We start from the raw sequence: 72,089 nt of genomic DNA, 5'->3' as shown, positions 1-72,089 counted from the left end.
CAGAAGAGGGGCCTGAAAACTGAAGGCTCTGCCTCCCATTCTACTTTTAAATACTCTAGGAACAACAAGTAAGCCTGCAGTGCGAGAGTGAAGTGCTCTTATGGGGTGATATGGTACTACAAGGTCATTAAGATAAGATGGGGCCTGATTATTTAAGACCTTGTATGTGAGGAGCGGGATTTTAAATTCGATTCTGGATTTAATAGGGAGCCAATATAGGAGAAATATGCTCTCTCTTTCTTGTCCCTGTCAGTAGACTTGCTGCAGCATTTTGAATTAACTGAAGGCTTTTCAGGAAGGTTTTAGGACATCCTGATAATAATGAATTACAGTAGTCCAGCCTGGAAGTAATAAATGCATGAACTAGTTTTTCTGCGTCACCTTGGGACAGGATATTTCTAATTTTAGAGATGTTGCACAAATGGAAGAAAGCAGTCCTACATATTTTTTTAATATGTGCTGGTCAAAAATGACTCCAAGGTTCCTCACGGTTTTTGATACGGGCGACACGGGCAGTTGCCCGGGGCGGCATCACGGGCATCGGCAAAAAAAAAAAAAAAATTGCTCGTACTCATGCTGCCCCGACGTCAGCCAGTGCATATTGGGAATGGCATAGGCACCGATCGGTTTTCTACCGCCCATTTGCTGGGAGTAAGGGCGCCCTCAGTTTGCGAGGTGCGCCTGCTGCTTGCGGCACAGAGAGGAGAGGGTGGGGCGGCGGGGGATTCACTGGCTGGCTGGAGCAGCATCTAATAACCAACTCGCAAAATAAAACAAAATAAAAACAAAACAACAAACACGAAAACTCCAGACATTATGATACAGACTTATAATTTGCACCGAGGTTTTTTCGAAATTCTATACGCGAAAAATGAGCGCGAGAGCCGTCGGTGCGCCTGCTTGCTGCTGAAGTCAAAGTAAACTTTATTGTCACCTCCGCTACATACAGTCCAGTATATAGAGGAAGATGGACAAGAAAAGTTCAAAGCCATCAGGTGCTTAGTTTAGAAAAAATAGAAAAGAAGAGGAGGAGAAATGGGCAAAAGATACAGGTAAGCAGATGTGTCATTGGATAATGACAGGTCATGTGTCCTGAAACGATCAGAATCAGAATCAGAATACTTTATTAATCCCTAAGGAAATAATGTGGATTGCAGTTGCTCCAAAAACAAATGGTAAAAATAGTAACAGTAACCGACTAAACTCCAAACAATACATTATGTTACAGATTTTAATATTAATTAGTCGTTGTCAATTGTTGATTTGTCCTGTTCTCATTGTATGACGAATTATGATGGCTGTTTGGTAGCTGTTTGCATACACTGCAAACTCTCTCTCTCTTCATATGTGTGTGTGTGTGTGTGTGTGTGTGTTTCTCTGGTGAAATTCAGTAAGGTTCCGCCAACAGTTTTGTGTTAATGTACAATCCCCAATATGTTTTATGTGTGTGTGTGTGTGTGTGGGGGGGGGGGGGGGGGGGGGGGGGGGGGCAGAGGGAGTGTTCGTCCAGGGCGCCAAACAGGCTAGGACCGCCACTGACCATATTTCTAAGATTAAGAAGCAGAAAATTAGAGGCCATCCCGGTTTCTATGTCTTTAAGACATTCCTGCAGTTTAACCAATTGTTGTGTGTTATCTGGCCTCATCGATAGATAGAGTTGGGTGTCATTTGCATAGCAGTGAAAATGTATACTATGTCTTCTAATGATACTGCCTAAGGGAAGCATGTATAATATAAACAGAGTTGGTCTAATTTTGTTTTTTTTTTAATTGCAGGATTCTTTATTTCAAAAACAGCTGTTCAAGCAGAGCAGACAGAGACAATAACTAGAGACCAAAAAAGTTTTGAATACCTACTAAAAACAAGGCAAAAGGTTTCTGCTGACTTTTCTACCTGTGGAGAGCAACAGAATTACACATAAACGGCAGATTGTTATGTGATTACTCACTAATAGTGAGAGGAGATTGACATTAAAGGAAGATGCAATGCTATCCAAAGCCAAATGCCTGGAAATAATCAGTTATCCGCATCTCTTAACAACTGGCTGAAAGCTGAAATGCAATGAATGCACAGTGGAGATGGCATAAAGTTTTGGGTGGAAGAGTTCATGATGCACTGAGTGTGTAAAGCATGAAGGCACTCCCTTACATTATAAGAAATTTACTAAACAAGAAGAGGCAAGAACAGGTGTTATAGTAGATCTAAAGTCCTTGATAAGAGGAGAAAAGTATCATTACATTATTCTTGTAAAAAAAAGGAAAAGAAAAAGAAAAAAGTCAGTGGACTCCCAGAAAAAAGAAAAAACTAATTTCAAATACACTTTGGTCCACAGTGTCTAACAATTCCAGACAATTATTATTCCTACATCTGTAACCAGCTTGTGAGCCTCCCATACTTCTCTATGAGCCATAACAAATGTAACCTTGCATTAAAAAATGAAAAAAAGAACAAAAATCACACATTTCCAAATTATCAAAAGGAATACAAAACGGAAAAAAAGATAATAAGTAAACAAGCAATTTATATTTACATTACATACATGTTACATACATGTTACAGAATTCGTGTCGTTCATCCATGACAGTCACTTCTAATTCTGATAGTCACTTTGCTCTGTTTACACCCCTCTGTCCTCTTTGTATGACGTGTGAAGGCTGGAAAGTGAGTCTGCGAGCCTTTAAAACCATTCTAGCCACAGAATGAGAAAGAAAATGTGGTGTCTGGCTCCCTCTGGTGGAATTTTGGTAAAACAACATGAGACGAGGGCCGTGGAGCTCAGAGATTATCCTCTGGCTGATACTGAGGCTCAGTGGCAGTGAAGTAGTCCTCCAAAAAGGCTTGCAAGTACTCAAAGGTGGGCCTCTCCTCTAAGTAGACATAGGTAGACAATACATCATTGCACTGTCTGGGATTATATACCCAGATATAGTCTATAAAGAATTTAAGAACAAATAAGGAGGATTATGTCTTGATGCATGCTCAATCATCCAGGTAAGTAAATCTCCAAAAGTTGATTCTGTTCATCTGGACATAGCGTTTTCAGTGGGAGAAACGTTTTGTCACTCATCCAAGTGACTTCTTCAGTCTCAGCTGACTGCAGGTTTCCCCAATCTTAAAAACAGTACATTTGCATAATGACTAAAAATCATTATGGGCTTTGATCAGTGGGCCTTGATCAGTGGTTGTTGATCAATGGTCATGAGAACTTGCATAATTATGATTAAGGAACTGACCTCCCAGCCCATTGTTCCTTCAGTGGGCTGGTTTCAGTTATTATGCAAATGTACTGTTTATAAGATTTGGGGAAACCTGCAGTCAGCTGAGACTGAAGAAGCCACTTGGATGACTGACGAAATGTTTCTCCCACTGAAAACGCTATGTCCAGATGAACAGAATCAACTTTTGGAGAAGGAGGATTATGCATCTACATCAATGACGGCTGGTGTAAAAACACAAAGACTGTAGACAGCCACTGTTCCCTGATTTTGGAATATTTGACTGTGAAATGTAGACCCATCTACATACCTCATGAGTTTAATGTATCATGGTAATCGCCGTGTATGTATCACCTGATGCTAATGCTAACTCAGCCATGGATGAGCTGCACACAGCAATAAGCAGTCAGCAGAACTCATAGTGCACATCATAGCTGGGGACTTGCTGACTTTGGTATTGCCCAGATTTGAACAGCATATTAAATGCGCAACAAAGGGGAAAAACACACTGGATAAAGCCTATAGCAACATTCAAAAAGGCTAAAGAGCAACCCCTCTACCACACCTAGGTTTGTCAGAACACATGTCCATGCTGCTGATCCCTGCATACATTCCCATCAGGAGGAGAGCCCCTGCGGCCACAAAGAATGTGAAAACCTGTCCAGAAGGTGTATCCCATCAGCTGCAGGACTGTTTTGAAAACACAGACTGGAGTGTGTTTTAACACCAGGACCTGTAGGAGCACAGAACATCAGTGCTCTCATACATGAACTTCTGTGTCGACAGTGTCACTGTGGACAAACGTCTCCGGGTGTATTCCAACCAGAAATTTGGATCACTAAAGCAATCCAGGTCCTGCTGAGGCAAGGTGAGACTGCTTTCAGATCCGGTATGGTATGCAGTACAGTGCAGCCAAATCTGATCTGAAAAGAGGTATCAGAGGGGCCAAGACAGCACACAAGAAAAAGCAACAATAATTCACGACAGGTATGGCAGGGAGTGCAGCACCAAACCACCTACAAACCTGGCAATACCACGTTCACTGAGGGCAAAAACAGTTCTTGTGGAGGAGCTGAACTACTTCTTTGCACACTTTGAGGTGAAGGGATCAGAGGCAGCTGCACCTCAAACACCAATCAGCAGCAGCAGCTCAAGCCTCATGGTGCAGGAATATGAGGTGAGGTGTGAACCCCAGGAAGGCCGCCAGTCCAGACGGAGTGACCGGGAGGGTCCTAAAAGGATGTGCAGACCAGCTGGCTGGGGTCTTCACCAATGCTTCACTGTCCCAGTCCTGCATCCTGCCATGCCTAAAATCAGCCAAAATTGTCCCACTGCCATTACTCCATTGAAAGTGTGCTGACATACTGCTGCTGTGTATGGTTCTCCAGCTGCACCATGGCACAAAAAAAGGCACTTCAGAGGGTCATTAATATGGCCAAAAAAATCGTTGGACATCCTCTTTCCTCCCTGAAGGACCTATTGTACACACCCAGGACAACGGGTGTTTAAGCTGCTGCCATCTGGCAGGAGATTCAGGCAAAACAGTGTTCACATCCAATATTTTCCACGTGCTAGAATTACGTTAAAATGTTAGAAGAAGGGCTAGATAAACATATTAAAGGCTTGGGTTTACTTCTTTAATCTCACAAAATCCAAAAAAGTAACAGAAAAAGAAGTTTTCTCATGGCTTCTTCAGTTCACTATACCCTTGAACATAGAAATTTGTGGAAGACATCCTGCTCTTAGTGACAATAAGTTAGCATCATTTTCTGTGTTTATTCGGGTAGATGAAGGCATAAACTGATTTAGCCCACTATGCCTTGCAGTTTTTTAATGCTACATTCCTTGCTCCTTCTCTTTTGTACTTTCACTTGTGGAAGACAGAAAGTGAGAGATATAGTTGGCTATAATGAGGAAAAAGACTTATGCTTGAACACTGAAAAAAATATGCTAGCAGCATTTCCACCCACTGAGTGAATGATTATTAAGGAACCTACAGATGGAAGTCAGGATGTCCATTTTATGTTTGAAACTATTTAAAAGCATACTCTTTATGATACTATTGAACTGAGTTTTAACACTGTTATTTAACCAATTCATACTGGACTGGTCAGAACAGTAGAAAGAACTGTCATATAGTTATAATTTGATGGACAAAGTTTTCTCTCTGTAAACCACCACATTGAATTTTAAATCAGACAATATGTGATTAAAATGCATACCTTTAGTTTTAATTCTAGAGTTTTTACAAAGTCTCTTGGATTTAATTGTTTAGACAGATTAAATGGGGCCTGTTGTATTGTTATTACATGACAATTGAAGCAGACATAATATCTGAAGTTAATTCAAGTCAATTCAATTTTATTTATATAGCGCCAAATCACAACAACAGTCGCTTTATATTGTACAGTAGATCGTACAATAATAGATACAGAGTGTTACAGGCATGGCCCTTTAAGGGTGAAGCCTGATGGAAAATGTATTCGGGATGTGTGTAGCGGGACTGCCCTGTGTGTGTGTGAGTGAAGAGAGAGAGGAGAAGGGAAAAGTAACGGTTAGCAGCAGAAGAGACGGAAAGAAAATTAGTAAAAGGAATATAATAACTCCCTCGGCAGCCAGAGTTGTGTCGGCGATGCTCACTGTGAGTAAATTGTTTCAGCTCACTGTACACAGTGTTCGTGCCTTGGAGAAGAAATAAAGTTCGGTGAACCGGTTTTCCTATGCCTCCTTCGATCTTTTTACTAGCGGAGTGACCTGTACAGTAAGCTAGGTGCCGGCTACAAGCCAGTCACGAAACCTTCAAGTAACTGCCAGAGGTTTCCTTACTACGGTTCGGGGCCGCGGATCTGGTGCGGTAACAAGAGAAAAACCCAACAATCATATGACCCCCTATGAGCAAGCACTTTGGCGACAGTGGGAAGGAAAAACTCTCTTTTAACAGGAAGAAACCTCCGGCAGAACCAGGCTCAGGGAGGGGCGGCCATCTGCCACGGCCGGTTGGGGTGAGAGAAGGAAAACAGGATAAAGACATGCTGTGGAACAGAGACAGAGATTAATAACAGGTATGATTCAATGCAGAGAGGTCTATTAACACATAGTGAGTGAGAAAGGTGACTGGAAAGGAAAAACTCAATGCATCATGGGAATCCCCCGGCAGCCTACGTCTATTGCAGCATAACTAAGGGAGGATTCAGGGTCACCTGGTCCAACCCTAACTATATGCTTTAGCAAAACAGAAAGTTTTAAGCTTAAGCTTCAAAGTAGAGAGATAGTGTCTGTCTCCCGAATCCAAACTGGAAGCTGGTTCCACAGAAGAGGGGCCTGAAAACTGAAGGCTCCCCCTCCCAATCTGCTTTTAAATACTCTAGGAACAACAAGTAAGCCTGAATGAAGAATGAAGAGTGAAGAATTTTGTATTCTGTAACTTTTCACTGTAATTTTGAATATGAAACCCAAGAGATGTCAGTGTACGTAAGGAAGGCTATTATGATGCAGAAAAACCAAACTAAAGCATATGGTGATGTTTGTGACATCACCACCAAAAATAAATCACTAAGTGGCAGTGTTTCTGGATAAAACTTAGATTAAATACAGGAGCACATGTACTATCTATACTGTAATACATGCATCTTAAATTTATGAGTTAATTGAAGCCACCTGTCTTGTTTTATTGTGTAGGCCAAACTGGCTAAAAACTATGGTATGACCCGAATGGATCCATACTGTAGGATCCACTATAGGAGTAGCTCTATAGGGTCCTCTTATTTGTGTTTTCTTCTGTTTTTTTCATTTTATCTATTTGTCGATTTCTTTTTATCATTATCATATTGTTCATGTAAGTGGACTGGTTCTTATATAGCACTTTTCTATTCTACCTGAGTACTCAAAGTGATTTAAAACATGTTGCATTCACCCATTCATACAAGCACTTTTCTATGCTTAAGTGCTTTAAAACAGTCACCTTGATGGATGCATTGGAGGGCAACTTGCGGTTAGTATCTTGCCAACGGATATTTAGCATGCAGACTGGAGCAGTTAGGGATTAAACCACCAACATTTAAGTTTAGTAGATGAGCCAAGATCAGCCAAGCCAAGCCTACAGTACCTGGTATGAACCGGCTGTTTTACATCCAAGTATTAGCCTGGCCTGACCCTGCTTAGCTTCCAAGATCAGATGAGTTTGGGGATGCTCAAGGTGGTATGGCCATAAGCTGTGAAATATGGCAATAACAGAGTTGACATTCAGAGAAAAAAACAAAAGGACAGAAAGATAAAAGAAGCGGGGAGAAAACAGGAGAAATATAATAAGAGGATAGAGCACAATAGACTACTTGCACAATCACTTCCGCGTTCTATGTAGTCCTGCACCAGTGCTTCCGGTGTGGTTAAACCATGGCGACGTTCTACACTCGCTGCCTACAAGAGCTCCCAAAATTGAACATCACTGATGTTCATCGGATTTGCAGAGTGACGACTACCCCTGCCAGCAAATTAGATAAAGGATTTAAGTTATATGCTGCATCACATATACACAACTACGAAGGTAAGAAAACGTAAATTAACCGACAAAGAAACGTTCGCTAACATCAAATGCAAACACTACGTTACTCTGCTGTGTCCTTCATTTGATGTCAATTCTCTACATTACATGTTTTCTTAAACGGTGTTTTATGTTGTCCTAAACTATAGTTGAGGTTTTCTTAACTAATGTCACTTTTGTTGTTAGACACTGTTATAATAGCGTTAGGTAGTTGGCTAACTAATCAGGTCGTTAACTACCTAATGCTACTCTTGCTACGTGTAAAGTATATATGTTTAAGACGTGCTGACATGAGTAATACAAAAATAATGCTAATGGTACTTGTATCTTTATTCAGTGTCCAATAAAGACAGGTTGTCAGGGGAGGTCGGTGTGAGAGCCCTGTGCTACAGGTCAATGAGGAAGAGTGAGGCACCACACAGACTAAGTGTAGGCAGGAAGCTGTGTAAAGTTGTTAATCCCTGTTCAGTGGGGTTCAGTTCATTTAAGCATTAGTTAAGTTCATTCCTAAAGGCCCATCAACTTGAATGGTTTCCTTGTCTCCCTGCTTTATCACACCTAATTTGACTAGTCAGATAGTTTAATCAACGTGTGTTTGGGTGATCAGAAACAAATTGACACCAAGTTAATACTGCAAATATACACCATCTAAGTTTTTACAGTTATCAAGGAGGGTTAAGTTGTTTTAATAGGGAGAGAAGGAAACACTAAGCATTCAGGAGGGTAAGCCTGTAGGGGTCAGTAACCATAACACTGAACTATGTTCCTGTTCGGCTCTTCCATGAAGATGATGTTACATTTTTAATTTTCGTTCTTTCTTCTTAGATTAAGCTTCTGGATTCATCGCCGGTGGTACTGACACATAGCCAGTGCTCCTGTGTGGCAGGCGCTGTTATGTGCAATCACACAGTGGCACTGCTCTTCCAAACAGCACATTACTCACAACTCAGAGTGCCGGTTGTCCCCCCTGTGCATAGCTGCACCGAATCTGAACAGCAATGGCACAAGCCACGGACAGTGGTAATTTAAATGAGGTTAAAGTTTTTGAATTAGTCCATGTTTACATATGAACAGCAACACCATCCATAGTAAATGTGTCTTCTGTTAGGGTGTGAAGCCAGGACCCATCAACTCCATGATCTTCACTAAGCCGGTACCAAATTAGATGGCCCAGACTGGAGTACGGTAATTAGATTTGTAAAATTTGGCTTCCTGTGTTACAAATGCATGTTGCTATTTGTTCATATATACATGTGTCAGAGCAGGTATTAATTTAAATAAAACATTACACTTTCTGAAGACGGCTAACTCAGTCATGTACATATACATCCCAGTCTCTAACTTATGCACCACTGTTTCAAACCTTTTAGTTTTTAGTTTAGTTGTTGTTCAGTATAATAACCTTCTTCCTTACATTATTGTCATTGATGTTTTCTTTAGGAGTGGATTCTACAGAGGCATGCTGGGTCCGTTACCAGATCCCTGCTTGTTCAGAATAACGGAGGCATATACAAAATTTAATATTGAGGACAGGCCACTTGTGACCACAATGAACATGAGACCTGACAAGCCCCTTGTGGAAAGTGCCTTTGGGCTGGGGCAGGAGGGCAGTATTCTGTCATATCAGCAGCCGGTTTTGACAACCTGGTACATCACACTACACCGTGATGCACCACCAATACCGCAGATCCCCATTTACTAAATAGGAGTGAAGAGTGGGTGTCTGAGAAATCTTTGAATTCCTCAGGGAGGTAAGCTTGCACTTCTGCACGTGTAAGCCAGATGCTTTGAGACCCCAGTGCAGTGGCAAGAAAATGTTTCCATGTTGCAATAATGCGGCTCACTGTGGACTGGTGTATGTTAAATCGATGTGCCAGGTCCCTCTCCTTCAAACCAACTGACAGGAAAACCAGGAAAAGAAAGAACTCGTCAATTGGCTGTAGCAGCTGCCTCTGGAAGGTGAAAACAAAAGGGAAAATGTTACTCCTTAAGCTATGAACTAGTAAAATTGTACTTTTCTTGGCTAAATGTTTTGTAATGGTTACGCATACAATACTGTACCATGGGGTAAACAATGAGGTGCTGTAGTACACAGGTGTATGTATGTAAAGGATGCTGAGTCCTTTAGCATGTACACCTACATAAATACAATAACATTGCACCTCTACTTCTAACTACCAACAAACCCATAACCTACCATTGATGTGCATGCAGGTGTCAACACTTCTTCGTTCCTATTGGCAGCTGACTTGGCTCTTGAAACCCGGATCATTTTATAGATGCAAGGCTCGATCAAAAACCAAAATGCTATCAAATGATCATAGCTTAGAAATCTATTCATGAGAGAGATATACATCATGTCAATTATTAATTAACATTACACACTGACATAAAAATATTGGAGATTATGTATCGGAATTTCAGGAGAAGGACCACGCCTCCAAACACGCTCCTTCCGGCTGTCATCTATATAGGTTCCCCCAGTTCTGCAAGCCCATTCTCGTTTACGTGCCCCACCCTCCCTCCCTCCTTGTTCTCTATTCTTTAACTTATTCACTTCTATTTAGTACATGGGGATCTGCCAGTCCCGGGAGTCATCGCCAGTGTCCTTCGAGGCCTTCCCCAAACTGCAGCTCAATTCATGTCAAAGCATTCACCCTTACCTACTAAAATGCTGTCAAACCTAAAATGAGGACGTGGGCCCAGCTAGTGAAATGTAAACAGTGACAAATATGCTAATGGTATGCTACTTAACATAGTCTGATTAAGAGACTATTTGGTGTTGTATTTTACTTGTAGCATTAGGATATCATTTAAATACTAAAGCATCTACATGAATGCTGAATACAATCAGCAGAAAAAAAGTAAATATCTATTTTGTTTTCATTAAAACTGGAAATACTTTCGAAATTTAACTGATGGTGACCTCGGTATATTTTACACAGTTAGCTTGAATAGAACTTAGGTGTACCTGGTATAGAATCAGATATCAGTGTCGGAGCCAGCAAAATGCTGTAACCCAAATTCTCACTGGACATGTAACTCCTGTATTTCCTTCCTCAGAGTTTCCACTTCTTTGGACAGGTCTTCTGCAGCTGATGCAGACATGTCCAATGCAGATGGCTCAGGGACTGAGCAGTAGTCATGATCTCTTGTAAGACTGTGCTCTTCTTGATCATCAGGAGGAACTAGTTCAGGGCATCGCTCCGTTCTCTCCCAAACACTACGCCGTGGTGGTTCAACTTTATAGCCGTTCCACTCAAAAAGTGTTGGTGCAGCACCCTTTAATAAGCCGCCTTCGACCATCAAGGGTTGTCGGCTCTATGAGTAGGTAATCGTGAAATGATCCCGGCATATGTTTACCAGCCATTGTGTTCTCAAGTCGGAATGGGTCGGAAAGCCATGAAAACTTAGTATGCCGTTAAATTTGGCTGAAGCCGAACAAAGTGGGACACAGCAATGCTCAGAATATTTTTTCTCCTGTTTTTGAAAATGTTCTGTTTTAAATACTTTCCTTTTTATACTCATTCTGAAGTTACATTAGCATAGCTACCGAGAGATAAACAAACATACAGGAAACGCCCAAGCAGCAGTATTTGGAAACAGAACTACGTCACAAGCCCTAGTGCAAGTAATACATTAGAAAAACATAATGGGTCATCCACTGGTGCACCTGTAAGGTGTCATACAAAAAAACCCAAACAGCATCTGTAAGAGAGAATCCAATGCAATGCAATTAAAAAAGAGAATGCAACAAGAGCACCCAAAGAGCAAAACTCCCCCGACAACTCCCCCGATGGACAAGGGCTATACTAAAAACTTTTAAAGCGACTATTGTTGTGATTTGGTGCCAAACAAGCTTAAAGGAGAGACAGCTAAATTTGAATCCAGTCAGGTGTTTATTATGGGCCTCTTCCCAGAACTTTTTGGTCACATCTTATATTCTGGGCTGAATTGAACTGTTGTGTGAATTGTTTTAATACTCAGGTAATTCCCTTGTCTTAAATCTAACAAATGAAGAGAGAGAATTTTAACTCTCATATGCTGTTAATGATCAAGCAGTATACATTTGCATGTATTTACTGGATGAGTGGTTCAGCCTGAGTGGCCGGCAGGGCGACTAGGAGGGCATGATTGATTGATTGATTGATTGATTGATCATACTTTATTCATCCCGAGGGAAATTGGGTTAAGGCTGCCAGCCGTGCCAGCGCCGTCTTACCCTTCCGACCATACATACATTACACAAACATCACATGGGGAAGACAGATCAGAGGGGTATAACATGGAAAAGCACAACATGAGGAAAGATAAGGAGAAAAAAATAACTCCCCCCAGACTGAGCTTCAACAGGGAGATCAGTTTGAGAACAGAAAAAAAACACCTCTGCACATAGCACATGAAAAAAACTCTAATACACCAAAGAAACACATGACAAGCAACAGGGATGGGTAAAGGGTGAGAGACAGCCAATGTAGACAGTACATCCGGGCCTGCAGCCTATGCGCTGGTCTCCATGATCCACCGTCAGCATCGGAAGGGAATAAGCATCGAAGGCGTTTGGAGGGGGGAGGGGGGATGAGTGTACATCTGCATGTGTATATATGTCTGTGTGCGTGTGTGTGTGTATGTCCAGAGTTCAGCTGAGACAGTGTCCTTCACCCTGCCAGGCTAAGTAAACAGTCTTCCAGCCAACCCAGGTGGCCTTGCATAGAAAGGGAAGAACAGTCTAAACACAGTCGTTATCAGGGTGTTTTGTTCAGCTCCAGCCTTGAGACCGCAGCTGGCACCGAAGGGGTATCCACATGAAGTGATGGTGGTTTTAACTTTACTGCAAACAACTCATATGAATTTCAAAGCTTTTCTAACAGTCCAACACTGGTCACTCAATCTCCCGTTGGAGAGCCGCGAGCTTCTCCATGATGTTATCAAACTTACGCTCTGTGATGTTGTCATTCTTGTGCTCAAAGAGCCGATTCTGAGAACTCACGACCGCAGTGAGCTTCTCCGAGATGTGATCCAATTTGCGCTCAGAGGTGTTATTCCGAGCGAGCCCCTCCAGATGTAATCCAGTTTGCACTCAGAGGTCTTGTTCTGAGTATTCACGGCAGCCGTGCGGTTCTCCAAGATCTTATCCGTGCTGCACTCAATGAGCCCATTTTGAGAAACTCACGCCTCGTCCCATCGATTCAATCCCAGCGGGCAGCCTTGTGGGGGTTTGAACAGCCAGTTCCGCTTTCTTAATTCTTCGATAAGCCAGGGCCAAGCCAGCTCCGATCAGCAAGAACCCTGTTACCATGGTTCCGAATAGGTAGATATCTTCAGCAGTCAGGCTCACCCGAGCCCAGACTTCTCGTTGAGAAAGGGGTGTCAATTGCATTCAGGGACCAGTTGATCAAATCCATAATTCCTCTTTTAGGTTTTAGAGAACAGACTGTGAGAGAGTGTTCCAGGGAAAAGTAATACAAAAAACACGAGACTAGACAAGGACACAAGAAGCTAAGCAGGGAAGCTAAGGGAGAGGAGAGGAGGAGGAAAAAAAGTGCGACCGCCTTCGCCGAGAGCAAGAGACAACAACCTTGTTATGTCTTTTACTGTGAGGACATGTACTCACACCCTTCATCAGATAAGATGGAAAGTGCATCACACCTCTGTGTATGAAATCACAGATTTACGAGTTTTGGTTGTGCTGTTACTATGGATCCATAGTCAGGTTATTATTCCTAGAAGTAGCATAGGAATTGGGACAAAGACACAATTTCCATACATTGTTTTGTATAGTGTAACAAAAATAATCTTGAAAGCTTGCAAATTGATGGACTCTAATATAGATTATTAATTTTTATTTAGGTTCAAGTAAAAGGCTTTAAAAATGATCAAGTCTTGCTTGACTGTCAGGAAAAATCTTGAAAAACATCTTTCATTTCTGTTTCATTTATTTCCACGAAGTGAAACTTTTAACCCTATCTTTGTGCCAGTGTAACACAGTATACTTTACCACTACAGAATGGAGAGAAAGTTAGGACTTTGGGCTTATGTTCTCTAGGCATTGACACACAGCTGAAAGAACAGTTAAACATCTATTTTAAACAACCCATAAACATTCATTCAACAATTCACAATAAGGAATTCCAATAGTTCATATTTGTCAGTCCGTGTACTCAGTTCAGAGTTCTTTTCAGTTCAGGTGGGTGAAGTGTGTGTGTGTGTATAGTGTTAATGTTAGTAGTACTACTAGGGTTGTGTATTGTTTCGAGATCTCATGAGCATATCTGTCAAGAAGTAAGGCAGCTGTCACTTCTAATCTAAGCAGGCTGAAAACCTTCCTGCATCACAGCTGGGGATCCTGAATCCTGGCTTGCCGCAGGTGAATTTACTGGTCTCACTCGAACAATTTCAGTCTCCAACAAAAAAAACAAACCTGCACAGGGCAGTGAACACATTTTTCATAAATATTATTAACAAAAAAAACTTAATCATCACTAGTGATGATTAAGATCATCACTACCATATACCTCTCACTACCATATACCTCTCACTCTTCATATATGACGACTTAATGCAATTGAGAATAAAATGAATTAAAGAACCTTAAAACAGTTCCCATAGACACAATTAACTCAGATTTTCTTTTTTGTGAACAGCAGTCACATTAATCTAGCCAGTGATGGGAATAACAGCGTTATAAATAACTGCGTTACTTTTTACAGTAACAAGTAATCTAACTAATTACTATTTCTATCGTTACAACGCCGTTACCGTTACTAACAAGAAAATGCAGTGCGGTCAACTGAAACATTCTCAACTTACATGTGAAGAAAAGAACCCAGTAATCCTACCCAAGGACAGCCACGTTTCCTTACTGCTCATACGACATCACCATGAGCAGGTGAAACATCAGGGTCGACATCTCACAGAAGGTGCAGTAAGGGCAGCGAGACTGTGGATTTTGGGTGGTAAGCGACTAATCAATTCAGTCCTACACAAATGTGTAATCTGCCGGAAGCTGCGTGGGCGACCGGAAGAACAACGTATGGCTGACTTGCCGCCGGAACGTCTCAAGGTTTGCCCTCCCTTCACATACCTTGGGCTTGACGTCTTTGGGCCTTGGTCTGTTGTAACCAGACGCACCAAAGGAGGACAGGCAGAGAGCAAACGGTGGGCCATGATGTTTAGTTGTTTGAGTTCAAGGGCCATCCACATTGAGCTGATTGAGTCTATGGGCACATCTAGCTGTATAAACGCTCTTAGGCGTTTCTTCGCACTCAGAGGCCCTGCAAAGGAACTCCAGTCTGATTGTGGGACCAACTTCACTGGAGCTAGCAAGGAGTTGGACATGGACAATACAGGGGTACCTCAGCAAGCAAGGATGTAGCTGGAACTTCAGACCTCCACATGCTTCCCACATGGGGGGCTCATGGGAACGGATGATCGGTGTTGCCAGGAGAATCCTTGATTTATATTACATTTAGCTAATGGGTAGCTTGCTATGCTAACGCAGTTAGTCAACTCACTGGAAATGCACAGAAATCATAAGAACAGAGGTACAATGGCATCAAAAGAAAGTGTCCACATTTCCCAACAAGCGGAAGAGTAAAATCCAGCTTTGTGTCTTCACCCATAACTTTTTAACATGGACTAAGGAAAACCTCCTGGTGAGTTGCTCCAGCCAGCATATGTAGCCTTAACATTGTTCTCCTTCGCTATACCGACTCAAAGTTCACAAGCACTACACAATCTCATAGTGCCACCTCTTTAGTCTTTACCAGCAAGAATGATGACTCAGCCTGTTGTCTTTATGCCATCTGCATATCAACAAGAAGTAGGATACGTAACCATCACAGGTCAATCAGTTACACACACAGAGACACACACAAAACAATGATAGTGATTTTTAATGACTTTTTTTCTTGAAAAACTTGTATCTAACAAGTTAAAAGCTGGTTCTTGTATTAGCGGTGTCAATTGTGGTCCTGCAGTCTACAACCAGGGCATGATGCCTAAGCAAGTGCCAACTACCATGCCAGCAATTGGGAACCAGGGCCTACTGTGCACTGAGCAGGACCTATACAAGACAGTTTGAAACCAGACATGCCAACAGATGCATGCATTCACAGTGAAAGTAGTCTATACACAGAGCTCCACCCCTTCTGTTATAGACATGTTTGTAGTCCTCCCTCAGTAATATCAGCCGGTTCTCACTCCCGACGATTTGTCACATCCCGCGGCATTCCAGAGGACCTTCCGCGTTCTTATGGTACGTGCCGGGTTATGGGTGAAATCCAGTAGAATGACGGTCCCGCGTCACACAGCGTCCAGAGGACGTTCTGTATATTCAACCTAACCTCTCGCGCCAGTGCCCACCTCTCAATTTTAAATGCATTTAGACATTGAGGGTTCTCGGGAGGGGCCGTGCTACCACCCGCTGCTCTCTGGCAGGAAGCACCATGCCCTCCCATGGTTTTAAATGCACTTTAGAATAACATGCAGCAACACTTCACATGAGGGGGAGGAGGGAGGTATTGGGTCTTCACGCACCTCCGTTCTCTGTTAGCCACCAGGGCGGAGGGGCTGGGAGGAGGTGTTGGCCGTCCAATTGGGGTCTGGGATGTGGGACCTCCCTGCTGCTGCGGAGTTGGGGGGTGGTCTGCGTGCCTCCGCCCCGGACGAAACGGTAACATCTCCTGGGTCTAGGTGCAGTTTCCCCCTCTGGGGGTAAGGGTACCTGGACCTAGGGTTTAGAGTATGTTTGGGGAATGTGATTGTGTATACAGTGTCCTTTTGTGTCTGTCTTTACGTTGGGTAAGTGCTGAGTATTTGTATATGTGTGCATGAGGGGGGGAACGCACGTTTGTGTCTGTGTGTGCCTATTTGTCTGTGTCTATATGTCAGGTCGGATTTTAGACTCCACCTCTCTGGGAACATCTCAGGCCCTCCAAAGTATAGAGGCCTATCTCCCCCCACCACACTCCCTGTCGGTCGCTGATGCCTTCAGACGTCGGTGCATTGGTGGTTCTTGGTGTCCGGGCCTGCGGCTCTGGGCCTGCGGCTCGGTTCACTCAGGCACAGCTGGCTGCTGGCAGAGCCCACGGGCACGCCACTGCAGCCTCCTCTGGCTTCTGCTCTGTGGCTGCCGGGCAGTGTTGGGTAAGTTACTTTAAATTAGTAACTTAGTTACATTACTAGTTACTTCTCTAAAAAAGTAACTCAGTTACTTCAAGTTACTCGTTACTTTCAGAGTAACTAGTTACTAGGGAAAGTAACTTTGGTTTTACTCAGAATTCTCTTGTTAATGTGTTGCTTCCGTAACTGGATACCCAGCAAGATTGCCAGTCTTCTAGCTTGCTTACTTGCCACAAGTGCACTGTGCCACCTACCAACAGAAAGGAAAAAATAATGTGCACATTTCCACGAGAGAAATCCCACGCCTGGACCGTCGTTGACCGCCGCCATGATTCTAGCCTGCTTTTTACATCCAACACAAAAACTGCAGTCGTGGTGCTTTTGATTGTACTCAGAACTTGGAAATTCTGCCTTCTGAATAGGAAGATGTAGGTAACACCAGACTGCAGATGAGCTGCATACAGGGCTGGACTGGGACAAAACAATCGTCCCGGGCATTTTGACTAGAGACCGGCCCACCATTATAGGAAAAATCATAAAGCCTTTGAATGAAAATAAACACTGTTGTGACAGTGATGTACACTGTTCTGATGGTATATATGTATCAATCTATCAATCGTTTGTTGTAAGACTCAGATAATTATTTTTTTAAAAGCGAGACATTTTAAATGAGAATAATAAAGAAAAGTATTTCCTTGTGCCCCCCTTTCCCTGTTAATGCCCTACCTGGCCCCCTGGCAACACTTTGCTAGACCCGCCCCTGCACAGTTACCAGCTGTCAGCTACATAGAAAAGCATCCTGGTGTTATTTGTCTCTCAGAAACAGTTCATAACTTCCCTTCAACTCATCCATGTCACCTAAAAGGTAAACCTGTTTCTCCATCACTTGTTCAGCTCTGATGATTCAGTAAGGACATCTCCTGGTTTCATCTTCATGTTTCCCTCTCACCACATATCCAAACCGATATCATGACCAGCGGCTTTACAGCTGTGGCTCCAGCAAACATCAGCTGATACTAGAAATTAATATTAAATAAATTCTAACAACAGCTGATCAAGCTTAAACGTGCTGCTGTTGTTTAACGCAACATCCGCTGGTTTCCTCTTTCTGGCGCAAAGTGAGCGATAAATAAACAAGAGAGAAAAGCCGATCAGCTGATCATTGATCAGTTTCGTGATTGAAGTAGAAACAGGAGAGGAGAGAATGAGAGAAGAAGAGGCAGCTGTGCAGCTTCAGCTTTGTGTCTTTTTCATTGTAGCTGAAGTCCGGGACAAACTGTGTTCCTTTTCACCTCAATACGAAACGCGTAATATTTTCTCTGAATACCAGACGATTCTGTTTTTTAGGGGACAGTTGGCAACTCTAATAATTAACGTATGAACAAAATAAAGTTCAACATCAGTAACATAGCACCCACACAGCTGTATAGAAACTCCGTCATGCTAGCTAGCACGCAGTACGAAAATGTCAGCATACCGAAAATAAACTCCACCTAAACTTGGTTTATATCTGACCCAGATAGACTGCAGGTCATAACTTCTTACCTGAAGTTCAGTTCACCTGACACGCGGACCGGCGGCCGCTTCGGGTCTCTCCTCTTGCCTCCCTTTTCCTTCATCCACCTGCTGGCTTCCACCACTTGCTAATGTTATTGAATCTGTGGAAGCTCCGCGATATCCACCACACGAAGTAACGAGTAACGAGCCTATCTAAATCCCAGTAACGAGTAACGCGTTCCTGGTTTTGGCATAATAACTAGTTACCGTGCTCGTTACCACAATAATAACGTAGTTACTGTAACGCGTTACTTAATAACGCGTTAGTCCCAACACTGCTGCTGGGTGACCCCTCGTCTGGGGCTCCCCTCAGCTCTTCAGAGGAGGGTGGCATGGATGCCCCTTTGGTGGTCCTCCTTGGGCTCTCATACTCTGGGGACCCCTGGATGTCTGGGGCCTGGATCTCCTTCATGCCTGCTTCATGCCTTGGGGGATGGGGCTGTGGCTCCCTACACCCTCTAGGAGATCGTTACATGGAGAAACCTTTTGAACACAAGCGTGCTCATCCACAAAGGTGTTCACAGACATGAACCAGACCTTTCTTGGCTGCTACCTCAAAGCACTTGTGCGCTGTCGGTCCTCCGTGCCACACAACAACATTCATTATTTAGTATTTACTGTTATTTACACTTAGCTGGATTAATGCAGTGGTGTTGTGTTTATTATACTGCTCTCTTTTTTTGCTTGTTTTCTCTTATTTTTCTCTCAACAGGTGATCTGGGAGATTTTTTTTCTTTTTTTTTTCTTTTTAAGTGTCCTTTCTCACTGTCCCTCTTCCCCTCTGTTCCTTTTCCTTCATCTTTCTTTCTCCCTTTCCTATTCCCCAGCCATGTCTGTCCCATCTGTAACAGCTGAAAATAAAAATAAAATTAAATAAATAGTAATAACAACAAAAGTCGATCAAATGGACCAATACGGCAAAGCCGGGTATCTTTGTTGGGCTTCAGACAACAGTTCTGACGGCTAAAGAACCAAACGGGATAGGCCAAAAAAAAAAGAAAAAAAGAATGACGATCCCGCAGTTATACACATTCCAGCCATGTATTCCAGCCCTAACCCTAACCTTAACCAGCACTTTAATGACGTTAAATAGTGTTTTCCAAAGTGATTTAAGTAAAATGAGCGAACATGTGTAGATTGATTCCAAACGGTTCTCATGTTTCCTCGTCTTTCCGATCTCATCATTTAGGGACGTGTTGGGTGCCCAGAAGCGTAATAAGTTGACGGTTTGTCACTGAGTGTAAAATATTACGCTTTGGAAGTGAGAACATGTTAGTAATATACTCTCACATATTGCAGTAGCAGCTGAGTTCCCAAAAGAGTTTTGTTTCCTCTCTTACTATTGCAGTTGAAATAAGGTCCAAGAGTGCATAAACACAACTCTGCTCCCAAGTTCTGACAGAGTCATTTTGGTATAGCCATTATAACTTAGTTGATGTTCTACCCTCTAACCACAGGATTGGACTTTCACAGTGTGGGCTTTAGGAAGTCCATCATCTATTTATGTTGACGCCTTTTTAAAACGGTATGTTTTACATCTGCTATAACTGCAGTAAACTGCAACCTACTTACAAAATGAAGAGGTCAGTTTGCTATTGATATCTGAATGGAAGTCAACAGTATGACATCTGTAGAGGTTTTAAGACCAACAATGCTCCTTGGTGACTGTGTATTCTACACAGTGGTGACTAAGTCTTCTATTCACACTTGTAACCTGCCAACATTTTGTCTGCCAAAGTTCTTGTCTATGAGAGTGTCTGCAAAACTATTAATGTTTAAAGTGCAGTCGTGTCATGTGATTCTGTTATTTCTGTGTAATACACATGTTTAAGTCCAGAAAGTTTGGTATTCAATTGGTGTTCGCTGATTTCAGAATATTCATTTATTGACAATCTAGCATGAATTGCAGTCATATATCACAAGACAAGAACAAGTAGTGCACATTTTTTTAAGTGAAAAGCTGATTTAGAAGCCAGCCACAGGAGATGCAGTGGAAATGGAATATAACCTTTCTGTAAGACTGTTCCCTTCACAATGTCAAATTTGTCATCAAAAAGTGTTAAACCTCCATATGTATTTTTTTTTTTTTTTTTTGAAAAGCAAGTGTTTTTCAAAGTTTTTGTGTTCTTTGATGTTCAATCCCCACAAAGACTTGGTGAAAATGTTGATGTTGCAGAAAGACTTTAATGTTTATCACCAAGAAAAGACAGTTTACATCACAGTGGTAGGTTGTGATACAGAAAAGGAGTATTTGTTTAACCAGAGATAAGAAAACGTGGTGCAAGGAGTGTCAAAGGTGGTCTTAGCCATTGTAAAGCATTCAAGTTACTGATGATCAGCGTCTCCTGCGGTGCTGTGGGTTGGACGTTGTCCCTGCCACGCATTCTGTTTTGATGCAGTGGCATGACTGTACCATGGTGTAGCTGTGCTGCAGCTTAGACTCATCATCACAGGTAAGCTCCACCTGCTCCAAACTGGTGGTGGCTTCTTGGCAGCACCCGCATTCATGTACCATTTTGTTGGCTGCCATAGAATACCTGAACACACACACACACACACACACACACACACACAGAAAGAGAAGTTAATGAAGCCTCCAGTGGTTACAGTAACTCATCAACATAAAAATATAAATGTTCTGTATCATGTCTAATCCTTAATGGGTGAGGTTTAAAGATAATCATTACTTTAATGTTGCAGTCATATATACTAGTAGGTAAAGTTCACCTACAGCAGATAAATAATAGTGGATTCTTACTAATTTTTGGTATGCAGTAAAAAAAATTAACAGATGAAATACTCTCAGAATGCAGTGAACATGTAGCAGGCAGTTAAGGGAAATGAAGGCAATCTCAGGTTAAATTTCAAATAATAGACTCACATGGACAAACTTTCACAGTGTCCAGCGCAATATGTGATATTAACTGGCTGTGCACTCTTGCAGTTGTTCACTTCAATGATTCTCTGCTCCTTCTGGGTCTTACACAGACTTATCTTGCCTGGAACACATGACAGCAGTTGCACACTCACGTGATGCACAGTTTTAAAGTTTATGTTCTTAACATGTATTTAATTATTTAGTTTGATAACTTACAGGTTTTGCAGCACCCATTGGCGTCTGTTGTTTCAGTGCCCTAGAGGAAGAGGACGTTTCATGTTGTGTGAAATATTCAGCAGTAAAAAGCAAAATCCACTAGCGTAAAAGTCTAATAAACTCACAGGTTCACAGTCCAAAGGGTTAAAGGGAGGACAAGTAGTCTTGGTTTCCTTGGTAACAGGCAGTCCATTGAGCTTCTCACAGGTATATTGCACACATTTGTTATTACGGGGTATGTAAGAGCTGTTGACCTGTAAAACATGAAAGCCATAACCAAGTCAGTTGTCACAAAGAGACTATCTATCACTTCTGGCTCAAAACAGAGGGTACCTGCATGTCATCTCATTTCAAAAATAGAGAAGGCCTGATAACTCAGTTTGACTTAGTTGTAATTAACAGGTTCTTGCTTGTCTGATTGTTGTTCTTTTTTTCTTTTTTTTTTTTTACACTTTTTTGGCTTTGAATTTATAAGCTTTTGTTTTTTAGGTCCTAAATTGCTGATTAGTTTTTAAAAAAGAGAAAGAAAGGAGTGCTGCTATGGTGCTAATAATGCTAGTATTTATTCACTGTTGGTTGCAGTACTGACCTGAATAACATGCACTGTCACATCATCAGTTGTGGTGAAAATACAGGCCGTCTGAACACATTTACCACAGCACTTGCCTGACTCAGTCTGATATTCATAACCCTGTGAAAGAGAGGGATAAGGAGAGTAAGAGAGCTTTGTAAGAAAATATAACAGTATGTCTGTGTTTGTCTAGACCTGAGTATGCTGGAATATGCTCCACTGTGGCTGAATTAAAACAAATCTGCATGTGAAGGACTCTACCACTTATCACAAATGCTTGAATACAGTTCTTGCGAAGGGGGCACAGCCAGTTAGTAGGTTTAAGGGCCAATTACTTTTTAGCATAGGGTCAGGTAGGTTTGGATTGCTTTTTGCTTTTCTTTCATTATTTGAAATCTGCATTTAATATTTACTTGAGTTATCTTTATCTAATGTTAAAATTTATTTGATGACCTTAAACATCTCTATTTGCGCAACAAAATTAAAAAAGAAAGCTATTTTATAAAGGATAAGGTAAACACATATATACTTTGAGGGTAACTTATTTGTTAATGATGCCTTCACAAAGTTCTTAAAGAGAAGAACTGTGCTCTTTTTCGGATCTAAAGTCATGTTGTTGGACTCTACTAGAGTAGTGTTTCAATATTCACAGTGCTTAATAATGTTTATCCTTAGTTCATTATCTGAAACATGTACTTTTAATTCTTCTCTCACCTTTAAGGTACATAAGCCAACTTTCTATTGAATGGCTCCACCTCACTAAGAGAATGTTTGAACAACAGGTGGTGGTGTTTCTATGTTCCCAGTAAAAGCTGTGCACCTGAGATGTCCATGTTAGCGAGATCCAGTCTCAGTGACATCATAGTGGGTTAAGCTATGGTTGTGTATAATGTAATATATACCATTTCAACAATGCACATTATTTTCTATTGCGGAAAATAAGAATAGCTCTGCTTCAGTGGTTTGTTTTGGGGTTTTTTAGCCAAGTTTCACAAAGCTGTTCATTTCAATTCAGATCTATGGTCCTAGTATTTTGGTGCTATCGTACTGGACCTTATAGTGCGATTTGCTCAGGCTTGCTTGCTGGTGTGAGGTGTTGTGTTATGATTCCTCTTTATGATAGTAATAAATGTGTCGTGTGAGTTGGCATGTGAATGAGCTTACAGCAGAACAGTTTTTGTTGCAGACGACAGGTTTGCAGGTAATGATGTTCAGCTTGGTGACAGGATCCACTTGTGTGCCACAGTGACATTCCCGGCAGGGCCCGGGCGCTAGCGACTCTGACATTGTTGATGTTTCTCCAACTCCTGATGGTGTTGTTGTTGTTGTTACTGACGCTTGTTCTCCCATTGATTGTGCTTCTGGTGCTTCTAAAGGGGGTTCTGATAGTGTGTCTGGCGTCGGGATCTTGGTACCAGGCTAAAGAATTGTATGTTATATATTATATTAATAGCTTCAAGGAATCTTTCATACCTCTATATTGATTTTAAACCTTATCGTAATGATGGGTATAACACAAAGCAAGTTCAGCACAGAAAGAGTTAGCTGGCTTGACAAAATCTAAAACACCAGTGAAAGATAACATATATAAGGGTGTGTTTTACATGTCAATTGAGCACTACCTAGTCCAATCAAAGATCATATCAGTGAAGTGAGTGATAAAGATCTTTAAAGAATATAAAAAATGACATTAAAATATAACACTTTTCCAACAAACAGGACAAGAGAGACTGGTGATTTGATCACCACAAGTGCGGTAAAATTAACTCAAGCTATAAGACCTCAGTGCCGTCTCTGTGCTGCTTTTTATTTTTACTTGCACATTAGAGCCATGATACTTTAAACTGCATGGGCTGAATAAACATTAAAGTTACTTGGTGTGTTCAGCTCTGACACTCTTCCATAGCCTATTTTAAGTATTGCCTACAAATGTAACTGATTCACTTTTTGTTCTCCAATAGCTGCGATTGAAATTAAGACCTAACATAACCATCTGAATACATGCAAATTCCAGTGCCCATTCACCCACTTTAAAAAAAAAAATGTTTCTCAGTGCTTCCGAACTGCCATCCACACACCAGTGGATGCAACATGGGGCTAGTATCTTGCCCATGGATACTCGGGAAGCAGACTAGGATCAAACCACCAACCTTACAGTTAGTAGGTGCCCTACTCTACTACCTGAGCCACCCAACTGGTGAACTTTGTGCTTACCTTGTATTCAGTCATGTCATAGACACATACACCTTTAGGAGCTGCAGACACAAAGAGACATGGGTTTAGTTAACATTCACACATATTGCATTGATGATCTGGTCCGTTTAATATTGTACTACACTCCATCCATTCATCCATTCACTTCCTTATCAGGGTCATCCTTGCTCCTTATAACACACAAGTAGGAAGAACATTCTTCAGTATCATAATTAGGCATGTTTCTTCAGAACATTATATAGTGTACAGATAGGACAAGCTGATAGATTAGAGTGACATACCAAACTCGTACGTTGGGCAACAGGTGTCATTGATAATGACACCATAATTGATAATCAGTTGGAAACCCGGCAAGCAAGTGGGAGGAGGAGGACACGGGCTTTCAGTGCATTCTGTTACAAAAGGAATGAGAGATTGTCAGATGTGATGATTAGGATTTGCAGAATTTTCCATTTGATAACAATAACTTAATAATAATAAGGACCAAGAAAGCAAAGCAATTCTGTATGTTCACATGATTCAGCATAAGTTGGGAAGAGACTTTGCTAAGCCAAGTTCTCTTTAAATTAAATTAATTTAAATTAATTTAAATTAATTTAAATTCAATTCAATTCAATTCAATTCAAATCAATTTTATTTATACATCGCCAAACCACAAAGACAATTGCCGCAAAGCACTTTATGTTCTAAAGTTAAAACTTTACAATATTGTAAGGTCTTACCGGGAGGTGTTATTGATCCTGATGTAACGACTGTGGTTGGTTTTGTTGTCATAATCGTGGCTGTTGTGGATTCAACAGATGTCGTTTGTATAGGTGTTGTTGTTGTTCCTTTAGTGGTAGTGACAGTCCCAGATGTAATTTCAGTACTCACAGATGGTGTTGATGTAACCGTGGTGGATTTTTGAACTATCGTTTCAGTAGGTGAAACTGTGGTAGAGGATGTTGTTGGTCCCGATGTGGTTGGTTTTGTTGTCATACTCGTCGCTGTTGTGGACTCCACAGATGTTGTTTGTATAGGTGTTGTTGTTGTTCCTTTAGTGGTAGTGACAGTCCCAGATGTAATTTCAGTACTCACAGATGGTGTTGATGTAACCGTGGTGGATTTTTGAACTGTTGTTTCAGTAGGTGAAACTGTGGTAGAGGATGTTGTTGGTCCCGATGTAACAACTGTGGTTGCTTTTGTTGTCGTACTCGTCGCTGTTGTGGATTCAACAGATGTTGTTTGTATAGGTGTTGTTGTTGTTCCTTTAGTGGTAGTGACAGTCCCAGATGGTGTTGATGTAACCGTGGTGGATTTTTGAACTATTGTTTCAGTAGGTGAAACTGTGGTAGAGGATGTTGTTGGTCCCGATGTAACGACTGTGGTTGCTTTTGTTGTCATACTCGTCGCTGTTGTGGATTCAACAGATGTTCTTTGTATAGGTGTTGTTGTTGTTCCTTCAGTGGTAGTGACAGTCCCAGATGTAATTTCAGTACTCACAGATGGTGTTGATGTAAAGTGGTGGATTTTTGAACTATTGTTTCAGTAGGTGAAACTGTGGTAGAGGATGTTGTTGGTCGCGATGTAACGACTGTGGTTCCTTTTGTTGTTGTACTCGTCACTGTTGTGGATTCAACAGATGTTGTTTGTATAGGTGTTGTTGTTGTTCCTTCAGTGGTAGTGACAGTCCCAGGTGTAATTTCAGTACTCACAGATGGTGTTGATGTAACCGTGGTGGATTTTTGAACTGTTGTTTCAGTAGGTGAAACTGTGGTAGAGGATGTTGTTGGTCCCGAAGTAACGACTGTGGTTGCGTTTGTTGTCGTACTCGTCGCTGTTGTGGATTCAACAGATGTTGTTTGTATAGGTGTTGTTGTTGTTCCTTCAGTGGTAGTGACAGTCCCAGATGTAATTTCAGTACTCACAGATGGTGTTGATGTAAAAGTGGTGGATTTTTGAACTATTGTTTCAGTAGGTGAAACTGTGGTAGAGGATGTTGTTGGTCGCGATGTAACGACTGTGGTTCCTTTTGTTGTTGTACTCGTCACTGTTGTGGATTCAACAGATGTTGTTTGTATAGGTGTTGTTGTTGTTCCTTCAGTGGTAGTGACAGTCCCAGGTGTAATTTCAGTACTCACAGATGGTGTTGATGTAACCGTGGTGGATTTTTGAACTGTTGTTTCAGTAGGTGAAACTGTGGTAGAGGATGTTGTTGGTCCCGAAGTAACGACTGTGGTTGCTTTTGTTGTCGTGCTCGTCACTGTTGTGGATTCAACAGATGTTGTTTGTATAGGTGTTGTTGTTGTTCCTTCAGTGGTAGTGACAGTCCCAGATGTAATTTCAGTGCTCACAGATGGTGTTGATGTAACCGTGGTGGATTTTTGAACTATTGTTTCAGTAGGTGAAACTGTGGTAGAGGATGTTGTTGGTCCCGATGTGGTTGGTTTTGTTGTCATACTCGTCGCTGTTGTGGATTCCACAGATGTTGTTTGTATAGGTGTTGTTGTTGTTCCTTTAGTGGTAGTGACAGTCCCAGATGGTGTTGATGTAACCGTGGTGGACTTTTGAACTGTTGTTTCAGTAGGTGAAACTGTGGTAGAGGATGTTGTTGGTCCCGATGTAACGACTGTGGTTGGTTTTGTTGTCGTACTCGTCGCTGTTGTGGATTCAACAGATGTTGTTTGTATAGGTGTTGTTGTTGTTCCTTCAGTGGTAGTGACAGTCCCAGATGGCGTTGATGTAACCGTGGTGGATTTTTGAACTATTGTTTCAGTAGGTGAAACTGTGGTAGAGGATGTTGTTGGTCCCGATGTGGTTGGTTTTGTTGTCATACTCGTCGCTGTTGTGGATTCCACAGATGTTGTTTGTATAGGTGTTGTTGTTGTTCCTTTAGTAGTAGTGACAGTCCCAGATGGTGTTGATGTAACCGTGGTGGACTTTTGAACTATTGTTTCAGTAGGTGAAACTGTGGTAGAGGATGTTGTCGGTCCCGATGTAACGACTGTGGTTGGTTTTGTTGTCGTACTCGTCGCTGTTGTGGATTCAACAGATGTTGTTTGTATAGGTGTTGTTGTTGTTCCTTCAGTGGTAGTGACAGTCCAAGATGTAATTTCAGTACTCACAGAGGGTGTTGATGTAACCGTGGTGGATATTTGAACTATTTTTTCAGTAGGTGAAACTGTGGTAGAGGATGTTGTTGGTCCCGCAGTAACGACTGTGATTGCTTTTGTTGTCGTACTCGTCGCTGTTGTGGATTCAACAGATGTTGTTTGTATAGGTGTTGTTGTTATTCCTTCAGTGGTAGTGACAGTCCCAGATGTAATTTCAGTACTCACAGTTGGTGTTGATGTAACCGTGGTGGATTTTTGAATTGTTGTTTCAGAAGGTGAAACTGTGGTAGAGGATGTTGTTGGTCCCAATGTAACGACTGTGGTTGCTTTTGTTGTCGTACTCGTCGCTGTTGTGGATTCAATAGATGTTGTTTGTATAGGTGTTGTTGTTCCTTCAGTGGTAGTGACAGTCCCAGATGGCGTTGATGTAACCGTGGTGGATTTTTGAACTATTGTTTCAGTAGGTGAAACTGTGGTAGAGGATGTTGTTGGTCCCGATGTAACGACTGTGGTTGGTTTTGTTGCCGTACTCGTCGCTGTTGTGGATTCAACAGATGTTGTTTGTATAGGTGTTGTTGTTGTTCCTTTAGTGGTAGTGACAGTCCCAGATGGTGTTGATGTAACAGTGGTGGATTTTTGAACTATTGTTTCAGTAGGTGAAACTGTGGTAGAGGATGTTGTTGGTCCCGATGTAACGACTGTGGTTGCTTTTGTTGTCGTACTCGTCGCTGTTGTGGATTCAACAGATGTTGTTTGTATAGGTGTTGTTGTTGTTCCTTTAGTGGTAGTGACAGTCCCAGATGTAATTTCAGTACTCACAGATGGTGTTGATGTAACCGTGGTGGATTTTTGAACTGTTGTTTCAGTAGGTGAAACTGTGGTAGAGGATGTTGTTGGTCCCGAAGTAACAACTGTGGTTGCTTTTGTTGTCGTACTTGTCGCTGTTGTGGATTCAACAGATGTTGTTTGTATAGATGTTGTTGTTGTTCCTTTAGTGGTAGCGACAGTCCCAGATGGTGTTGATGTAACCGTGGTGGATTTTTGAACTATTGTTTCAGTAGGTGAAACTGTGGTAGAGGATGTTGTTGGTCCCGATGTGGTTGGTTTTATTGTCATACTCGTCGCTGTTGTGGATTCCACAGATGTTGTTTGTATAGGTGTTGTTGTTGTTCCTTTAGTGGTAGTGACAGTCCCAGATGGTGTTGATGTAACCGTGGTGGATTTTTGAACTATTGTTTCAGTAGGTGAAACTGTGGTAGAGGATGTTGTTGGTCCCGATGTAACGACTGTGGTTGCTTTTGTTGTCGTACTCGTCGCTGTTGTGGATTCAACAGATGTTGTTTGTATAGGTGTTGTTGTTGTTCCTTCAGTGGTAGTGACAGTCCCAGATGTAATTTCAGTACTCACAGATGGTGTTGATGTAACCGTGGTGGATATTTGAAGTGTTGATTCAGTAGGTGAAACTGTGGTAGAGGATGTTGTTGGTCCAGAAGTAACAACTGTGGTTGCTTTTGTTGTCGTACTCGTCGCTGTTGTGGATTCAACAGATGTTGTTTGTATAGGTGTTGTTGTTGTTCCTTTAGTGGTAGTGACAGTCCCAGATGGTGTTGATGTAACCGTGGTGGATTTTTGAACTATTGTTTCAGTAGGTGAAACTGTGGTAGAGGATGTTGTTGGTCCCGATGTGGTTTGTTTTGTTGTCATACTCGTCGCTGTTGTGGACTCCACAGATGTTGTTTGCATAGGTGTTGTTGTTGTTCCTTTAGTGGTAGTGACAGTCCCAGAAGGTGTTGATGTAACCGTGGTGGATTTTTGAACTATTGTTTCAGTAGGTGAAACTGTGGTAGAGGACGTTGTTGGTCCCGATGTAACGACTGTGGTTCCTTTTGTTGTCGTACTCGTCGCTGTTGTGGATTCAACAGATGTTGTTTGTATAGGTGTTGTTGTTGTTCCTTTAGTGGTAGTGACAGTCCCAGATGTAATTTCAGTACTCACAGATGGTGTTGATGTAACCGTGGTGGATTTTTGAACTGTTGTTTCAGTAGGTGAAACTGTGGTAGAGGATGTTGTTGGTCCCGAAGTAACAACTGTGGTTGCTTTTGTTGTCGTGCTCATCGCTGTTGTGGATTGAACAGATGTTGTTTGCATAGGTGTTGTTGTTGTTCCTTTAGTGGTAGTGACAGTCCCAGATGGTGTTGATGTAACCATGGTGGATTTTTGAACTATTGTTTCAGTAAGTGAAACTGTGGTAGAGGATGTTGTTGGTCCCGATGTGGTTGGTTTTGTTGTCATACTCGTCGCTGTTGTGGATTCCACAGATGTTGTTTGTATAGGTGTTGTTGTTGTTCCTTTAGTGGTACTGACAGTCCCAGATGGTGTTGATGTAACCGTGGTGGATTTTTGAACTATTGTTTCAGTAGGTGAAACTGTGGTAGAGGATGTTGTTGGTCCCGAAGTAACAACTGTGGTTGCTTTTGTTGTCGTACTCGTCGCTGTTGTGGATTCAACAGATGTTGTTTGTATAGGTGTTGTTGTTGTTCCTTTAGTGGTAGTGACAGTCCCAGATGGTGTTGATGTAACCGTGGTGGATTTTTGAACTATTGTTTCAGTAGGTGAAACTGTGGTAGAGGATGTTGTTGGTCCCGAAGTAACAACTGTGGTTGCTTTTGTTGTCGTACTCGTCGCTGTTGTGGATTCAACAGATGTTGTTTGTATAGGTGTTGTTGTTGTTCCTTCAGTGGTAGTGACAGTCCCAGATGTAATTTCAGTACTCACAGATGGTGTTGATGTAACCGTGGTGGATATTTGAAGTGTTGATTCAGTAGGTGAAACTGTGGTAGAGGATGTTGTTGGTCCCGAAGTAACAACTGTGGTTGCTTTTGTTGTCGTACTCGTCGCTGTTGTGGATTCAACAGATGTTGTTTGTATAGGTGTTGTTGTTGTTCCTTTAGTGGTACTGACAGTCCCAGATGTAATTTCAGTACTCACAGATGGTGTTGATGTAACCGTGGTGGATTTTTGAACTATTGTTTCAGTAGGTGAAACTGTGGTAGAGGATGTTGTTGGTCCCGAAGTAACAACTGTGGTTGCTTTTGTTGTCGTACTCGTCGCTGTTGTGGATTCAACAGATGTTGTTTGTATAGGTGTTGTTGTTGTTCCTTTAGTGGTAGTGACAGTCCCAGATGGTGTTGATGTAACCGTGGTGGATTTTTGAACTATTGTTTCAGTAGGTGAAACTGTGGTAGAGGATGTTGTTGGTCCCGAAGTAACAACTGTGGTTGCTTTTGTTGTCGTACTCGTCGCTGTTGTGGATTCAACAGATGTTGTTTGTATAGGTGTTGTTGTTGTTCCTTCAGTGGTAGTGACAGTCCCAGATGTAATTTCAGTACTCACAGATGGTGTTGATGTAACCGTGGTGGATATTTGAAGTGTTGATTCAGTAGGTGAAACTGTGGTAGAGGATGTTGTTGGTCCCGAAGTAACAACTGTGGTTGCTTTTGTTGTCGTACTCGTCGCTGTTGTGGATTCAACAGATGTTGTTTGTATAGGTGTTGTTGTTGTTCCTTTAGTGGTAGTGACAGTCCCAGATGTAATTTCAGTACTCACAGATGGTGTTGATGTAACCGTGGTGGATATTTGAAGTGTTGATTCAGTAGGTGAAACTGTGGTAGAGGATGTTGTTGGTCCCGAAGTAACAACTGTGGTTGCTTTTGTTGTCGTACTCGTCGCTGTTGTGGATTCAACAGATGTTGTTTGTATAGGTGTTGTTGTTGTTCCTTTAGTGGTAGTGACAGTCCCAGATGGTGTTGATGTAACCGTGGTGGATTTTTGAACTATTGTTTCAGTAGGTGAAACTGTGGTAGAGGATGTTGTTGGTCCCGATGTGGTTGGTTTTGTTGTCATACTCGTCGCTGTTGTGGACTCCACAGATGTTTTTTGTATAGGTGTTGTTGTTGTTCCTTTAGTGGTAGTGACAGTCCCAGATGGTGTTGATGTAACCGTGGTGGATTTTTGAACTATTGTTTCAGTAGGTGAAACTGTGGTAGAGGACGTTGTTGGTCCCGATGTAACGACTGTGGTTGCTTTTGTTGTCGTACTCGTCGCTGTTGTGGATTCAACGGATGTTGTTTGTATAGGTGTTGTTGTTGTTCCTTTAGTGGTAGTGACAGTCCCAGATGGTGTTGATGTAACCGTGGTGGATTTTTGAACTATTGTTTCAGTAGGTGAAACTGTGGTAGAGGATGTTGTTGGTCCCGATGTGGTTGGTTTTGTTGTCATACTCGTCGCTGTTGTGGATTCCACAGATGTTGTTTGTATAGGTGTTGTTGTTGTTCCTTTAGTGGTACTGACAGTCCCAGATGGTGTTGATGTAACCGTGGTGGATTTTTGAACTATTGTTTCAGTAGGTGAAACTGTGGTAGAGGATGTTGTTGGTCCCGATGTAACGACTGTGGTTGCTTTTGTTGTCGTACTCGTTGCTTTTGTGGATTCAACAGATGTTGTTTGTATAGGTGTTGTTGTTGTTCCTTTAGTGGTAGTGACAGTCCCAGATGTAATTTCAGTACTCACAGATGGTGTTGATGTAACCGTGGTGGATATTTGAACTGTTGTTTCAGTAGGTGAAACTGTGGTAGAGGATGTCGTTGGTCCCGAAGTAACAACTGTGGTTGCTTTTGTTGTCGTACTCGTCGCTGTTGTGGATTCAACAGATGTTGTTTGTATAGGTGTTGTTGTTTTTCCTTTAGTGGTAGTGACAGTCCCAGATGGTGTTGATGTAACCGTGGTGGATTTTTGAACTATTGTTTCAGTAGGTGAAACTGTGCTAGAGGATGTTGTTGGTCCCGATGTGGTTGGTTTTGTTGTCATACTCGTCGCTGTTGTGGATTCCACAGATGTTGTTTGTATAGGTGTTGTTGTTGTTCCTTTAGTGGTAGTGACAGTCCCAGATGGTGTTGATGTAACCGTGGTGGACTTTTGAACTGTTGTTTCAGTAGGTGAAACTGTGGTAGAGGATGTTGTTGGTCCCGATGTAACGACTGTGGTTGGTTTTGTTGTCGTACTCGTCGCTGTTGTGGATTCAACAGATGTTGTTTGTATAGGTGTTGTTGTTCCTTTAGTGGTAGTGACAGTCCCATATGTAATTTCAGTACTCACAGATGGTGTTGTTGTAACTGTGGTGGATTTTTGAACTATTGTTTCAGTAGGTGAAACTGTGGTAGAGGATGTTGTTGGTCCCGATGTAACGACTGTGGTTGCTTTTGTTGTCGTATTCGTCGCTGTTGTGGATTCAACAGATGTTGTTTGTATAGGTGTTGTTGTTGTTCCTTCAGTGGTAGTGACAGTCCCAGATGTACTTTCAGTACTCACAGATGGTGTTGATGTAACCGTGGTGGATTTTTGAACTGTTGTTTCAGTAGGTGAAACTGTGGTAGAGGATGTTGTTGGTCCCGATGTAACGACTGTGGTTGCTTTTGTTGTCGTACTCGTTGCTGTTGTGGATTCAACAGATGTTCTTTGTATAGGTGTTGTTGTTGTTCCTTTAGTGGTAGTGACAGTCCCAGATGTAATTTCAGTACTCACAGATGGTGTTGATGTAACTGTGGTGGATTTTTGAACTATTGTTTCAGTAGGTGAAACTGTGGTAGAGGATGTTGTTGGTCCTGATGTAACGACTGTGGTTGCTTTTGTTGTCGTACTCGTCGCTGTTGTGGATTCAACAGATGTTGTTTGTATAGGTGTTGTTGTGCCTTCAGTGGTAGTGACAGTCCCAGATGTAATTTCAGTACTCACAGATGGTGTTGATGTAACCGTGGTGGATCTTTGAACTATTGTTTCAGTAGGTGAAATTGTGGTAGAGGATGTTGTTGGTCCCGATGTAACGACTGTGGTTCCTTTTGTTGTCGTACTCATCGCTGTTGTGGATTCAACAGATGTTGTTTGTATAGGTGTTGTTGTTGTTCCTTTAGTGGTAGTGACAGTCCCAGATGGTGTTGATGTAACCGTGGTGGATTTTTGAACTATTGTTTCAGTAGGTGAAATTGTGGTAGAGGATGTTGTTGGTCCCGATGTAACGACTGTGGTTCCTTTTGTTGTCGTACTCCTCGCTGTTGTGGATTCAACAGATGTTGTTTGTATAAGTGTTGTTGTTGTTCCTTCAGTGGTAGTGACAGTCCCAGATGTAATTTCAGTACTCACAGATGGTGTTGATGTAACCGTGGTGGATTTTTGAACTGTTGTTTCAGTAGGTGAAACTGTGGTAGAGGATGTTGTTGGTCCTGATGTAACGACTGTGGTTGGTTTTGTTGTCGTACTCGTCGCTGTTGTGGATTCAACAGATGTCTTTTGTATAGGTGTTGTTGTTGTTCCTTCAGTGGTAGTGACAGTCCCAGATGTAATTTCAGTACTCACAGATGGTGTTGATGTAACCGTGGTGGATTTTTGAACTATTGTTTCAGTAGGTGAAACTGTGGTAGAGGATGTTGTTGGTCCCGATGTAACGACTGTGGTTACTTTTGTTGTCGTACTCGTCGCTGTTGTGGATTCAACAGATGTTGTTTGTATAGGTGTTGTTGTTGTTCCTTTAGTGGTAGTGACAGTCCCAGATGTAATTTCAGTACTCACAGATGGCGTTGATGTAACCATGGTGGATTTTTGAACTGTTGTTTCAGTAGGTGAAACTGTGGTAGAGGATGTTGTTGGTCCCGTTGTAACGACTGTGGTTCCATTTGTTGTCGTACTCGTCGCTGTTGTGGATTCAACAGATGTTGTTTGTATAGGTGTTGTTGTTGTGCCTTCAGTGGTAGTGACAGTCCCAGATGTAATTTCAGTACTCACAGATGGTGTTGATGTAACCGTGGTGGATCTTTGAACTATTGTTTCAGTAGGTGAAATTGTGGTAGAGGATGTTGTTGGTCCCGATGTAACGACTGTGGTTCCTTTTGTTGTCGTACTCATCGCTGTTGTGGATTCAACAGATGTTGTTTGTATAGGTGTTGTTGTTGTTCCTTTAGCGGTAGTGACAGTCCCAGATGGTGTTGATGTAACCGTGGTGGATTTTTGAACTGTTGTTTCAGTAGGTGAAACTGTGGTAGAGGATGTTGTTGGTCCTGATGTAACGACTGTGGTTGGTTTTGTTGTCGTACTCGTCGCTGTTGTGGATTCAACAGATGTTGTTTGTATAGGTGTTGTTGTTGTTCCTTCAGTGGTAGTGACAGTCCCAGATGTAATTTCAGTACTCACAGATGGTGTTGATGTAACCATGGTGGATTTTTGAACTGTTGTTTCAGTAGGTGAAACTGTGGTAGAGGATGTTGTTGGTCCCGATGTAACGACTGTGGTTACTTTTGTTGTCGTACTCGTCGCTGTTGTGGATTCAACAGATGTTGTTTGTATAGGTGTTGTTGTTGTTCCTTTAGTGGTAGTGACAGTCCCAGATGTAATTTCAGTACTCACAGATGGCGTTGATGTAACCATGGTGGATTTTTGAACTGTTGTTTCAGTAGGTGAAACTGTGGTAGAGGATGTTGTTGGTCCCGATGTAACGACTGTGGTTCCTTTTGTTGTCGTACTCGTCGCTGTTGTGGATTCAACAGATGTTGTTTGTATAGGTGTTGTTGTTGTTCCTTTAGTGGTAGTGACAGTCCCAGATGTAATTTCAGTACTCACAGATGGTGTTGATGTAACTGTGGTCGATCTTTGAACTGTTGTTTCAGTAGGTGAAACTGTGGTAGAGGATGTTGTTGGTCCCGATGTAACGACTGTGGTTGCTTTTGTTGTCGTACTCGTCGCTGTTGTGGATTCAACAGATGTTGTTTGTATAGGTGTTGGTGTTGTTCCTTTAGTTGTTGTGTCTTCACAGCAGTCAACGCACTTCATTTTTTCTTCATCAAAGAAGGGTTTGGTTGGGGGACACCTTGGATAGCAGCCTACAATGTTTTAAAATAGTGATTAACTTTAGTAAATTTACAAGTTAAATACATGATAAGCTTTTTTGTCAGCATTTCACTATTTGCCTCTCCTTCACCTATTCCTATTTACAGTCTGCAGGAAGACATTTTCTATCCTTTGTCAATTTAGCATTACTAATTAACCTAATCCCGTCCATGTCTGAGTTCCCAGAAAGAATCCACACGGAGATGGGGAGAACATGCAAACTCCACACAGAAGGGCCCCAGACTGGATTTAACAGAGGACCTCCTTGCTTCAAAGTGATGGTAAAACCACAGTAGTATGTTTTCAAACCAAAAATCTATAAAATTTGATTAAAGTGCAGACTTTCACCTCTCATTCAAGGGTTTTAACAGAAATTCACACGCACTGTAATTAGAAAAGCTCGCCAGCAACTCTACTTCCTGATGAGGCTCAGGAAGTTTGGCATGAATGCCAGCATCACCTCAAATTTCTACAGGAGTGTGATTGAGAGTTTGCTGACAGTCTGCATTACAGTTTGGTACGGGAGTTGCTCTGCCAGCAGCTGGAAATCACTACAGAGAGTGGTAAAGGCAGCAGAGCATATCACAGGCATGAGGCTTCCTGCCATTCAGGACATTTATCTCCACCGGTGTCTCCATAAAAAACACAGCATCATCAAGTACCACAGCCACCCAGCACGTCAGCTGTTTTACATGTTACCATCTGCCAACTGTAATTTTAGTGCTTAACAGTTCTTTCTGTACATATACATATATATACATATATATATATATATATATATATATATATATATATATATATATTACTTTTTAACTTATAGTTTTATTTTGTATTATACTGCTGAGAGACTTGTGTTCTGCTCGTCCAACACTTGTCATTGCAATGCTGACCCTGTGCTAACTTGCATGTGACAAATAACGCTGAAAACTGAAACAGAAAAATTATGTCATTGTCCAAACATTTTATTTAATTGTATATCTAAGAAAAGCAAACTTGATCAGTATTTGTTATGGGCAGGGGTACGGTCTACTGTTCTCTTGACTTAAGCTGCGCATTTAAAACAAAAATAAATAGTCCACAAAATGGCATATCAATCCTGTTTTTAATGTACCTTCCAGGTTGGTGATGTGTGTGGAGCAGTTTCCAGATGGATTGCTACATGTTTTCAAGCAGTCCGTTTCCAAGTTCCGAGGTCCACAAGGGTTGTAGTGCCACTCACATAATTCACCATCATGTGAATTATAGTAGTCACAGAACATAGCTGCAAGAAACAAAACCATTGCTTATTAGACTTGTACAGCCTTTTAAATAATGACATAATTCTTAATATGTCAATTGCTCCTTCAATCCTGTAGCTCAGATTTTTCTGGTAAGATAGTGATCAGACTTACGACAAAACTTTGGAGTCCTCCATGCAATGCAGGTCCCAGCTTTATTACAGGCTTTGGCATATGCAGCCACAGCAGTACACAGACATTCGCAGTCCCCACCAGTGTCACAAGCACAGGAGTCTCTCACACAGGAATCAAAATATGGACCAGGGTCAACCTTGAACACACACAGTAATGCACTACCAGTCAACAGTTTCACAGCACCATAATTTTTCCATTTTCTTTAATTGAAATTCAGGCAGTTCAATTACTCGTTTTACTCTGAAAGCATAGAACAAATAAACAATTGAAGTTAAAAAAGAAATCATACAATCCATTTTAACCACAATGAATTCAGGGGTACAGATTAAGGAACTATCCTTTTGCCTACTCAATACTGTACAAAGATCAAAGATTTTGATTTTGATTCATTACTCCATAACATAGTATTCCATTGGCAGTGTTTCATGGCTCAGGTAAACCTTTTTCTTATTCTGACATCTTAGCAATGGTTCTGTTGCTGCGACTTGACCTGTCAGTTGAAATTGAGGCTTGCTTACTATAACCACAATTAAGCTCTGCTTGTAGCTCAGAATTGTGTCTTCTGACTCTGTTGAGGCTTTGGGTCTAGTAGACTTTTCCCCTGTTTCTGATTGTCTTTTGAAGGTGAAGAACACTTGACATCTTGACTTTCTTTGCAATTTCTCTGTAGGAAAGACCTTCACTTCTTCTCACCATTTTTATAGCAACAAACAACTTTCTGCTCAAATACTGAGGGTGTGATCCTACATTGTGCTCCAGCACTACTTTTATGTAGACATACAGGGTTTAAGTAATCTCCTGCTACTCTGGATTCCTCCCTCAGTCTAAAGACATGCACTTAGTGGGATTACATTAACTGGTCATTCTAAATTATCCATAGGGGTGAATGTGAACGCGAATGGTTGTCTGTCGCTCTGACTGGCGACCTGTTCAGGCTTTACCTTGCCTCTAGCTGGGATAGGCTCCAGCCCCCCCCCCCCCCCCCCCCCCCCCCCACGATCTTGAATGGATAAGTGGAAGAGAATGGATGGGGGATGGATATTACATATCGTGTCTTTTAGGTAAATGTTCTTCAATGCCAAACATTGAGATAAAAGAATAAAGCGCTCGTAGGGGAAATTAAAGTGGGTATTCTTTTGTGCATTTTTGTGTGTGTGTATCCATTTCAGTATATTTGCTAACCAAACATACTGACCTTTGAATGACAGCTCTTGAATGTGACACTCATGATGATACTGCACTGTTTTTGAGACCAGGCTTCCCGGTAGCGATTATAGGCACAGGGATCCCTGATTAGCTGTGCACTGGGACAACTAGATGAAACTTTCCAGCTGTTACCAAATCGTAGAACATCTGTTACTATTTCCTGGGAGCGTGTGGTGAAGTCATTCTTACTGTTACCATCATAGTTTCCACACAGACCACAGACCTGACCCTAAGAGGAAAGAAAGCAGTGGTACAGATTAAAGCCCTCGTTTTTTTTTTTTCTTCTTTCACATCTGAAGTCTAGTTGGGGATTTTCTTTCAATAATGTCCACTATTAATGCTTTTTTTATTACAGTGACATCACAGTTATTAATACAGAGTATCAATAATTGTGTAATTCTACTGGTATTCATAGTGAATACTAAATTTCTTCAACAGTAAAAAGAAGTAACTGTCAATCCAGATGTGCAGAATTTATTTCTTTTACCTGGAACTGTGGACTGATTGCAATGAAAAGACTGGTCTTCTGGTCCCACATAAGAACAAGCCCAGGCTTGATTGTCACCACTATGTAAATGCCCATTTTTTGTACCCGAAGCACCTGGATACTGCCCTTTACCACTTGTAAGTTGTCATCTTTAAGCTGGAATTCATTATCCTGTGGGTTACAGCAGCAATGAATAAAACGAGGATTTTATTTCTGTACAATTTAAGCTACCTGGAAATCACATATGTGCAACAAACCTGAAACGCTGAAATTCTTTTTTTTTTCAAAAGATTACAAAAGAATTGACTTGAAAAACTGATTACATGGCAAAACATGAGTGAGTGTTTTTTTTAAGTTAAATTATACAACCATTAATTGATTCTTTTATCTAATTTAAGTTTTAGTTTCTTTTTCTCACATTTAATATGCAATTTTAAAATTGACAATGAAGAGTTCTTAAAACATTTTAAGAACTCTACATCACTCTACATTTTTCAGTCATTAGTTTGAAAATGAGCACAATTGAAGGATTTTGTGTTTACCCCCAAGAAGATCTTGATGGTCTTAGAGCAGGTGGTTCCTGTGGTTCCACATGGAACATTTTCAGTAATAATTCTGAAGCTTCCATTGCCGTTACAGGTGCCACAGAAGTCCTGAGTAAAGTACAGTGCACATAATTACTGGATACCAGTGTTGAAGTCAGAATCCTTAAGAGTTGCATAAAATCAAATCCATGTAGCGATAAAAATGTTGAACTGCCTTTTTCTGTTCTGGTAGTTAATTGTTGTAGGGAGTAATATACAAGAAAGAGTAGCCACAGTGAGCTTTACAATGAAAAGCTCCAGAAGACAGATGGTACAACAGTTTGTTGCCAAATCTACCAAGGCTACGAAGTATTCAGTTTGAACTTTTAGCAACCTTACTTGTAGAAGTGTGTATTCACACTCTCCACTGAAGTCGAACCTCTTATCATCAAAGGTGATGTAGTGACCGTCCCCATAGATTCCACAAACAGCATCACATGCATTGCTGGTGCATGTGAACTTCCTTCCACTGCACGTACTGGGGAGAAACACATACAATCGACCAAACCGTTTAAATTAATTTCAAAATATATGTAATATCTGTGTTATCAAGAATACAAAAGACACGCTGATGATTAATTAACCACCTACCTTTATGTTTTTACAAATATAATTAAAACAAGTTGTTGCGTTGAAACCTTTTAAAAGCACAGTCACATGCCAACTACCTACTGGTCTTTCTCATGTATTTGGTTAAAACACTGCCAAATTGTACCATTTAAATACTGATTAATCCTGAATTAGTATTAATTTAGAAGATGGGGGAAAACTTCTTATTCATATTGTTAAACCAAACAAGTTTAAGTGCAATGACAAAATTAGCAGAGACATAAAAGCAAATATAGCTGAACAGTGAATATATATAGTGACATGTTTTTATTTAGTAAACATGTTTTATAATGCAAAACCAACTCCAAAAAAGTTGTGACACCTTGCAAAATGTAAATAAAAATGTAAATAAAAACAATAATTTGCAAATCTCAGAAAGTATTACCTTTTTCACAGTAGACCATAGAAAACATGAAATGTTTGAATGTATTAAATGAAAACAAAAAGGTCATTTTGAATTTGATGGAAGCAACACATCTCACAAAAGCTTGGACAGAGTGTTGTTTACTACTGTGTATCATCCCCTCTTCTTTTAAAAGCAGTTTGCAAATGTCTGGGAACTGAGACCATCTGCTGGACTTTTGAGGGAGGAATGTCTCATTCTTTTCTGATATAGACTTCTAGCTAATCAGCAATTTTGGGTTTTCTTTGTCATATTTTTCATGTTTTCAAGTAAAATTTCTGGAATGCAGGCAGGCTAGTTCTGTAGCCAGAGTCTTCTACTACAAAGCTATAGTGTTGTAACAGATGTGTAAGGTTTAGCATTGTTTTGCTGAAATATGCAAGGTCTTCCTGAAAAAGATGTTTTCAGAGATGAAGGCATTTGAACTGAGTGCTGATAACTTAGTTGCCTCTAGTGTGAAGAAGACAGTAGCCATTTTATTTTGTGGAAAACAAAAGAATTTGAAATTTTGATTTATCAGACAACAGAACAGTTTTCCACATTTCCTCTGTTCATTTTAAAGCATGTTACTGACATGTTGCCAATTAAACTACCTAATTGCAAAATGTTTCTCCAGCTGTTATTTTAGTAGCACTTACTTTTCCAGTCTTTCATTACCTTATCACGCAAACATTCATGCGGTGCTTTTTATTTATATACAATCTCATTTATCCAGCATTAACACACACTCAGCTGAATGCACTGGGGGCAACTCAGGGTTCAGTATCTTTGGTTCTTTTGCCAAAAGATATTTAGATTGGATTGATCCCCAGACATTTTGATTGGTAGAAAACCTGCTCTGGCACGTGAGTCACGACAGTTGTGGTGGCTGTGTCTCAAACAAGCACCATGAGAAGCAAGTATGAGAACCTATTTAACTCACATTCTTTGTTGTAGTGGAAATATGTATCAATTCTTGTTATAACATATATACTGCCATTTAATATTTAAATATACATCTTTGTATGCCTTTTAAGGAAATGTACAAACCAGGTATTGCAATCCACTGTCAGTGTCTCTCCAGGCTGGTAGATTTTACCATTGTGTACACATGGACAGCTGGTCTCATTGACACAGCCTCCTGCTCCATCTGACAACAAACCATCTGGGCATATGCAGCCTGATGTGCAGCCTGTGTGGATCTGTATCCAACCGGAGTGAAAAATGAAAGGAGAGAGTGAGTCAAGCAAGACCTGTGCATGCACTACACATTTAAGCACACAGCCAAACTGCCATAACTGTGCTGTACTTACACAAGCCATGTCAGCGGTGCTGCAGCTCTTTTGACATTCAGTGCCAGTAGCCCCAGGGTGAGCAGTGGAGCAGTCAAAGTACACCATGGGGCATTCGCATTGTTGTGAACCTAATGGTAAATGTGGGAACAAAATATGACAGGTTCACATTCATAGTTTTACTGTCATGATAAACGATGTTATGATGAAATGTCCCACCAATTTATTCACAATTCACTGAGTGAAAACATGATAATATGAAAGAGAATTGAAAATGTTTGGCTACTAATTTTATCATTCACAAATGAACTACAATAGCATTCAATCTGTGTACATAATGTTAATTATGTATGTCTATATTGAGAAGCCTACTTAGTAGTTGTGTCCCTCCAGAACAGCTGAGAACACCTTCTCTGCAAAAACTGTAAGGACAAGTATGAGGGAACATGAGAAATAGTTTTACATTATATAATATCCTCAGTCATTCTTTAACCCTGTAGTTTCTTATTATTCTTTTTGTTATTTAAGCAAATGTTCATGGGCAAAAAACATCCTAGTTGTACTCGTGCATTCACAACAAAAATTTATAGAATGGAACAACATTTTTCCTTTAACTTAAGTTCATGCTTTGTAGTTGGTGTATATACAGTATACAGCTTCCAGTGTCCTTATTATATCGTCAATATTTGTTTAATCCTCCTGTTTTGTTTGTGTCATATTAAGTGAATACACATCTAGAAAAAATGTTTGTCATGTTTCACTTGGCAGTCACAGTGGATAACTAAACAAAGACCTGCAATATTAGCTCAGCTTCACTTTTTACTTACAACAAATTAGCTTTAGCAAATGAACATTTTGGGTTGGTGATGGTAAACGTAAAGTTGATTCTGTTCTAGCACCGCTGATTAACAATGGTCAGTTGGTCAATTTCATGATCATTATGATGCAAAATCTCATGACCACTGATCAATGCCCATGAGTACTATCCATAGAGAGTTGGGGACTGGAATTACATAAACAGTACATTTGCATTATGACCAAAATTAACACACATGTTACATTGCTAAGGTTGGGGAAACCTGCAGTCAGCTGAGACTGAAGAAGTTACTTGGATGAGAGACAAAATATTTCTCCCACTGAAAACCAGATGTGTCCAGATGAACAGAATCAACCTTCTTTCAAATTTCCTTACCTGAATGATTGAACATGGATTAAGAAAAGTAAGTCATCTTTATTTACCATGTGCTGCCATCTTTACTGATAGTCTGTCCATGAGGAACAATAATGCTTTCAGCATAGCAGGGGCAGCTTTCACGGGCTACACACTGGCCTTTCTCATTCATGTAAGTTCCTTCAGAACAACCACAGCCATCCACTGTGGTGAAGTTGACCTGACAAGAGTAGTCAGTCTGGCCAAGGGAACGGCAGGTACGCCCACAGCTGGTCATGTTGTAATTATACACAGTGTCTGCTGCACATGATGTACTGAATGTCTCTGTTATGAGAGATATGAGATGTTTGTACAATGAGGAAACAGTTCAATTCAGTTCAATTTAATTCAATTCGAATGTAGTAAAAATGAATCAAACACAAATGATTGACTAAGATTTGTTGTAGTCAAATGTACTGCTACTTCTGCCATTATTTAAAATAGAAAAGCATACCAAAATATATGACATAGCTGTGGTACTGGAGACAAGAATTGTTCATTTAGTAGGAATGGCATGGAAAGATGTCTAGTAGGTTAACAACACAACACAGACATGGTGTCAGCAGATAACCCATGATGACAATGTGATGGTGTTTCTGCTTGTTCCAAACTCTATATAGTTCACTACAATACAATTTCTTTTGGTTATTAACTTCAATGAACCATTAAAGACAAAAAATACGCAAAAACTCAAAATATGTATAATAACATTTATATTAACTCAAAGAATTTAGAGTTTTCTCTCCTTAATTTATAGAAATTCTGGCACATTTAATTTTCATGTTCATCGAGGTACAATATTCCTGTGAGCTTAGCACTAACATTGTTGATTTAGCACAGATTATTATATTATACTACAAGCAAGTGTACTCCAATTGCAGTATGAATGCTGAACTGAATTTTTTGAGTTGAACTGTTGTAACTGCTTAATCTTTGCTGAAATCGTTGAAGCTGGCAGGCTGACCATTTTTAGATGAGCTGAAAGCTAAAGAATATACCCAAATAAACCGACAAATAATGAATGTTTATCTGAAATTGATGTGAAAACTGAGACATTGCATTGTTACGTTTAAAAAGTGAATTTAAAAAACTGTAGTTGAATACCAAAAACTGATTGACTTAATGTTTAGACTCAAGGATCTTAAATGAAAAGACAGCATATTTTCACATGTTTGAGGGTTTTTATTTTTAAAAAGCTCTGTATTTGATGTTCTTGAAATGATATTTAAACTAAAATTTAAAGACAAGGACTGATTAAAGTAAGTTTTAAAAAATTAACTTCGAATGATCCAGTCAATGAAGAGCTCATTCAAATTATGTGAAAGTCAAAAAATGACATTAGCTGCCCAGATTTGAATCAAATGTTTGCTGAAGACGAATCCACCAATGAAAAATAGAGCTAAAGTGTCATCAACAAATCAGAATAACCTGTTATTCTCATACATTTATCGCTGGTATAGAATCAGTCTGTGGAAAATTGCTGTTAAATTTCCCTTTGAATCTGTCAATAAACTGCTTCCAACTTTCCTACTTTTTTAAACATAAGGACCAAGGACTTTTTCTACATAACAGTGGGTCTCTCTGCATTTAATCATTAGTTATTATTAATCTCTGCTGCTCTACCACAGCATGTCTTTTGTCCTGTCTCCCTCACCTCACCTCAACCAGTCACGGCAGAGGGCTGCACCTCCCTGAGCCTGGTTCTGTTGGGGGTTTCTTCCTATTAAAAGGGAGTTTTTCCCTCCCACTGTCGCCAAAGCGTTTGCTCATAGTGGGTCATATGATTGTTATTTTTTACTCTGTTGTATTATTGTAGGCTTTGTATTTCCAATCCAGTCTACCTTACAATAAAAAGCACCTTGAGGTGACTCTTGTTGTGATTTGGCGTTGTCAATATAAAACTGAATTGAATTAAAAATTGGGCTGTAGGGCCAATCTAAATAAAGAAAAGGGCTCAGTCCTGTTGTTGAGAAAACATGTGTGTCTCAATGCTTCAGTTGGAAGGTACTTCCTCTACTTGGATCCACACCGATCAAAAAGTGTATATTTGTATATATATTTGATGAGCATTGGCACATCATGTCAAGAAGAAGAAGACAAATGGTCCTACATTTTGAGTGTAAAACTATGCCTGTGGTCTGAAAATTGTGGACACAGCAGCAGTTGAAAGAGAACATTTTCAGATAAATTTGTTGTTTGAACCCGTGTTTCTCTTTTTAAGGATGCTTGGTGTTTTACTTACCACAGATGGTTTTCCTCCAGCCAGTGATGTGGACTCCTGCTGCTGAGCAGGCATAGACATATGAGGAAACTGCAGCACACATGCAGTCCTCACTTTTTTCACAGTTACAGGTGTCATACATACAGTTCTGTCAAAAGAGTATTCATGAAATGATTAACAAGAGTTCAGTTGCAAAGTTCTCATTAAAACTTTGTATGTGCAGACTTACATCTTTATATGTGCTGGGGCTAACGACAGCGTGGCAGGGAGCAAACACTCCCTTGGGATCAGTTAATTTGGAGCACCAGTAATTGGCATAGTTCTCTGAAACACAGAAACATTCCGAATTTAAATTGTTGTAGAATATCCGTTCTTTAATAACATCTTGAAAAACAGCAAGGCAGTATGGTATTTTTCATATGACATGACATAACAACTATTATAAGATAAAACATTATAAACATGATAATACAAGAGTTTTATCAGTACCTGTGAGGATGTTGTCATTACAAGGGTCTCCAAAATGTGATATAATGTCTGGGCAGCTGGCTCTGGTTTTCCATGCGTTGGCATATGCAGCAGCAGTGCCTTCCACCAGCCCATTGGTCACTCTAAAGTCGTCACTCATTATGTCATTGAAGTTTCCACACAAACCTTTCAAATAAGATGTTCCACAGTTACACAGATTCCAGACGTTCCAGACACTAACAATAATGTGGAGACATACCAGAGGTGGTTCCTGTGAGTGATTTGTCAGCTGAAATGAACACCTGCATTATGGGAGACAGCTGAATCATCAGTTGTATGCCCACAGTGGTGTTTATAAGGATGTAGAAGGAAGATGGCTTAAAGACTCTCAGATCAGCTGTGGAGGTCAGAAGACATAAAAAAAAAATGTTGCAGTAATTAATTCAAACTAGGGCTGTCAACAGTAATGAGTTAACACGTTATGACGATTAACGCGATTAAAATTTTTAACACATTTCACCCATCTGGAGCACAGAATGGACAAACTTTGGACAAACTGCCCGAAATGCCCCAGAGACAGAGACATTTTTTAGTCATTCTGCGCTCCACATGGGTTAATTGGGTTAAAAATTTTAATCTCGTTAATCGTGATGACAGATTAATCCGTGTTAACCGTTAACATTGACAGCCCTAATTCAAACACAAATATACAAACTTAAATGAAACAAATAGCATTTCCACCTTAAAAAAATAAATAAATAAAACTAGTGCGTGTGGTGCTTTTGTTCCAATTCTTTATTACATATTTTGTGGAGTTGAACAAAATTCTTTTGCAAATACAAATTTTGGTGGCCCTTAGCTTATGTAAATTGAAAGTCACGTTCAATCATGTTCAATTTAGCTGTGATAAATTGTCAAGTAAGCAAATTGAATGTCATATAAAACAAAAGCAAACAAAGAATGCATTAGAAGAGGGATCATTAAATGATTATCTAAGTACTTGGATTTATAATAAATCTTTTTAAAAACCTATAGTGAGGGTGCGTTGGGAATGCCTGACAGAAGGCCCTGTCCGCGAGGCATTCAACTCCCACCTCTGGCAGAACTTTGACAGCTTTCCAAGGTAGGCTGAGAACATTGAGTCTGAATGAACAATGTTCAGCACCTCCATTGTTGAGGCTGCTGCAAAAAGTTGCGACTGCGAGGTGGTGCCTGTCATGGTGGTTATCCTTTAACCAGATTGTATACACCTGAGCAAAGGGAGCTTTCAAGCTGAAGGTGTCCACAGGTTAGCCTGTGGGGACTTTGGAGGCAGCAAAGGGAAGCGGAAGATCAACAGGGCTGCCGCTGCAGTGCACTTGTCTTTCCTGGTGAAGCAAGAGCTTAGTGTGAAAGCGAAGCTGCCAATTTACTATTTGATCTATGTCCCTACCCTCACCCGTGGTCACCAGCTTTGGGCAGTGAACAAAAGAATGCGACTGCAGATAAAATTAGCCATCTCCAAAGGGTGGCTGGGCTCCCTACTGGTAGGAGGCCGATGCGGTACGCACACGACACGCTGGAGAGATTATATCTGTCTGCTGGCCCAGGAACACCTTGGTGTTCCTTTAGATAGGTTGGAGAAGGGGGCTAGGGAGAGGGAGGCCTAGGTTTCTCTGCTTAGGCTGCTTAGGGGTTTGGAACAGCCTGAAGACAATCTCAGGACAAAAACCAACCCCTCAGGCTGCAGGAGACTTGGGGTGGGTGAATGACCTAAATAAATATTTTAATAGGTTTGATCAAACACCCACCCCTCCCACCACCCCTCCCACAGCATCGCCCCCCCTGCTGCAATCTCCTTCATCTTCAGGGACTGCCTGTCCTTCATCTCAGGACTTCACACCTCTCAGCTTCACACTTCCCAGCTCCCAGTCATTACACCCACCCCCGGCTTCTGTGGACTCCAACATACACTCCCTTCCCCCAAAATCCACTCTTTCTATCTCAGCACTTCAAGTGAGGAATGAGCTTCGCAAGATCAAGGTGCAGAAGGCTGCAGGTCCAGATGGCGTCAGCTCCAGGCTCCTGAGATGCTGCGCAGATGAACTCTGTGGCATCCTAGGTTATCTGTTCAACCTGAGCCTGTCACTGGGGAAAGTACCACAGCTGTGGAAGACCTCCTGTGTGGTACCGGTACCAAAGACCTCCCATCCCAAGGACCTCAGCAGCTACAGGCCGGTAGCCCTGACATCGCATCTGATGAAGACTCTCGAGAGGTTGGTTCTAAACCATCTGTGCCCCCTGGTGAGGTCTTCATTGGATCCGCTGCAGTGTGCTTACCAGCCTGGCATTGGGGTGGAGGACGCCATCATCTACCTCCTGCACCGAGCTCTGACTTTCTCCAGTGCTTTCAACGCCATCCAGCCACGACTTCTGAGAGACAAGCTGGAGCTATCGGGAGTGGACCACCACATGTCCCAGTGGATACTGGACTACCTCACAGAATGTCCACAGTATGTGAGGTCACAGGGTGTCTCTGATATGCTCGTCTGCAGTACGGGGGCCCCACAGGGAACTGTGCTGGCACCGTTCCTCTTCACCCTCTACATGGCAGACTTCTCCATCAACTCCCCACGCTGCCACTTACAGAAGTTCTCTGACGACTCTGCCATAGTCGGCCTCATCACAGGTGAGAATGACTCAGAGTACAGACAGTGGACTCTGGACTTTGTGGACTGGTGTCAGCAGAACCACCTGCTGATCAACGCCGGGAAAACCAGTTGGTGGTGGACTTCCGGAGACGCAGACCCACTACACTGACACCAGTGAACATCCAGGGAGTGGACATTGAGATAGTGGACTCTTATAGGTACCTGGGTGTTCACCTGAATAATAAACTGGACTGGAGCCACAACACTGATGCTCTTTACAGGAAGGGTCAGAGCAGACTCTACCTGCTGAGGTGGCTGAGGTCATTTGGAGTACAGGGAGCGCTTTTAAAGACCTTTTTTACAGTGTGGTATGTTGGAGCAGCAGTTTATCGGCAGCTGAGAGGAAAAGGTTGGATAAACTCATCAGGAAGGCCAGCTCTGTTCTGGGATGCACCCTGGACCCAGTGCAGGTGATGGGAGACAGAAGGACTCTGACCAAAATAACATCTCTGATGGACAGAGTCTCCCACCCCATGCATGGAAATGTTGCTGAACTGCAGAGCTCCTTCAGTGACAGACTGCTGCATCCTAGATGCATGAAGGAGCGTTTCCGCAGGTCCTTCCTCCCTGCAGCTCTCAGACTGTACAATCAGAACTGCTCCCAACAAACATAGATGTTTCCATCAGCGCTGTAACTGCCATAAGTTAATTAACCGATTCGCACTACAACCTGGTTTGCCTATTATCTGTAGTTATTTTTATTTAATTTAATAACTGTGCAGTACTCTCTGTATATAGTAACCATTGTCCTTAATGTAAATATGTAAGAAAAATTGTGTATGTTGTTTCTGTTCTGTGTCCTGTGTACTTATTGCTTGTATATGTGTCTTTTTGGCTGCTGTTACAACCAAATTTCCCCTTGTGGGACAATTAAAGGATTATTCTATTCTGATTCAATTCTAACACCCTCAACCCGCGGTCAGAAGAAGGCAAAAGGCAGAAGAAAATGGATGAATGGATGTTTTTTTAAACATTTATTACTGAGAAAAGATGCATACATACACTATGATCATTATATTAAGAAGATGTGTTTACTATATGTGGACAGTGAAATTTGAGATAACTTACCTGTAAACAGTGGAAGCTGAGAATGAATCTGGTTCACATAGACCTGCCCAGATGCCTGAACTTTAACAACCTGTCATTTTGCAGAAAGACACATTTTAGAATGCACCAGGATTTCCAAGTTCTTATTGGTGAGAAAAAGCACAAAATTTTGATATCACGAGATCTGGATGTTTTTCAGACACTAAGAATTATGATATTTCAACTAGTCCTTCATTTTGGACAAATATCCAAAAGAACTGGTTAAAGGCAAGACAAGGTTTAGGTCAGAGTTGGATGTAGGTAATGTCTCCAATATACCTGTCATTTCACTGCAACTATTTATACCCGCCATTAAGGTGCAAGAGCACACTGCAATATTCTCCTGAGTGATTAGGCGCCGCCACTCAGACAATATCAGCACATAAGTGCTGATAAAGAAGGAGAAGTAGTCAAAGACTTTGCCCAGTGTTTTTTCCACAAAGTCTCAAGTTATCAAAAAGTTGCAATATCTCCATCTGTATATAATTTTAGTGAATTCACATGTCTCAAAGTTTCTGATACTTTTTAAAATGTTATATTTAATGTCATTTGGAAGTTTGAGTTCACTCTGTATCTTATTTTCTGTTTAAAAGGCTAACTGTTTTGGGGTTCTGATGCTTTTCTCTGGTATACCTGGTTCTTTTCTAGTGAGTATTTGTCACAGCATGACAATGTTTAGACAGGCTTGTCCAAAGCTTTTTCCATTTGTAACTTCCGTCCCAGAGAATTAGAGTAAACTGTCTCAGGCTTACCACAACATACAGTATCTTACAAAAGCGAGTGCACCCCTCATATTTTTGTAAATATTTTATTCTATCTTTTAATGGGACAACACTGAAGATATCACACTTTGATACAATGTAAAGTAGTCAATGTACAGCTTGTATAACAGTGTAAAAATAACAACATACAGCCATTTATGTCTAAACTGCTGGCAACAAAAGTGAGTACACCCCTAAGTGAAAATGTCCAAACTGTGCCCAAACTGTCAATATTTTGTGTGGCCACCGTTATTTTCCAACACTGTCTTAACTCTCTTGGGCATGGAGTTCACTCGAGATTCACAGGGTGCCACCGCAATCCTCTTCCACTCCTCCATGATGACATCATGGAGCTGCTGGATGTTAGAGACCGTGCGCTCCTCCATCTTCCATTTGAGGATGCCCCATAGATCCTCAATAGGGTTTAAGTCTGGAGACAGGCTTGACCAGTCATGTATCCTCGGTTTGTTTAGCAAGGCACTGGTCTTTATGGAGGTGTGTTTGGGGTTGTTATCATGTTGGAATATTACCCCGTGGCCCAGTTTCTGAAGGGAGGGGATCATGCTCTGCTTCAGTATGTCACAGTATATGTTGGCGCTCATGGTTACCTCAATTAACTGTAGCACCACAGTGCTAGCAGCACTCATGTAGCCCCAAACAATGACATCCCACCACCATGCTTGACTGCAGGCAAGACACACTGCTCTTTGTACTCCTCACCTGGTTGCCGCCACTCACCCTTGATGCCATCTGAACCAAATAAGTTTACCTTGGTCTCATCAGACCACAGGTAATCCATGTCCTTAGTTTACTTGTCTTCAGCAAACTGTTTGCGGGCTTTCTTGTGCATTATCTATAGAAGATGCTTCCTTCTGTGACGACAGCCATGTGATGCAGAGTGTGGCATATAGTCTGAGCACAGATACTCTGACCCTCCACGCCTCCAACCTCTGCAGCAATGCTGGCAGCACTCATACAACAATTTTAAAAGACTACCTCTGGATATGATGCTGAACATGTGCACTCAACGTCTTTGGTCGACCATGGCGAGGCCTGTTCTGAGGGAAACCTGTCCTGTTAAACTGCTGTATGGTCTTGACCACCATGCTGCAGCTCAGTTTCAGGGTGTTGGGAATATTCTTATACCGTAGGCCAGGCATGTCAAACTCCAGGCCTCGAGGGCCGGTGTCCTGTAGGTTGTTGATGTGTCCTTGATCCAACACAGCTGATTTAAATGGCTAAATTACCTCCTCAACATGTCTTGAAGTTCTCCAGAGGCCTGGTTATGAACTAATCATTTGATTCAGGTGTGTTCACCCAGGGTAATATCTAAAACCTGCAGGACACCGGCCCTCGAGGCCTGGAGTTCGACACCCCTGCCCTAGGCCATCTTTATGTAGAGTAACAATTCTTTTTTTTCAGATCCTCAGAGAATTCCTTGCCATGATGTGCCATTTAAACTTCCAGTGACCAGTGTAAGAGTGTGAGAGAAATAACACCTAATTAAACATACCGGTTCTCCATTTGCACCTGACACCTTGTAAGACTAATGAGTCACATGACACCAGGAAGGGAAAATGGCTAATTGGGCACAATTTGGACATTTTCAAATAGGGGTGTACTCACTTTTGTTGCCAGCGGTTTAGGCAATAATAGCTGTGTGTTGAGTTATTAAGAGGGCATGGGAAATTTACACTGTTATACAAACTGTACACTGACTGCTTTTTATCAAAGCATCATATCTTCAGTGTCGTCCCATGAAAAGATATAACAAAATATTTACAAAAATGTGAGGGGTGTACTCACTTTTGTGAGATACTGTATGTTCTAAGTGTGATATTTAAAACTTAAATACTAAATTTTTGGATACCGACATTTATAACAACATAAAAACTGCTATTGTTATTTTTCTACAGCATCCCTGTACAGAACGCAAATAATATTCAATTAGTATAGTCATAGAGTATACCATGTATATATGTGTACAACTATGTGTAATTCTAATCAGTCTTTTGGTTTCTGTGAACAGAGTGGCCTGGAATGGAATTAAATTTCTGGCCTGAATTACTGCCAGTTTAGCAGACGTTACTTTGGCTTGTCTGCCCCTAGATTAGGATTAGGAATCTGGTTGTGATGGTTATAGTGAGGGGCTCGGGTATGCATTATGTGTAGTGTGTTTTTGTGTGAGTGTGCAGTGTACTGGTGCTGTGCTGAGTGATGTGAGGGAAAAAGAAAATGGTGTGCATGCATGTTTTTATGCCTGTAGCTTACCACATAATTGCTGCGTAAGGCCAAAGTTACAGTTCTGAGGCAAGTCTTTGTGTCCCTTAGTCCACACTTGACCAGATCCACCAGCACAGTGTAGGACAAACCATTATTGTCCTGCAGCACACATCAAAACAAAACATTAATCAGTCACCAAAAAACAAATTTAGGAACTTTTCAATAAATACATTACACTGCAAATTTATGTACTTCATATTATTATATTAGCATATTGTTTTCTGAACATTGGTGGATCTGGTTTAAGAGTCCATGCTGCTGTTATGTGTATGGGGAGATAGACTAGCAGTGTGTATCACCTTAGCTAGAACATAGGAACAATCGCCATGAAATGTGTAGGCTTTTCCATCAAAGGTGTTAATATGAGCTCCTCCTTTGACAGAACAGATTCCTGGACAGTTCATCTCTGTACAACTCCACCGACCACTTTCACATACACTGTCAAGACACACACACACATACAGACACATATTTCATTTACTTTAAATAATTATTCATATGGTCAAAATCATATAACTGCTTTAGTAACACACTACATTACATTTTTCTACTTTGTCTTAAAATAAACTCACTAACTTTTAAAAAAGGTAAAATTGTCACATAAATGTACAAACTCTAAATGTGAGGAGACTGCTAATACATTTTTGATTGTAGTTCCTACAACATACACAATAATCATGTATTTTACAAATGGATTTAACACTTAATCAACCTATCAAAAGTACTCTTAGATTCATGTCTTTACCATTTCTAGTATCACATACACAATAAAAGTATTTTATTTTCATTTTTTTAACACTGCAACAAGTGGCACAAATTCATGTTACCAGGATCTACAGTGGTGGGAGTAGGACTCTCCTGTCTTGTAGATTTTGTTGTTGTGCAGACATGGACACTGAGAGACTGCAATACACCCACTGTTGCCAATGTCATCAAAGACCATTCCTGAGGAGGAGAGGCAAAAAAATGATGATATATATACATATATATATTTATATATATGTGTGTGTGTGTGTGTGTGTGTAAAACAAGAAGAGAGAAAATAAAGGGATTGGGACTGAAAGATCACTAATGCAATACGTAGTGGGACTAGTGATCATGTATGCTTGATAATCGAATATACGGGGATACAGATGAGGACAAAATTATCAGCTATGTTTGTGTCAAAATTTTCCTGAGTGTTTTTTTAACAGAGCAATTGAGTTTGAACATGGCTTTGCTAAAAATACTAGTTTTCTTTAGAAAGCATAAATTATTTCTGTTCACACACAATAACAGCATTTTTTTTTTTAATTATCAGGGGCAATATTATTAGCACCCCTAAAATGAACCTTTTTGTTGAGCCATAGCACAAACCACTGCTATGCAATAACGTGTTTTAACTTTGCAATGCTCAAAGTTTGTAAAATCAAGAAAAAATACAGGGTCATTTTCCATTTACACACATTATAAAAGCTTCAGCAGCAGAACAAGCATCCTGTCAAAAACAAAAGAGATCGTCTGGACTTGTTGATGCTGACAAAGCATTGGATGGAGGGAAGTTTTCACAGCAGTTCCAAGTGTCAAGAACTGGAATGAGAAGTATCATCAAGAAATTCAAAGAGAGCCACAGAAAACAGAACAATGCTGGCAGAGGTAGGAAGTGAAAGATTTCAAAGATGTGTCTATAGACCCCAGAAAACTGCCAATACACAAGTCAAGAATCGTAGTTTAAAATAAGATAAATAAATAAGATATCCCTCGTACCCTGCACAAGAATGGAATATGAGGTTAGAGACAAGAAAAACTCTACTTCTACAAACAGAAATTTTCAGCCAGAGTGATGTCTGCTAAGGACAAGGTGGCAAACATTATGCATCCTTTAGTTAGATGAGACAAAACTACATTTTTTAGATGACATTATTATGCTCAATATTCTGAGTCTGATGTTTTCTCTTCAGACATAGTTATACTTGATTGGATCCCCTATTTATTAACTTCTACAGCACAAACTGCCATCATTTCAAATGTAAAGCAGGTCCCTCTGATTCAAAAACTGCATGTGTCACAGTGTCATGGCTCAGTGGCTGAGAGTGCCTTACTGAGTTCCACACACATGAATGTGAGGTTGAAACACCTTATAATTCTTAACTTGTTTAATATGTAGGCGTTCACCAAAAAAGGGCTTTGAGAAAATGACGTGGCTCCCGAGTTCCGGCGTCTGAGATCTGAGTTATGCAGTTTTGGTTTTGTGTGAACAACCTGGTGGCGATTGCCCAGAATATATTGCAATTGTTTTCTCTCTGAGAGACAGAAAGCAAGAGATGGAGTGCAAAATGAGTGTGGATATACCAGCAGGGCAGCTGCAGCCATCATGACAGTGGCTGTCACATGTCTGGCTGGCATGAGGGGTGGAACAGCTGTCAGGACATGAACTGCCACATTCCAAGAACACCATGTTGTATGGACATTCCTTGTCTGTGGATAAAAGTTTTTCAATGTCAGTTAAAGAATTCTGCAAAGTATAAGGAAAACAACAATGCCTATGATGGAGACCCAGAAGTGTGAATGTTGCACCCTTACAGCAAAATGTATCATTCCTCCATTCTTGGGGTTTGCCACCTGCATGGACACACTGTCTGGAGAACTCTGAAAGTGTTTTACAGAGGACCAAAGTAGTGTTGTCTATAGAGTTGCACGTGTCCACCATACAGGCTTTACTAAAGGATTCCACATCAAGAATGTTTTGGCAATCAACAAAGGGATCACTGGAGAAGGTCTGGTCACAGAATTGCTGAAAAAGAAGTCAGTCAGTTAAAAAAATACATACTGCCAATCATTTTTAGAAGCCTACAGTTTGAACCCTACGTAGCAAGGTAACACCTGTTTGAGTTTACAATTACCGTGCCTTGAAAAAGTATTCATGCCCCTTGAATTTTTACAAACTTTGTCACCTTACAACCACAAACACGCCACACTTTTCACATTTTTATTTGCTTAAAATTTTGAAAACCATGCATCATTTTCGTACCACTTCACAATTATGTGCTACTTTGTGTTGGTCTATCACAGAAAATCTCAATAAAAACATTTCAGTTTGTAGTTGTAAGGTGACAAAATGTTCAAAAGTTTAAAGGGTTTGAATACTTCTTCAAGGCACTGAACATGGTGGGAGGGCTAAGCCCTGTGTCAAAATATTGCACTGCAGCTGCCTCAGAACTCTGGAGTGTAGTGGTAAGAGTGTGTTTACCTAACCCTAACACAGCAGACCTTCTCCCTCAGACTAATTCAACCCACCAAATCATTCTTACAATCCTCTATAAACCTGTATAATAACTTATCATTCTGCGACAGGTGACAACATCTGTCAGGCATATGATAACACACAAATGTTGTTAGGTTTTTGTATTGTTGATTGTCATTTATTTGTCATTTATGCTTAGAAATATTTACTCATATATGCTTAGAAGTATATAATCATTTGTAGATTGAAAGAATGTCTCATCCCAGGAGGTCTGTAACAACTCTGTGTAGCATGAAGAGGGGAGTGCGTTCACTCTTCTTCAGAGTGTTCTGGCATAGATCACACACCTCCTAGGAGAGGTCGTATTTTCTCCTGCTGATATATGGTATAGCAAACACACGTATATCTGTTTGAGTCTAAGAGCCTTTTGTTTAGATGGATGGCTCTGGGGAGTCTTCCTGGGGTCACAGTTTGACCCCACACACACACATATACACACACACACACACACACAAGGCATTCTTTGTTCACATGTATACCTATGTAAAGAGGTCATATGTTAATGAACCTATGCATATTCATGTAACCACAATAAAAGAGCAGTGTTACGGGAGAGCGGACGAGAGCAACTGGGGTCAAGCGAAGGAACGGCGCCTGTCCAGTTCTCTCCCGTGCACGTGAAACATAAAGAACTTGCCTACTCGTGTCTTGCTTGCTGTGTAATTACATTGCCTTCAACGTTCCAGCGAATAGGTTCAAGCTACAAACCTATCAAATGTTTTTTATGCAGCTATTTTTCTTAGATTTATACTGTGTTATTATGCATTTATATTATTGATTTGCATTGATTTTCACTAGTCTCTTACACTGTGTCAGTTTTACTGTTACTGTTTTGTTTTTATTTAAATTCATTTTTACTTCTCGTTGTTTTTTAATCACATTTGTGTATATAACATTTTGCACTGTTTCATAGTATAAGGGCCTTACCAGGCAGCCGTTGTACTTTTACTTTAATCTTGTTGCTTATTTGTTGTTTTCTGTAGACTGTATACATAGTATATATATTTATCACCACAGTAACAGTCTTAGTGAAGATAGCATTAGTTAAACTACAAGAATGTCTTTAAGACATAAAGAACTTGATGACCTCTAATTTCCTGCTTCTACATTCAGATACAAACTAGTTCACCCACGGTGCAGCAAGAGTACTGACAGGGTAAAGAATCAGAGAACATATTTCTCCAATCCCGGCTTCTCTTCATTGGCTCCCTGTTAAATCCAGAATCAAATTTAAAATGGAATCTTCCCTTTGTTATCCTGCAATAAGCCTGGGCTGCTGAGGGCTTCCAATGATGCACTGTGTTTCTTCACTCACCTCGTGTTTTTACACACCAATTTTCATTTAATCATTAGTTATTATTAATCTCTGGCTCTCTTACACAGTGTGTCTTTATGTTGTCTTCTGCCCCTTACCCCCAAGCAGTCAGGGTGGACGACTGACCCTCCCTACTAATGGTTTCTTCCTGTTAAAAGGGAGTTTTTTTCTTCTCACTGTCACCAAGTGCTTGCTCATAGGGGGTCATCTGATTGTTGGAGTTTCTCCATATGATTGTAGTTTCTTTAACTGACAATATAAAGCTCCTTGAAGTGACTGTTGTTGTTGTATAAATAAAACCTAATTTAACTGAACTGTTTTTAAAAATGAGAAATAGTGAAGACTCACCTTATCACCACAGCTCTGGACAGGGTTAACATCAGTCTCCTCACAGTACTCTGTGGGGCCATTTATCTTCCAGGTCTCAGCATAGTCCACCACAGCCAGTGGAGTTCCTGTAGTACAGCACAGTGACAATAAAATGATCATTAAGATTATTGGGGCCCTACTTTATTACATATTCTATTTCATAATGAACCAAAACAGTCACAGATCTGCATCTAGACTTTCACTGCAGAAACATGCTATTTTAAAATGTGGAAAATTATGCTAATTGGATGGCAGCATATATTGTTCCAAATCTAATAAACCAAACCCAAGCATTTCAGGATCTTTTTTTCTTGGAATCCTTTAAAATTGCATTTATGGATGCAGCAACTAATGGTGGTCAATGACAAATGGTTTTGAAAACCCATGCAATCATTTCTACTACACAATTATGCCTATTTTCAGTGTGCATGCTTTTGAAAAGGGGCTGAAGATCGCAACTATTCAATATTGTTCTTGGGACTGTCATTTGTGCACAGAGAATTGTTGAACTATTTGCCTTTGTAGTCTTTCACAGAGTGGAGCTCCTCCCTGTCTTTACTTCTGAAAGACTGTGAACTTTTCATAAAGTTGTTGTGTTGCTAACATTAACAGAAATATTAGCAGTGGTGTTCTCTCAGGACAAGCAAGGTGAACAGTGACTCACTTGTCAAATCTAGACATAATTAAAAGGGACCAAAGAAAGGCAATCTCTCTCCTCTCATCTCAGACAGTAGAATCATAGATCTCTTCTCATCCTTTACAACACTGCCATTTTGTGGCTGCATTTTGCTATTGTCGCTGAAAGCTCAGCTTATTTAATGCTCACAAAGTGTAACGTCTCTTTTTTTTTTACGATGTCCATCTGCTGTTAATAATACTTGAGCTCCACAACTTGAGAGTCGGGTAGCATTTTTTTCCCCTTGTGTTTTGCACATGCGCATTGTGGATCAACGGTAACACTTTAGAACAGGGCCTACGAATAAGACATAAGTACCCTGTAATTACGTGCAATTTGCAGGCAACAAGTCGGGCTTTTTGCACGAAACAATGAAACAATTAGATTGTAAGACCTGTGACTAAGGTGTGAGTACCCTGTAATTTGCTGGTAAACAGTCAGGAAAATCTAAAACACCCTAGGAAATGTGTTCATCAATACTCAATACTTACTTTATTAGTCTTTCTTTAGTCACCTAAATACAATAAAAATAATACAAAAATTAAAATTTACATGTATTAACAGATTTTGTATTTATAAGAATATTTTATTCAAACAACACCTTTCTCAGCTTGTTTATGTTGTTTTACATGAAGTAATTCATCGTGAAGCACCGTGAAGTAGGAGCTAAACTTTATAAAATATATTTACTGAATAAGTACTTATTCAGGAAGTACTTACTCATGAAGTAGTGCATATGTACTGTAGTACTTAAAATTATACATTGATAAACGCTTTTCTCCATTTCTTACACTTTTGCAGGGATATAAATACTGCAGTACTTGGGATTTACTTACTAGGATACTTAAAATTACTTACAATACAATTTGCATTGTACTGTACCAATGTGCACCAAGTTGCACGTAATTACAGGGTACTTGCACCTTAGTCGCTGGTCTTACAGTGTAATTGTTTCATTGTTTTCTGCAAAAACCTGACTTGATAAATTGCACGTAATTACAGGGTACTTACACTTTATTCACTCCATAATAAGCCCCGAGCCCTGGAAAGTACAGGGTACTTGCGGTGTAATTGTGTCATTGTTTCCTACAACAACCTGACTTGTTGCCTGCAAATTGTACGTAATTACAGGGTACATATACCTGATTTGCAGTTCGTGTTATAATAACTACAGACTACATCAGACTAGTTCCTGAAATATTAAAATTATTTTACCATCATTCAGGAATTCATTGGATATGCCATCAAAGTTTCCACACAGTCCACATGTCTGGGTCCGATATTTCTCATCTATTTCAATCTGTGAAGATAATCAAATATACAACAGGTAACTGGCAAATTCACAAGACAGGACAATATTAATTAAAAATCCAATAATCCAATGGTTATTCTTTCCTTGTACTCTCTTAAGAGGTTAAAATAGGACATTCACATGACAATTTGTCTGCACTTTGAGATCATCTGAATGGCAGGATCTAAACAATGATTTGTGACCTCAAAAGATTTAGAAAGCTAGTATAAATCATGCAAGGGAGTACTGCAAGTAAATTCTTAAAAGTGTTTTGGTTTGAGTAGTGTTCTATTGGTAGCAACTCAAGGTTCAGAGTATCTTGCCCAAGGACACTTTGGCATGCAGACTGGAGGAGCCATGGCTCAAGTCAATAACCTTCCACGAGGTAGTGCAGGTAGGCAATCTGCACTACCTTCTGAGCCACAGGTCCTAATTTGAGGTTTGGCAGCTTTTTTTAGTAGATAAAGGCGAATGGCTTAAACATGAATTGAGCTGCGATTTGGGGAAGGCCTCGGAGGGGACTGGCTACAGCTCCCAGGCCTGGCAGATCCCCATATATTAATGAGAAGTGAAGACGTAAAAGAATTGAAAAGGGGTAGGGAGGGTAGGGCATGAAAATGAAAACAAACAGCTTGTAGAACTAAGGGGTCATATATAGATAAGAACCGGAAGGGGTGTGTTTGGAGGCGGGTGCCTGCTCCTCAAATCCAGATAATTTATCTCCAAATAAAATGTAGCTGACCAAAAAAGTCAGGTCAGCCAATCAGCCAACTTTGTATATGTAAGGGTAGGCTTCATACATCAAGGGAGTCGTCCAGGTTCCAGATTGCCTTTATTCCCAGATTAGCTTCAACAGAGATACTAGATGCGGTCCCTTTGACAGTCACTCCTGATTTACTGAACGGCAGAGATTCCCTGGTGCAAACAAAGAGTGATATTTTTAAAATGAATGTAAAAATTAAAACAAATTTTCATTACCCGTGTACTACTGCTCTTTACTTATACAAATCAGTCAATAACAGACCAGACAGACCCTTAACCCCAGTGCCACAGAATATTACTAGGGCTATTTGGAGCATATGAAAGCACAAGATAGTGTCCTATGGAGGGATATTGTGGGTTTTCAGGTTGCAGCAGGTGCTTACATTTAGGTTGAGTGCTGCTGTCATTAAAGCAGAATAAATCTCATATTAAGATATGGTACAATGCTGAAAATGTAAACAGATACAACTGGAACTACGTTGATTATTGGACTTTGACTCCTGGACCCCACTGAATATATAGTAGTTAAAGTTACTGAAATATTCTTGGAAAAAGTCGGTATAGTTGATAGGTCTTTCCTGAACTTACATCTTGCCATTGACAACGACAGAGTTGTTAGAGAGCTCCACCTCAGAACCTTGCAGCATCATGATGATTTTGCCGATTGTGGGGATGTTGTTAACTAAGCGCCGCCGCATCTGGATATTAAAGTTTTCATAGCTGCCCTTGCATTGCATTGCAAGGACATGGTTACAACTCGAATTCAATTGGAAGAGATCTCCATCAAAAGTCTTGAAGTGATAGTATCCCCAAGTTGTGCACACTCGGCCAATGTGGGATGCATCAACTATAAAATTAATAAATCAATAAATTACAAATTATTTTTGAGAAATCTTTTCAAATTGACATGAAGATCTGAAGAAAAAGCAGCCATATTGGACATTTGCAAATTTACCTGAAGTTATGGTCAGTGTGTTTTTAGAAGGACCAGTGATCACTGTCGTAAATAGAAAAAAAAAATGGTGTTCACTAATTTAGATGTAGGAAATTAGACATTTCACAGGATAATAGTATCAACTGACAGTTCACTGATATTAAACTCAATAACATGCTCAAACCTTAACTGCTGTAGATATTCCAAATCCGTATATACTCTTTATCACCAGAAATGGCTTCATTAGATTTAACCAAGATTATCTGCAGCAAACTACGCCTTAATTAGCTGAAATGTTGAAGCTATGAAATAAATTCTATATAAACCAACCCAAGCATGATATAATGCATCTAAATTCACATGATGAATTAGGATTCACATGAATGATTAAAGTAAATATGACTCTATGACCTCTTCCCAATATCTTATAGCACTTCCATTGAGTGTGAAATTATAAAGAGTTTCCAGCACATCATTTACCATTCTGAGTAAGTGAGTCGACTATCAGCGTCAGATAGATGAGCCATAATATCAATTCAAGCCCTTTGGCCACCATGTTGGTCAGGAGGACTAACACTACAGACGATAGGATTCACCTGGGGAACAAGCTCCTTTATAATGCGCCTCTGAAGGTGGAGCTACATTGCATCATATTTCATATTGAAGTAAATCATCAAGTATGTTTACTCAGCAAACATCATTCCCACCACTATACTGAGCAGCTTCTTCACTCTATATACCTCTGACTAACTATATAACAAACAGGAGGTTCTGATGTTTACAGTCCTGCCATTGCTTGACTTTCAGTGCACTAAAACTTGAACAAGCCAGAAAACAGAGGGGAAACCGAATTGGTCCAAAGATTTAAATAGGTTATCTGTACCCCAAAAAATAATCTGGTACTGAAAAAGTCAGTCCTGACATGAAACAAGATTTCCTCAAAATGTTTTCAAACTATTACTTAACCTGAATGAGGTATTTTAGTAAGTTAAACTAAGCTGAACAGCACCTGGAATACAGTACAATCCTAATCTCTAAAACAGAATATACATTCTGAACTTTTTTAGAAGTAGGAGCATTCTTGCTAATACAACTGTTTTTGGAATATCTGTAGATAAGAAAAGTTAATTACTGGCTGGTATATTACAGAGTGTCATGCACTTTGACATCATACACAGTTCGGTCCATATCGTTCAAAAATGACCCATTTTAGTCATTTTTGTCTCTGTACACCACAGAGGAGTTGAATCAGACAAATAGAGATATGATTAAAGTGCAGACCTTAATTCAAGTTAAGGTTATTCAAGAATTATTTGGAGAGATGAAATCAAGAGTAGGAAGAATAAACTATGGAAAAGAAAAAGCACAGCTCATAATCCTAAGTATACCACATCAGTTTTCAAACATAGTGGAGGTAAAATTAAGGCACAGACATGTGGAACTGCCAGTGGAACTGGCAGGTCTTTACTGATAATTTCGGTGCTGATAGAAGTAGGAGGGTGAATTCTGTGTATACTTTTCGCTCAGATTCAGCCAAATGCTCCAAGACCGATTGGGCAGTGCTTCATAGTGCAAAATATATTCCCAACATATATTCCAAAAGTAACCCAAAAGTTCTTAAGGCAAATAAATAAGATATGCTTCAACAGAAAATGCAGAGAGATGAGTTCTTTATGGTACTTTCTGCACTAGCGTGTTCAAGTAAACATTTAGCCCAGCTAACTGTGGAAGATAAAGGCAAATCCTTAGATAGTCATGAAAACTAGAAGGCTAAACCACATTTTGTTTTATGATAAATCAGTATACACAGTTTTGTGATGGATATACAACATGTCAACTGACCCCTGGACAGCTGGTTATACTTTGTTCACATACTGGCTGATTCATGATTTAATTCATCCTATATAAAGGTTGATCTGTCTAAAACAGGTCATAAAACAACAGAACACAGATCAAAAATACAGGTTTCTTCAAGAAAAAGAGTCAGATGTAATGGTTGCTGTTTTAATAGTAATAATTGTATTTTTTTATTTTATTTTATTTTTTTTTTTTTTTTTTGCTGTGTTGAGGGCAGCAGTTGCCAATTTATATTTAGACCAGTGATGCTGTTCACTTTGTACTGGCTAGGGCTTGGAATGCTGTTCTGATGGCTCATGTAATATCTGCTTAGATGTTGTTCATTTCAGTTGGTTAAATCCACAAATAGCAGTGAACCTCATAACAGCAGAAGCATCAGTCACCTGATCACATGCTGAAAAAAAAAAATCTACAGTAGCACATACATTGTAAGCAGGGTGGGATTTCTCAGGTGGAGGAATATCTGGTGTAGAACTCCAGCATAGCTCACTTTGAAATAAGTCACAATTTGTGTTCATTTTATATTTTTGCTGTCAACCTAATTAAATATTGTTTTAATGACCTTGGAAGTTTTAATAGCCTATTAAGCCTGCTGAATTTTACCATGGAATTTTTAAAGTAATTTTATCACCCACAAGTTTCTGAATAACAACTTTTTATGGTAACAAATAATAGCAAACCTAACTATGTTGCATTTTCACTATTTTATTATCAGTGGGTTATTCACTTTGCAAGATATCTCAATATCCAGCGGTCCACACCCATCACTTACAAAAAGGTAACACAATACAGCATATAACATTGTTCAGGTGTAAACATGACGAGTGTTGCTCTAAGGAGAAGAAGGATTTTGGACTTGTGTTAATGTGGGAACCCTGCGTAAATAAGTGACATTGACTCAACTAACCCAGTCCAGGATATGCATCCTGTGGTCTATTTTTAACAAACTCACTTTCTTTTACTAACTAGAGTGTGTAGGTTGTGTCAGTAGAGACGGTATAATTAAGAGTTCACATGTTGTTGCATTTAGAGAATTCCTGAGCATCTATCCTTTTTTTATTGCAATTTCAGTTTATTTAGATTTTTTCTTGATAATTTTGACAGTCATTGTGATCATCTTTGAGATCCTTTTACTTTTTCTTTCTATAAGGTCAGCCAGACATGAATATATTGACAACAACACCCTGTTTTTGTGTAGCTTATCTGCGTTGACAATTTAATTACTGTTCGGACTACTAATTTGTTATTATCAGGATGTCCCAAAAATTCCCTGAAAAGCCTTCAGTTAATCCAAAATGCTGCAGCAAGAGTACTGACAGGGACTAGAAAGAAAGACCATATTTCTCCTATATTGGCTTGCCTTCATCGGCTCCCTGTTAAATCCAGAACTGAATTCAAAATCCTGCTCCTCACATACAAGGTGTTGAATAATCAGGCTCCATCTTATCTTAATGACCTTATAGTACCATATCACCCCATTAGAGCACTTCACTCTCAGAATGTGGGCTTACTTGTTGTTGCTAGAGTATTTAAAAGTAGAATGGGAGGTGTAGAGCCTTCAGTTTTCAGGCCCCTCTTCTGTGGAACCAGCTTCCAGTTTGGAAGACACTAACTCTGCTTTTAAGATTGGGCTTAAAACCTTCCTGTTTGCTAAAGCATATAGTTATAGCTGGATCAGGTGACCCTGAATCCTCCCTTAGTTGTGCTCCCATTCCCATGATGCATTGACTGTTTCTTCTTTAGTCATCTTTCTCACTCTTTATGTGTTAATAGACCTCTCTGCATTGAATCATGCTTGTTATTAATCTCTGTGTCTCTTCCACAGCTTGTCTTTTATCCTGTTTTCCTTCTCTCACCCCAACTGGTCACAGTAGATGGCCGCCCCTCCCTGAGCCTGGTTTTGCTGGAGGTTTTTTTTCCTGTTAAAAGGGAGTTTTTCCTTCCCACTGTTGCCAAAGTGCTTGCTCATAAGGGGTCATATGATTGTTGGGTTTTTCTCTGTATGTATATTGTAAGGTAGGGTCTACCTTACATTATAAAGTGCCTTGAGGCCACTGTTGTTATGATTTGGTGCTGACTTGAATTGAAGATTGAATTGGGACTTGAATGACCTGAGGTGCTGCCCAAAGGGCAGCGGGTCAAACAGGTGGTGAGCATGGTGCAATGGGTCACCTGTGATGCCCTGGGATGTCGGGGAGGGGTGGCCTCAAACCGAGCAAAGAAAGTATTCAGTGCCTCTGCTAGTGTGAGGCTTACCTTTGAAGTTGGAGAGGGCTTGGATGCCTCTCCACACCTGGTTGGGGTTGTTGTCTGTGTAGAAGCCCTCTATCTTCCTCTTATAGGCCGCCTTGGTCTGTTTGATGCCCCTCCTCAGGTTGGTCCTGGCAGAAAACTGGTCCTCAGCCTGAAGGCTGAGTTTCGAGTTCTGATGAAAGCCTGTACTTCACTTGTCATCCAAGCTTTCCATTTTGAAAAAACCTGGATCGTTTTGGTCACTGTCACATTCTCTACACAGCATTTCATTTAGAAAAGGACAGACTGAGTAAAGGTCTCCAGGTCCTGCTGTTCATAGATGGACCAATCTGTCAGATCAAAACAGTCCTGTAGCTGGAGGAGAGCATCATCTGGCTATCCCAAAAAGTATATTTTGTTCATCTGGACATAGCAGTTTCAATAGGAAAAACATTTTCAGCACTCATCCAAGTGACTTCTCAAGTCTCATATGGCCATGTTTTAACAACACGGGTGCTTGGAAGGTTTGGAAGTTTGTTTCCTGAAGGGAGTATAGGCAGGGATGAGGAGCAGAGAGAGGTGGTCAGATTCGCTTTGTCAAGCTTTCTTGATGTTACACATGGTCCAGGGTCCTGTCCCTCCTTGTAGGAAACTTAATCTTCTTGATGTTACTCATGGTCCAGTGTCCTGTCCCTCCTTGCATGAAACTTAACGTGTTGGTGGAATTTGGGGAGTACAGATTTCAAACATGCCCTATTGAAGTTCCCAGCAACAATATGGATGCTCTCTGGGTGTTCTCTCTGCTGTGTGCTGATGACTAGTTGGAGGTGGTTGAGTGCTGAGCTAATGTTAGCATCGAGGGGGATGTAAACACTGTCCTGGCAGTGTAGGGTCTAGCCCGGTAACGCCACTGAGGCATCTCAGATTTATGGATGGAGCCAGGATTCAATTACAATCAGTAGACAGCACTCCCAGACTAAACTATTGTAGTAAATGTCTGATTGTAGCTCCTTCATTTTGTTTGTGAGGGATCTGACTTTGGTGAAGAAGATCAGTGTCCATGATACACTTTACTTTAACATTCATGTTTTTATTTAGTAAACTGACTGATTCTTATATAGTGCTATTCTACTCGACGTGAGCACTCAGACCCATGATCCTGAAGTTCATCTTTTTGATAGATGATCTTCGGCATACCCCCACAACACCAGCAACATTTTATTGACAATCTGACAAATTACACTGATGATTTACATAACATCACCTTCAAACTATTGCTTTATAAAAGATGGCTTTAAAGAATTGCAAAGTAGTTTAAAATTTAAGATTATGAAATAATTATTGATGTAGCCTTTTATAGATGCACTTTGCACTCTGTTTGCATCTTAGTATAGTCAGTCATGATAATTTGCCTTCACTGAAGTGTCAAGTTGGACAAATATTAAATTGAGTAAACATCCTTATTTATCAAGATGATGAATACCTGTCTATTCCACCCTGTCTGTGAAAGATCTAACTTGGAGGGTGTGTACTGGATACTGTCTTGCCTCATCTTGGTTTTTCCACTGGGACTACTGATGAGGATTTATGTGTTCTTAGTACACACTGTGTACCTCTCTCTGCTTCCAGAGACTGTGTTTGGCTTTGCTGTTATTACAATGTATTTCATAAGTCCTGCTCAAATACTCCAAGTCAGGAAGTAAACCGAAAGCAGGATGTGGCCTGTGCACAAACACACACAGACACACACACACGTTAATTTGTTTTATATACTTGAATAACAAGTACAAAAGATCATTTTGTCCTCATAAATGTCATAGACACACTCCTTTACATTTCATTCTCTTACAAGAAGAATGAGACATTACACCTTGCAAACAGTACAAACCACACTCTGTTGGGTAGAATGTTCACTGAATGTTGTCATAGCCATCCTGGTAAAGATCAAAATTATTCAGAAAACGTTAGAGCGACTTAAAGGGGGAGTAGAACTTTAATAGGATTGTGAATTTATAAAGCAGAGAAGAAAATTGTAAATAGTAAATTGATTGGTCCTTTTATCGTGATTTTCTACTCTACCTGACCAATTCAAATCACCTTGTACAGCTTACCCTTTCATCTATGCTTTTTCAAAATGGAAAGACAACCTAACAAAAATTTTGACACAGATTTACAATCACTGGTATTTTTTAATGTCTAGCGTTGGTTGAAAAGCAGCTCCAAAATGAAATCTGTGCTAACTAGGGACATCACTAGAGTTGAGGATTTTGCATGCTCAAATCGACTGGAGTATCAGTACCCAGTGATAGTTTTGTCAGTACCTATTTTGAAATTGTAGTTTCAAATGATGAAATCTTACAAAAAAGTCCATATTGAAATGAAAAACTTGGTCCTGGGTCATTTGACCCAGCGTTTTGAGTTTTCTTGTGTTTTTGTCATTTTGTGTTATGATTTATGGGTACGTTTGTTTAGTTAGTCTTGAGTTTATTCCTATATTGCCTATATTGTTCTGTTTAGCTCCTGCTGTTTCCCCAGCCCATCATGTCTCCTCTCTCTCCCTCGTGTTCCCTCACTCCCTTTTCTTCACTCCTATATCATGTTCCCCTATTTCCTGTTTTATTGTGAAGGTCTTGTGTTTCCATGTTTGATGTGTCTAGATGTGTTTCCCTTGTGGCGTCATGTTAATTCATGTCAGCTGTGCTCCTCGTGTGTTCCCACTTCCTTCATTATCTTCCTGTGTATTTATATCCTCATAAATGTCACATCTCCCTCCAGCGTCAAACCCTACTTCACCCTCTAATGAAGCCTGGGCAAAAGAACTGCATTGTATTAAATGTTCTCACCCAGGGGTCACCACACGTACGCAGTGTTGGGCAAATTACTTTGAAAAAGTAATTAATTATAGTTACTAGTTACTTCTTCAAAAAAGTAACTGGGTTAGTAACTGAGTTACAAGATTCTAAAAGTAATTAATTACTTGAAAAGTAACTATTGCGTTACTTTAAAAAAAAAAAAAAAGTTTAACCCTCTGGGGTCCAGGGTATAATTGGCCATTTTTAACTACTTTTGATTTTACCTCTACATTTCACCTTTAAAAACTATTTACTTTGCCTTGTTTGGTATCATTCTTTTCAGCACAACCTCGCGTGTCTGAATTCACAGTTATGTTTTCATTTTGACATACTGTATTAACACAACTGATCTAAAATCAGACAAAAAACATAAAATCAGAGCAGAAAAAGTTATATTTTTTACAGTCAGAGTCAGAGAGACTTTATTTATCCCCAAGGGGCAATTAAGATACATGCCTTGCCGACCGTACATACAATACACAAACATCACATTGGGGAGACAGGTCAGGCAGGGAGCACTGGCCGGTCAACCGCAAGAGCAGCGACCCGGAACCAAAACAATGGAAAATGCACAACATGAGGAAAGACGAGGAGAAAAAAGAATTCCCCCAGACTGAGCTCCAACAGGGAGATCAGTGTGAGAACAGAAAAAAACACCTCAGTACATAGCACAACAACAACATGGAAGACATAAGCTTCGAAGGCATTTGGAGGGGTTGCGGGGGGTAGGGGGGGTAGGTCTGTGTCAGTGTACATGCATGTGTGTGCTTGTCTGTGTGTGTGTGTGTTCCATGTTCAGCCGCGAGAAAGTGTCCCTTCACTCGGTTAGGCAAAAGTCAACAATCTTCGGTCAATGCGGGTGGCCTTGAATGAGGAGGGAGAAAGTCACAACACAGTCTTGTTATCTAAGGGAGAATTTTGTTATTACCGTCAGCTTTTGCCTTGAGCATCCAGCTGGCACCAGGGGGGCCGAATGAGATGAAGATGGTAGTTGTTTTGGTTAGTGCGAACAAACTGCATCCAATTTTACAGTTGGTCTAATGTCCGTCGCTGGTCACCAGGTCTCTCAATTCCCGTTCTTCTTCTCCAATATGTTATCCATATTGCGTTCAATAAACACAGTCTGAGTACTCACAGCCCTGCCCATCCTCTATCATGTCAGCCAGCCTTGTGGGATTTTGAACAGCTGTAGCCGCTTCTTGTTCTTCGATAAGCCAGGTCCGAGCCAGCTCCAATCAGCCAGAACTCTGTTGTTGTGGTTCCGAATTGGTAGATGTCATTCAATGTCCTCCATCGAGAGTGTCGCCAGACACACGACGCAACCGACCATCGAGTATCCGGCAGCAAACGTCTCCGCAGGACAATCGGGCTCTCCCAAGCCCAGGAGTTTGTCAGTTTCGTTAAGGGACCAGTTGATCAAATCCATAATTCTTCTTTAGGTTTTTAGAGAACAAGTCTGGGACACTCTCTTACGGTTAGAGAATAAACAAGACTGTTCTCTCTTAAAACCACAAACATGTTTAATGAATCATATTTCATAACTTTAAATGCAAATACAAATTGTCAGTTTTAAACTCATATGCACAAGTTTTGCAAACAAAGTTATTGCAGCCATTACCATTACCCTTTTTTTATAACCATTTCCCAAACATTTACCCATTTTATAACCATTTCAAACTATTTACATAACAATCTATTTACATAACAATCAGGTGTTCTGCATTCAATAAGATGCCACACAAATTATTTGTGCCACTCCAAAAATTTCTGTCCACTATAAAGGAGAACATCACAAGCCTGATACCTGCAGGTCTGACAGCAGGAGATGTATCACTCCTGTTTTCTACCTGGAGACAGCAGTCACCTCATTGTTCTGACACACAACACAAAACAATCCACAACACTACACACTAACTACACAAGACAGCACACTAACTACACACTCCAAACATGATAAACATCACAATTCTCTCACATCTCAAAACTCGGTCTCTCTCTCGTACTGCTGTCTTTCTCTCTCTCTCTCTCGCCGTCACTCCTAAAACTTCTCCCTCTTCCTAAACAACCAAATGTCATGTTGCCATATCATTTTTGATTGGTCGACATGGTGCATTTTTCCACCAACACGAAAGGCCTGCTCTTTGTTTTGTTTTGTTTTATTTTTTGGTCATAAGCAGAGAGTGCTTGCTAGCGCTGTCCTTAGACAGTAAACGTGATGAAACTATTCAGGAAAAAACACATATATTGTTTATCGTGACTCGTTTACTTTTTACGTGGCCTATCAACACAATTTAAAAACTGGTATATAGCACCTTGTTGCTTTGTCATCTTGAAGTGGTCATGTCATTGGCTTACCACGACTACTTTATTCTTCCTCAGTCAAACAGCAGCACTCATGAGATTGTTTTGCCCCCTAGCTACAGGTGTTGTGCCAAAAAGTGATCGTCTGTCAGAAAGTGATTGCCGTCCGCGGGCAGCTGCTGAAAGCTGTAGCGCCAAAATTACTTACATAGACAGCTACTTCCGTGTAACTGATATAAGATGCGGTAAGCTGAACACAGTTTCAGCCATCTGTTGAAAAATAGTAACGCGACCGCACCACATTTTCTTGTTAGTAACGGCTACTTCGTCGTTGTAATGATAGAAGTAGTAATTAGTTAGATTACTCGTTACTAAAAAAAGTAACGCTGTTAGTAATGCCGTTACTTGTAACGCCGTTATTCCCATCACTGCACATACGTGCCCAAGGTGCGTCTGGGTCGCCCCAGGGGAACGAGATGCTGCCAGACCCAGGCCAGCCTCCTAGCGGCCTCTCCCAGGATCGCTGTCACCAGGCTGATGTGGAGAAGCTCGAGTCACTACCGGCAGCTCGTGCACCCAGCAGGGAGTCAGGAAACCCCGGGGTGGGAGGACGTTTCACTGAGGCATCCCTCCCCCATTTGCAAAATGTGCTTCACCCGCATGATGCCCTCCAGATGGTGCAATGCACTGTAGGGCACATGGAAGATATGGACTCCAGAGTGCCCTGGAATACTCCACAAAAGACTAAAGTTAACTTTAACTCAGTGACAGTCGGCGCCACCCTGGACACAGGGGTTCTCTGTTTGCTGTGCGAGCCGATCTTGTTCAGGTGAACACTTTGTATCCCAGCAGGACCCACCATTGGATGGGTCCACTGCCAGTTGATCTGTTGGGTGAGGGTAACGCCATTATGGTGCTTGATATATTAGAGCCCTCGCGGAGGCTAAAGCTGCAGAGGCAAATCTGCAGAGGCAAAAATAATCATTGGTTGACCTCCTTGAACAATTCAGGCATATGTTCGATGGTCATTTGGGTCACACGTCTCTAACCTTCTGGGGTCCAGGGTAATTGGCCGTTTTTGACTACTTTTGATTTGACCTCTATATTTCACCTTTAGAAACTGTTTATCTTGCCTTGTTTGGTATCATTCTTTTCAGCACAACCTCACAAATCACTCATTTTGACATACTGTATTAGCACAATTTATCTAAATTCAGACAAAACACATAAAATCCGAGTAGAAAAAAGTTATATTTTTTACTGTAAAAACCACAAATATGTTTAACAAATCATTTTCATAACTTGAAATGCAGATAGAAATTGTACATTTTAAAAAATTATGCACAAGTTTTGCAAACAACAAAGTAAAATGGTACTATTCACCTAAAAATGCAGCCAAGGCTTCAGCTGTTTTTTATATAACCATTTAAAACTATTTACAGAACAATCAGGTGTTCTGCATCAAATAAGGCATTCAAATTATTCATGCAACTCCAAAAAATAGTTTCTGTCCACTATAAGACAGAGGAGAACATCACAGCCCTAAACCCTGCAGGTCTGACAGCAGGAGGTGTATTACTTCTCTCGTTTCTAGCTGGAGACAGCATTTACACTGCAGTCTGTGTTTGGTGGCTTTTTTGCACCAACTGTGACATTCAGCAGTATAACTGACACACAAAAGAAAATAACATCTACACTACACACTAACTACACTAACTACACACTAACTATAGACTCCTAATACGCTACACATCACAAATCTCTCACATCTCAAAACTCGTTCTCTCTCTTTCTTTTGCTCGCTCGCTGGCATCACTTCTAAAACTTCCCCCTCTTCCTAAACAACCAAATGCCACATTTTGTTATATAATTTTTTGATTGGTCGACATGATATACTTTAACACCAATAGGGAAGACAGGGGTGTTTTTTCTTTTTTTTCTTTTTTGCTCGCAAGCGGAGAGTGTTTGCTGTCCGCAGAAAACGCAGATTTTACCCGCTGTAAATACCAGTGTTTTATTCAGAAAAAAACATTGTGTGTATTTTATATCATAACACTGGTTTTAGGTGGCCTGTCAACACAATTTAAAACTGGTATATAGTTTGAAGTCCGGACTTTCAACAGAAGTTGAAATGGAGACTCTGGGTCACTGCATCTTGTTGCTATTTCATCTTAAAGTGATTGTGTGA

The 72,089-nt window shown here is 40.6% G+C and overlaps 2 protein-coding genes across 2 annotated transcripts; both read right to left on the bottom strand.

The window, feature by feature from the left end:
* Positions 1–20,599: 20,599 nt before the first annotated feature.
* Positions 20,600–25,755, bottom strand: LOC102077647 (mucin-5AC). The gene is made up of 9 exons (XM_019355590.1): positions 25,037–25,755; positions 24,596–24,706; positions 24,315–24,355; positions 23,265–23,519; positions 22,119–22,220; positions 21,655–21,783; positions 21,530–21,569; positions 21,317–21,434; positions 20,600–20,972 (listed from the first exon to the last, which is right to left on the bottom strand). Exons 1-9 carry the CDS (start codon positions 25,695–25,697, stop codon positions 20,771–20,773), a joined length of 1,659 nt encoding a protein of 552 aa, XP_019211135.1. The 5' UTR covers positions 25,698–25,755; the 3' UTR covers positions 20,600–20,770.
* A 37-nt stretch (positions 25,756–25,792) lies between these two features.
* On the bottom strand, positions 25,793–61,229 carry LOC109194433 (mucin-2-like). Its single transcript, XM_019355587.1, has 28 exons — positions 61,140–61,229; positions 60,681–60,722; positions 60,314–60,572; positions 59,764–59,878; positions 58,888–58,972; positions 56,976–57,082; positions 54,592–54,802; positions 54,361–54,486; positions 52,857–52,974; positions 52,329–52,467; positions 52,018–52,128; positions 48,968–49,037; positions 45,469–45,606; positions 45,231–45,395; positions 44,971–45,065; positions 44,763–44,889; positions 42,550–42,805; positions 41,683–41,732; positions 41,332–41,441; positions 41,069–41,220; positions 39,367–39,505; positions 38,986–39,096; positions 38,444–38,614; positions 37,946–38,185; positions 36,730–36,886; positions 36,450–36,599; positions 33,819–35,331; positions 25,793–30,995 (listed from the first exon to the last, which is right to left on the bottom strand). Exons 1-28 carry the CDS (start codon positions 61,213–61,215, stop codon positions 25,793–25,795), a joined length of 10,236 nt encoding a protein of 3,411 aa, XP_019211132.1. The 5' UTR covers positions 61,216–61,229.
* Positions 61,230–72,089: the final 10,860 nt, after the last annotated feature.

The sequence above is a fragment of the Oreochromis niloticus genome, unplaced genomic scaffold (assembly GCF_001858045.2).
Source record: "Oreochromis niloticus isolate F11D_XX unplaced genomic scaffold, O_niloticus_UMD_NMBU tig00001974_pilon, whole genome shotgun sequence".
Classification (NCBI taxonomy): domain Eukaryota; kingdom Metazoa; phylum Chordata; class Actinopteri; order Cichliformes; family Cichlidae; genus Oreochromis; species Oreochromis niloticus.
This window is presented reverse-complemented; position numbering and strand designations above follow the sequence as displayed.

Bases quoted from the DNA above. Each gene is read 5' to 3' on its own strand.
- LOC102077647 (XM_019355590.1), bottom strand. From the start codon at position 25,697: ATGACAACAAAAGCAACCACAGTCGTTACATCGGGACCAACAACATCC. The intron at 22,221-23,264 runs GTAAGCTCATTC...TCTCTTTCACAG, and splicing joins GCAACAAAAACTGTTCTGCT to GGTTATGAATATCAGACTGA. The intron at 21,784-22,118 runs GTCAGTACTGCA...CATGTTTTACAG, and splicing joins TGACAGTGCATGTTATTCAG to GTCAACAGCTCTTACATACC.
- LOC109194433 (XM_019355587.1), bottom strand. From the start codon at position 61,215: ATGGTGGCCAAAGGGCTTGAATTGATATTATGGCTCATCTATCTGACG. The intron at 44,890-44,970 runs GTAAGTCTGCAC...CTCTTTTGACAG, and splicing joins GCCCCAGCACATATAAAGAT to AACTGTATGTATGACACCTG. The intron at 39,506-41,068 runs GTTTGTACATTT...GTTTCTCCCCAG, and splicing joins ACAGTGGATTGCAATACCTG to TACGTGCAGTGGAAGGAAGT.